Source organism: Dasypus novemcinctus, chromosome 20 (genome assembly GCF_030445035.2).
Source record: "Dasypus novemcinctus isolate mDasNov1 chromosome 20, mDasNov1.1.hap2, whole genome shotgun sequence".
In the NCBI taxonomy this organism is placed as follows: Eukaryota; Metazoa; Chordata; class Mammalia; order Cingulata; family Dasypodidae; genus Dasypus; species Dasypus novemcinctus.
The window spans coordinates 12,284,166-12,348,547 of record NC_080692.1 but is presented as its reverse complement, the minus strand read 5'-3'; the positions used below and the strand labels follow the sequence as shown (position 1 = coordinate 12,348,547).

At 53.3% G+C, this 64,382-nt stretch overlaps 1 protein-coding gene across 5 annotated transcripts; it reads left to right on the top strand.

The window, feature by feature from the left end:
• Positions 1-14,991: 14,991 nt before the first annotated feature.
• GATA3 (GATA binding protein 3) lies at positions 14,992-53,315 on the top strand. 5 transcript variants are annotated; one of them, XM_058282429.2, is made up of 8 exons: positions 14,992-15,076; positions 15,662-15,774; positions 16,005-16,171; positions 16,546-17,187; positions 19,498-20,034; positions 25,214-25,359; positions 29,875-30,000; positions 34,268-35,509. In XM_058282429.2, exons 4-8 carry the CDS (start codon positions 16,947-16,949, stop codon positions 34,550-34,552), a joined length of 1,335 nt encoding a protein of 444 aa, XP_058138412.1. In that variant the 5' UTR covers positions 14,992-15,076; positions 15,662-15,774; positions 16,005-16,171; positions 16,546-16,946; the 3' UTR covers positions 34,553-35,509. The 5 variants fall into 5 exon arrangements, with proteins under 5 accessions (XP_058138412.1, XP_058138411.1, XP_071066176.1 ...); XM_058282428.2 differs by lacking the exon at positions 14,992-15,076 and having other exon boundaries at positions 15,133-15,774; XM_071210075.1 differs by lacking the exons at positions 14,992-15,076; positions 15,662-15,774; positions 34,268-35,509 and adding exons at positions 47,114-47,217; positions 53,139-53,315 and having other exon boundaries at positions 15,812-16,171.
• Positions 53,316-64,382: the final 11,067 nt, after the last annotated feature.

The following is a 64,382-nucleotide window of genomic DNA, read 5'->3' as shown; positions in this document are numbered from 1 at the left end:
GACTCTTCCATTTTGAGAAGTCCTACCTACCTCTCCCCACCGCCTCGCCATAATTCTCCATTTATCTTATTTGTTCTGTCACTACCTGCATATACCTTCCTCCGAGGTAACCTTTTCCAAACTGTGATTAGTGAAGCTTCATTCTTCTCACTCGCTCTCCCCCTCCCCCAACCCTCTCTCTCCATTTCTCCCTCCTTAAAAGATTTTGGCGCCGGGAAGATAAGATATTCAATCCTCTATCGGGAATCCTGTAATATTAAAGATCAAACGAGGCATCAATGGAAGACCAAATACAGGGGGAAACAAAAGGGGGAGGCTGGGAGATGCTCATCAGCTAATTACAGCTGCAAATATTATGCAAATTTATCTTGGCACAGAAATGGAGAAAGCGAGTTTAAGTGCGGAGATAATGCCGGGAAATTGAATGTTCATCTGGGCATGGGAAACGGCCCAGTGGGCGCCACTGGCCTGTTTCATCTAGGGAAGCACCGTTTTCATACTCCTATCAGATCATCTGCACTTCACTGGTTGGGACTGAGAAATTAATATTACTTATAATTGATACTTGAAATTCTTGGAGTGATGTGTCATAAAGAGAGGGGAGCCAGTTTGGCAAAGAAGGAAGAGAGGAAGGGTGGAAAGAGGGAAGAGGGGAGAAGAGGACAGGGGAGGGAGGAGGAGAGGAAGGGAGAGGAAGGGCAGGGCAGCCGTGGAACACTGCATCCCCCATGGAACTGGAAGCCTGAAGGCCGCTGTGCCAAGATGAAAGGGAACTGGAAGAGAAAGGGGAAATAGCCTGGAAAGTCTGGTTCCCCCTTCTATCCACCCAAAACTGAGTTATCTTTATAATCAAGGCTCCAGGCTTTGCTTTCTAATCTGTACTTTCTTGGACTGCCTACTTTACTTGAGAGTGGGGGACAGACCCAGGGATTGAGACTTGAACTTGAGATGAATGGGTACCTGGGATAACCTCAGGAGAGGAAAACTGCATAGCAGAAAGGGGTGGCCACCCCAGGACTCCTAGGGATCAAAGCAGAGGGAGCCAAGTACCATTTGGCTCCACAGAAGCTCACCCTTGCTGCTGCTCCAACCTCCCTTCATTTCCTCCACCCTCACCACCCGCTCCATCTTTACTGGCCCATGGTCAACATTTTTCAACCTACCCAGGAACTGTCACTCAAAGGGAAGGAAACGAAATGCTTGGGAATAAAGTCCATATCCTAACAATTAAGAAATAAATGGTTTTAAGTGTGTGTGTGTGGGGGGATGGGAGAAGGTGGAAAGTGAACAGAAGAGGATTCTTAAACGAGAACTAAGTCCTCTTCCCACCTCCCAGGACACAATCTACCCCAACCTAAGGAAACAGGAGAGTTGCAGATGAACATTATCCGGTGCAAGCCATCCAATTACCAGGAAATTAGGATCTGACGTCAGGGGGAACAATTGGAGAGTGAATATGTATGAATCTCCTCTGACTGGTTTGCATATTTGCCATGATTGTTTCATCCACGCAACCAGAAAGTAATCAACAGGCACAAAAAGCTTAAAGAGCAAATTACCAGTGGCTCCTGCCCCTTCTGCCCCCTGAACATTGTTGTGTTGAGAGGGGACTAAAATCCCCTGGAGTCTAAAATCTACCCAGAAAGGAGCAGGGAGTAAAGCCTGTTGCTTTCCAGTGGCTTTTGTTCCTTTGGCGTTTGGGCAAAAAAACAAAAGAAACAAAAATACCAATTATTGTAACTAACCATTATATGAGATATGTGTCCTCTAACTGTAAAATGGAGGGAAGTTGATGAGGTGGGTGGCGGTGGGGGAGCCGCAGTCTAGGAGGACAGGCGACCCACCCACCCTACGACCCTGCCCTAAGGGATGAAAACCTGGGCATTTGCACATTTTAACAGACAAAGCCAGGAGACCTGGAAAAATATATATATATATATATATTCTTTTAAAAAGAGCAATGAATACCGAGAGGAACCTGGAATTGAGTTTTTTTTCTTGCTTAGTGGGAATGGGCTGGAGTAGGTAGTGGTCAGGGTGAGAGTCAGAGGGGGCTAGAGATGAGGAGAGAGGAAATCTCAGGAAAAATTAACATTATTAGTATCTTTCTATATAAAGATGCAAATGGCATTTTATCTTAACGTGGCTCTGTGCTGTAGTCAGTGTTTATGATTAATTATCTCCTTTTTCATAAAAATAAATCATGTTAAAAATGAGGATCTCCGAGCTCGGGAGAAACTAAGCTCCGGTTTCAGGTCGATCTTGTTAATTTCAGCCTGAAATTGACACACTAATTAAAGAGCAGCGTGGTAAAGCACGAACAGGCAAGATTATACCCATCTTTTTTTTTTTAATCAGATCTACCTTATATTTTCCCAATTAAAAACTGCAAAAAGCAGTTTCATTGCCCCAGGATAAAAAATAAGGGCCCCCTTTTCACAACGTTGGCCATCACTTCCTACCATCAGATTCATTGTGATGTATTAGATGCAATAAATTATCCCATGTAACAAAACATTGGGAGCTGAAAGGCAGATAATCTGGAAAGCAGAGATAAGGATTCATTATTCCAAATCATTATGAATCCAACGTTGCCTCTGACTTCTTTCTTAATCAGCTCCTCTGATCCTGGATATGTGAGCAGCACAGATAAGGAAAGAGTCGTTTATAATTCTCCACCTCGTCTAATATTTTAAAATAAAGTCAGAGGCAAGAAAACGCCATAAAACACTGGTGAGCAGGCAAGCGCCGAATGAAAAATCACTTCCATGTTATTATATCCACAGTAAGATTTAATTAAAATTCTCCACGTCCACGTGCTTTATTTTCAGATAGGATTTTTCCCCCATCACGTAATAATTGATAGGAATTTGCAAACGGGGCTATTTATTTAGGGCGCCTGGGTGGAATAGGTCTTTTTCTTTTTCTTTTTTTTCCCCCAGTGGTTGGTGTTTGAAACTTTCATTTGAGATGTCCGGGGTTCCCCACGGCCCCTTCCCCCCACCGCCACTCTCCCCCCAACCTGGTCGCAATTCTCCATCAGAGACACAGTTAAAGTCACAGATCTGAAAACAGAGTATAATAAAAATGTTTTTTTTTTTAAGCAGAAAGAACTGATTTTCTTCCCTTCACACCCTCTCTACACCCCCCCACATTTAGTATAAAATAAATCTTAACGAATGGGACTGAAAGGTTAGAACTTTTAAACTAAGGCAGTTAGTTACTCAGTGTGTGTGTTTATCTGGCAGGGATTGCATTTGAAGAACCAAACCAATCTGCATGAATAAAGGAAGGTAGAAAAATCGGAAAAGGGGATGATGTTGAAGAAGGATGGGCCCAAAGGAAAAAATATTACCTGTGTTTTAGGGAAAAGAAACAGGGATATTGGGACCTTGGATGAATATATGGTTCCCCCAGCCTTGCAGAGAGCAACTCTAAGTGGCTACACATTCATAGGAAGATTGGAGATTCTGCCAGCGATTATTTCTTCCTACAGGCTCTTCATTTTCTTTATCCAACAGGTGAACTTCCTATCTGCGCGGCCATCGCTGAGACCCCCACGCAGGGTTTCTATTATCTATTAGTAATTTACTGATCCCTCTTCCACCCCCACGCGCCGAGTGGCCTGCCCTTTATATTTAAAATCCAATCAAATGCCTTAGCTGATAGGAACGTGGCTTTGGAAAACTTGCTCAACAGACCACGGGATTTGAAGCAGTCGTGCTGGTGCCCATTAGGGAGACACGTGCGCCTCGAGAAAGCGTCCCAAAGCCAGCTTCTGTCCCCAGGCCCAGAGCCCCAGTGGCTCTCTCTCCGAGTCCGAGGGAGGGTGACTGCCAGCCCCGGGTTAAGGGGTGAAGGGCAGGCGTGGTACGAAGCGCCAGGGAGGCGGAAAGCGCCAGCGCGGCCCGCGGCCGGGCAGGTGGGTGCCGAGTGCCGGAAAGAGGCGCAAGCGGGGCACGTGCGTGTGCGGTCCCGAGCCCGCGCTGGGGTCGGAGCGCCCAAGGCGGCGGCTCCTCACCTGAGCGGGCTCTGAAACCTCGGAGGGGGGAGAAGCCACCCTAGCCCCTCTGACTCCCAAGGACAAGGGCCGGGCCGCCTCTAAACAGCAGGAGCCCCCTTTTCGCTCTTCTCACACGCCCGCGCGGACCAGCGAGCCAGCGTGGTGGCAGTTCAAAATCAGACAGCGACCTGTAGCTTCAGTAAAGCCCCGTCGCTCCGGTTGCGCAGGAGGCAGCGGCCACTAATCACGAATAAATCTTCAGCCCTTCGGCCGAGGAAGTCTACGCGGCCGCAGGTTCCTCTGGCTTTACTTCTCAGACGACGCTCTCTCCCTTCTGCACCCCACTTCCTTCCCCCCATCCAATTCCCGCCCGCTCCCCCGGGGAGAATCTGCGCGGGGACTTCTAATTAGGAGCGCTTGCACCCTTCAATCCATCAGGATGGCCGGCAACGTCGAGCTGGTGGCGACAGCCCCCTCCCGGACACCGAGCCCCGGCCTGACCATTAGCCTCGACACGGCTCTCCGGGGATGCAGTCCCTGGGAATTTATGGATAGATGGAAACAAAAAGCCCGAGTCTCCCTCGTGGCCGAATTCACTCCAGCCAGGGCTACCTTTGCCGAGGGTGGACTCGGGGTGCTGGCGGGGGCTGTGTGTGGGGGGGTGTGGGCCATCAGATTTCTCAGCCCATCCCCTTCCCAGGAGCCGCGTCCAGCGCGGAGACGAGCGAGTCCCCGCGTCAGCAGAAAAGGAAGCGCGAGCAGGCCACCAGGCCTGCCACAGCCGGGCGGGGGTCGCCGGCGCGCGCCGGGGACAGAGTGGCGGGCGGGGGGTGGGTGGTGGGTGGGATGCGTGTGCGAGGGGGTGGCCCAAAGGGAATGGAGGAGCGAGAAGTGACAGCCAGCCCTTGGTCCCAGAGGGTGCAGTGGAGGGATCCGGCTTCCAAGGGCCAGTCCCTGGTGCATCCGTGTTGGGGAGGGGAGGACCGAGAAGGCGGCGGGAGAGGAAACTCACAGGGGAGAAGAAACGGGGGGAGGAGAACCTGGAGGAAGATGCAAAGAGCCTCCCCCACCCCCCCCACCCCCCCCAGCCTGGCAGACCGCGAGCGGAGGTCGAGCTAATTCCCGGGGCCCCGGGGACTACGGTCGCCGCCGGGTTGAGGGCCAAGCGGCCCCCCCCCCCCCCCCCCCCCCCCCCCCGGCCCGGAGTCCTGCGGTCCCACGCCCCGCCAGGCAGGGCGCCAGAGGGAGCGAGGTGGGCTCTGCACCCTGAAGGCTCCGGATCCCGGCCCTTCGCGGCCTTCCTGGCACAGCCCGGGCGGCCCCCGCGGAGCGTGAGGGCAACAGGTTGGGTGACAGCGGTGGAGCGAGTCCTGCAAATGCGCAGCCCTTTCGCCTCCTCTCGCGGGCGCCAGACGACTCGGCTCGGCCGCTGGATGGCGGGAGCGCGGGGGGCAGGGGTGGGGGAGGGGCTGAGTTCCCGGCGAGGGTGACGAGGGCGGCTTCGGGACTCCCCGAGTGGCAGGGAGACCCCCTTCTTCCGTCCGGCCCGCGTGGCAGATGCCCAGCTCCTCCCCGCCCTCACCCCATTCTAGGCTTCCGCTGCGAACCCGCAGGGTGGGGAGCCCGGGGGCCGAGGGCGCGTGGCGAGAGTGAAGCGGGGTGGGGGTGGGGGTGTCGGGGCCCGGAGGCAGGCGGTGGACCCCACCCAGAGGGCAATAAACGGCCAGGGCGGGAGAGGTCAGTCCCTTCCCGGACCCCCGTCCCCCCCGCCGCTGCTGACTTGCTGTGCAGTCGCCAGCGCCCGGGGTCAGCTTTGGGTGCACTCGCCCCCTCCCCGGCGTCCCCTCCAAGTCTCTTGACCTTGCCAACGCACGGCCCTGTCCTCCCCCCACCCAGTGGCCGCCCTTACGACTTGCCCCTTCCAACCCGGCAGCATCTTGGTCACCGAACCTTCAGGAACCCTTGGGAGCACAGAAAGATTCTTGCTTTCCTGGCCCAGCAACCGACAAATGTTTTATTTCTCCCCAGAGACTTGTTTATTTTTAAGTAGCCAGGCTGCATATTCTTAGGGCATAAATACTGCGGAGGGAAAACTGTACCTTTCAAACACAAGAGGACCCTGACCTTTCCACCCCAATGTTGACGGAGTTTCACTTTACCCTTTGCAGAAATGTGCTCGGGACAGGTTCTCTCCGTGGATTATTTCGATCTCCTCAACAGCAGGGGAAGGGATCCCACAGGAAGAGGGGCGGCTTGGGGCGAGAGGGGGGCTGGGATCCTACAGGAAGAGGGGCAGCTTTGAGGGGGAGGGCTGAGTTCGTGGGTCCTGTGGGTGGGTGCAATGGGATCGTTTTCCTTCCAGACATTTTCTCTCCAGGGCCACCTCTGATTCCCGACTCTCCTAGAAGGCGAAGTTTGCTTAGAAGCCTTCGGGAAAAGAGCTGAGACCCCCAAAGAGTCTCGAACCTCGAGTGCGTCCGTCCGTGACAATTGCTACTCCCGAAATAGTTTTCTGCCTGCAGAGAGTCGGGGGGCCGAGCGCCCTAAACCCGCCTTCGAACTTTTCACCCGCCAGCTGCGGCTGGAGAGGGACGGAGGTGAAGTGTGGGCATTTCCGAGGCGTCGGCAGGAGCAGATAGGAGGACCCTCGGCCGGGAGGGGGAACCCCGGGGCGCAGCCCTGCGGGGGGCGGCCACCGGCTGCGCCCACGCGGGCGCCGCTCCTTCCTGAAATGGAGCTGATTGCCTCCCAGGCCGCCCTCTCGGCGGCGGTGCCCCGTCCCCGACGCTGATAACATTTCTAGGGTTCCTTCCAGCCCCGCGGAGATAGCGGGCTCGGTAGGCGCCAGGCTCGGGTCGCATTTCAAGGCGCTCTCGCCCCCAGCCCCCACCACCCCGGCTCCCTCGTTTCACACGCCCCCGATGTGGGGTTTGCAGGCTGGCAAGAGCGGGTGAAATTCATCCTCTGGCTTTTGGCTTCTTCCCTCCCCCACCCAGCCCCCCCTTTACCCCTCACCACCCCAACCCGGAAGAGCTCCGCTCTCTACAGTGAGCAGGAGGAGGAGGGGAGGGGGCGCCCGGGAAGGCTGCGCATCACCCAGCTTTTACTTCTCGCTGGAAGCGCGCGCGGGAGGCCGAACGCAGCTGCAGCGGCAACCACGGCGGCGGCGGCCACCGGGGCGACCTCCGCCGGCCGCTGCTGCCTTCGGCGCTCTGGCGAGCCAGGACAGAATAGAAAACAGCTGGCCAGCGGGAGCGAGCTGCCCAGGTCAGTGGATCTCTTCCCCCCGCTAACGCAGCACTCGCTTCCCCCGATCCACGTGCAGAGAATTAGGAGGTGGTCCCGACTCGGAAGGGACTGCTGGCTCTGGAAGAAAAGTGTACTCGACCCCAGTCCTTACTGTTCTTTCCATTCCCTGGAACGCTTTGGCTTTCTGCAGTGACCTTGGGCGAGCGTGGTGTGTGGTGCGTGTGTCCTTGTTTGGAAGAAAGAGCTGGCAGGACTAGGGCTGCGTGGAAAAGCAAAACAGAAAAGCCCAAGAGGTGGCGGGGTTGCCAGAGAATGGGGGGACGCAGCCTCCTGCCCCGGAGCAGCCGGGCCTTCTCCCGAGGGTGGGCGCCCTCGTTAATTTCGTGTCAATTTCGCCTTGATTTCCCTTTGCTTCCAAGTGTGCGTTTAGGCTCATTGTCTCTGCCTAGAATTACGGACACAGCTGTGCGCTGTGAGATAAAGTTGGAGCCCAGATGTGTTGACATCTGGCATCTGTCACTCTCGAGGGAGCTGGTGGCCGGGAGGCGTCTTCGCCTCTCGCAGCACCCGAAGGCGACGGGAAACGCCGAGCCGCCGAGGAAGTCCCGAGGGTCCTGGGGAAGCGGGAGGGGCCGGGAGGCCTAGAATTCGAGTTTCTCCCGGGACGTGGAACCCACAGACCCGCCAGAAGTCGCTCCATCGGAGCAGTTCCCCAGACAGAATGTCAAAATGTAACGGAAGTCCGGCGAATCAGACACCACGGGGTGTCGGAGGGAACTGACACAGGGGTGATTTGTGTCCAGGGCCGGGGTGGAAGTGAGTCTTACCCGCAGGATTTCCCTTTGGTTTGGTTCCCGTATATTCTCCTCCTTCTCTCCGCCCTCACCCACATTCTCCAGGATGTTGGGTCCTTCATGAGAGATTCAGAACTTTAAGGCACAAATAAAGTAGGATTTCCCGCAGCCCTGTCCTTCTTAAGTTGTCAACGCAGAAAGGGTGGCGGCGGTGGGTGGGCTGTTTGCTCTGTGACAGGCTGGCGCGCAGGGGTCTCCATCAGGCCGGCGGAATTAATCCAGGCTTCTGTCCATGAGATGCCTGGGGGCCCAGACTGGGTGGTGGAGACGGATGAGTATAAAAGGTCTGTGCGAGTCCGAGGAAAACGAGTTGTTTTCTGCGGGTTTGAACCCAGGACCGGGTAGGTTCCTATGTGGTGTCTGGGTCAGATGGAGAGAGTCCCAAGTGGGGGGGGGCGGCGCATTCTCACTGAGCTCCCCTGGCTGACTCCGGTGCCAGGGAGGGCTTGGTGCCGCACCCAGCTGGTGGCCCTGCAAGGTCTACCTGCGGAAGGCCTGAGAAGCCGGTTGGGTTCGGAGGATAGGGGGAGCCCGGGCTGGTTTACAACCCTCGTCGCCCCAGAGCCCCCCTCCATTCCCTTAGGATGTCTCTGCCTGCGCTGGGGAGCTGGGGTTGTGGTTCGTTTGTCCCCACCAAAAGCCAGGAGAGAGGGGAAGCCGAATGTTTTTTCCTTCAATATTTCCGCCAATATATGGGGGGTGGGTCTAAGTAGGGGGTAGAGTGATGGAGTGGAGTGGGTGCTCCTGGACTCTCCTTGGTAGAGTCCCTCTGTTGGGACACTCGGCAGCCTGGGGCCACACAGCCTGAGGAGGGGGGCAGGTATGTAGGAGCCAGGTGACCGTGGTTCCCTCTTCTAGAGGGTGAGGCAATTGGGGCCCCTGAAACTGTGGGTGGTGGCAGGGAATTAGGAATCTTGATAAGGTGCGTGGGCCTGAGGCCGGAAACGAATCATTTCTGCGCGGCACCGAGGTGGTGTCTGACTCGCGCATCCCAGCTAGTTCACCCCTACACAGCGCCTTCCTCCGGGCTTCTGTCTTTGTGCGTGGACCCAATATTTCTGGTCGCCTCTTTCCCTTAGCAAATGGCTGGAGTCAGTTCCCGGAGAGAGGCTTAGCCACTCTGCGGGAGCGAGTCGAGGCAGCCCCGCAGCTGGAGCCCGGACCCCGCTTTGCTTCTGGCAGCTGGACGGACAGGGGACTGGAGGTGGTGGCGGCGGTGGGTGAGGCAGCGAGAAGGGACTGGAAAGAAACCATTTGTCCACGGCGGCTGAGCCGAGGTCTCCCTGGGTGTCCGCTGCTCCCGGGTCTGCAGGCGCCAGTAAATGTTTTATGTAACAAATTGCCTGGGGTCTGCGAGGTGGCGGGAGGTGGGGAGCCGAGCGCCGGCCGGGCCCTCGCGGGGGAGGGAGGGGAAGGCGACAGCGTCCGCGGGCAGGCTTCCTCCTACACCTCCGCTCCAGACGGAGTCACGGCCACTCGTCCACGCAGGCAGACTTGACCGTGGGATCTCCAGTGTCCCAAGGAAGGCACGAGCCAGTCTTGCTTTTAAAAGCCTGCCTCGCACGGCGGCTGGGTCTCCACGAAACTGTCCTCTCCATTTTCCCAGTGTTGAGGGCCCTCCCCCTTCTCTTGACGCCCACTGTCGATTGTCCGGCAGCAGTGCCCCCTCCCCCCTAGTTCGTCGGGCTAATCTAAGGAGTGAAAACACAATAGCCCCCAGATAAGGCCCTCCTCCCCTTCTTCTTCCAGGCTCAACTGAAGCGGCCGGAGGCGCCCGGGCCGAGGCTGGCACTCCCCACGCGGGGCTGAGCCGCCCGGGGGGCCCTGGAGGGCAACGGGGGCGGCGTGGCGGGGGCCCGGGGTCCGCTGGGCCGAGAACCCCGTACCCCGTTCCTTGTCCGAAAAACGCCCGGGCGCCCGGGCCCACGCAGTGCAGACGTGAGCACCCGCGCGCCGCGGGCATGCTTCTTGGCCAAGGGGCCGCTGCCTCCCCCAGGAGTCAGGGAGACTTCAGTGCCGAGGGGCCACGAGGAGGAGAGCCGGGCTCTGGGGGCAGGACCCCCTTCCCTGGGAGGCAGTGCCCCCGCGGGGGCCGGCCCGGCGGCCTTCGGCCCCGGAGGCCGGGTGCGGACCGCCCCAGCGCCTCCGACCCTTCCTCTTCCCTTTGGGCTCCCATCTGTCCTCCTACCCGCCCAGGGCAGGGGGAGGGGGAGCTGGTAGGGGCATCCTTCCTCCGGGGTGACTGGCATGCCTTTCTACTCACCCTCGGGGGAGTTCTTCTCCCCTACCCAGCCCTGGGGCTCCCCCTGTGGCCACCCCCATCGCCTGGGCACGGTTAACCCGAAAGCAGAAATCCCCTGCCTTCCCCCTCCCCCTGTCCGCTACACCTCCACCTACCCTTTTTAAAAAATAATCTTGCTACAACAGGGTGTTCCTCTACTGGGGAGAAGGGGGCGGCGGCAGAGGGAGGGCCGGGATCCCTCGGAGCCAGAGGGCCCGGCCAGGGAGTGGGGGCGGAGAGGGAGGGGGTAATCTCCCAGCGCATCTCTCCTTTCTGTGACTCCACGTCTCCGTCTGGCCCGGGCGGGTTTCCTTCCGAGTTTTTTAAACGGTGATAAATGAATAAGCAAAAAAGAAGGGTAAATAAACGAACCAAGGTACTACCCCAAAGGGATGGCTCGTTTTACCCGGAAGGTAGACCCTCGGCCTGGGGTGGCCGGGCGTGGGGGGGAGGGTGCCTGTGCGCAGCTCCATCCCCCCTCCCCCGAGACCCCCTCCACTCTCCCACCTCCCGCATCTCCCCGCCGCCGGTGCGTTTTGGGACCCGCTTCCCCTGCCTTCCTCGCTGTTCTATTTCGAAAGAACCGAGCCAGCAGCCACCCCTGGTGGCCGCTTTCGTCTCCTTTTGATTTCGCCCTCCCCCCCGCCCCCCGCTCGGCTTTTCCCCTCCCGGGGGCAGAAGAGGGGCCAGGAGGAACCGCAGCGAGGTGCTAAGTGTTCAGCCCGCGCGGCCCCGGCGCGGCGGCGGGGCCTTGGGCCGTGTCCCCGGCGTAACCCTCGCGCCCGGCAGCCGGCGAGCTGTTTATACAGCTTTACCTGTGCTATTCTCGTATTCAGTAAAAACCCTGGCCCCGCCGCGGTAACCTAACCCCGGAGCGGCGACGGCAGCGGAGGGGGTCGGGGGGCCGGCCCCGGCGCACAGGGCGGTGTGGACGCGCCAGGCCCGGGCTTCTCTCCTTTGCCCTCCTCGGCGATGCGGGGTGAAAACCGGACACGGGTGGCCGAGGCCGGTTTCCATCCGGGTGTGCCCGGCTTCTCCCCCCTTACAGGGTCTGGGACCCCCGCGGCGGTCCCAGCGAGATCCGCAGAGCTTGCCTAGGTTGCCCCAGACCCACGCGCAATCGGGCAAGGCCGGGAGCCGGCCACGAAGAGGCCGTGGGCTCCGGGGCCGCCACCCGCCAGCGCGCGGAGTCGCCATAGAAGCCTCTCCGCGGCTATTGTCTCTAGCTAATTGCTTCAACAATGACCACTATTAAAGCGGAGCCACCCAGGAAAGGTCCCCCGGGGCCGCGCTCGGCCCCCGGCGACCACCAGGCCCCGGGGCCGCGGGACGGGCTAGTGCGGGGCGCCGGCCTGCGCGCCTCCGGCCTCGGTTCCTTCCCCAGCCCCGCGGCGGCGGCGGCCAGTTCACCCCACGTTTAAGGACGGAGCGCATCCGGGGCGGATGGATGGGGCTGGGAGGCAGGGGCTGCTCCTTCCCCGGCCTCGAGCGCCGGGGCCGCGGTGCGGGCCTCCAGTTCCTGCCTTGGGTCTCCCCGGCGCCCCCCGCCCCCAGCCCGCAGGTCCCCGGGTGCCCTGCCGCCGCTCTCGGCGCGGCCGGGTTCGCCCAGGCCGGCGCCGGGGCTCCTGGGGGAGGGATGCGGCGGCGCGGCCCGGCCCCGCGGCTTTCTCCACCCGGCACACAGTGGCCGCCGCACTGGAAATGCGACTGTTTCTCACGCGCGCCACTTGCAACGTCCTAAAGTCAACACGCTCAGATGACAGCCCCCGCGGCCCGGGGCGCACTCGCGGCCCCCTTCCCCCACCCCGCTCGCAGGCTGAGGCCCTTTGGGGCTGCGCCCCAGAGGCGCGGCTGGCCTGGAGACCCTCTGCGGTCCCCGCGCGGGGCCCTGGGGCCGCCGCCCGCAGCACCTCGGCCCCGCGGAGCTCGCCTGGACACGCCAGGCTCGGGGGAGGGGGCCTCCGGCCCCGTGGATCTCCGCTCTCCAGGCCCGGCGGCCTCGGGGCAGAGCCGGCGGGGGCCGCTGCTCTCTTGGGAGCCACGGGCTCGGGATCCTAGGTGGGACCCGGCTCCCCGCTTCCACCCGGGCAGGGTCCTGTGTGTCCCCGGGAAGGCGGTGGGAGGCACGTGCACGTGGGTGTGTGTTTGTGGGTGTGGATATGGGTGTGGGGGTCCCCGCTTCCCCCAACCGAGGGAGAGAGAAAGTGAGACTCTAGGCCTGACCCTTGGCCCCGGGAGGGCACAATTGACGCCTGAAGCAGCAGCCTCGAGGCCTGACAGTAGGACAGGCCGGACTGGCTCCCGCCGCCCACGGGCAGCCCCAGGCCCGCCTCCTCCGGAGCAGTAGTTGGCGCCGCGGGCGACTCGGTCCGGGGTGCTCGTCCCCAGGCCCCCGAGCCTTCCGCCAGCCCCTTACCCTGGTGCGCGAGGCCTGGCGCCCTGCAGGAGCCCGCGGGCCTGCAGCGGCGGCGGCGGCGGCTGCAGCGTCCTGGGTCTCCGGGTTTCCTCCACCCGAGCTCGGCCGGCGCCTCCCGGGAGGAGGGAAACTCGCTCGAGCAGGCCGGGGGGGCCGGGGGCGTCAGGGCGGCCGGAGGAGTCCGGGCCCGGCCCCGCGCGGGAGAACCGGGACCCCTGGCCCCCGGCGCCCTCCCCGCCCCCCGCGCGCGCCCGGGGGAGGAGGAAGCCGGGCCTGCTCGGCCGGCGAGGCGGGCCAGGCCGGCGCCGGGCCTGGTGCAGACCCCCGCGGCCCGGCTCCCCGCCTCGGGCCCCGCGCCGCCGCCTCCCGCCGCCTCGCCCCCTTCCCCCCGGCCTTCCCCGTCGGTCCCGGGGCCGACCTCGGCGCGCCCTCCCCGGTAGCCCCCTCCCCTGCCGTCCCTCCCCCTCCGCTCTGTGCTCCTGGCTCTGGGGTTGGGCCCGTGACGTCAAACCCAGTGTGGCGTCGGCGAGACTGGCCGGCGCGGGCCATCAAAAGAGCAACGTCCTCTTTCCCAATTACCCACTGTCAGTCCGGGAACAGGGGCGGACCGGCTGGGAATTAAATGTGAAATACCCCCTACGGGCTGGCTCCATTACCCCGGGCAGCCGTCCCCGGGCCCCCCACCCCTCTCTGCCAGCTCCAAACCACCCAGACCCAGAGCGGCCTTCCTCGGGCGCTTGTGTTTTTCCAAGGGGGGGGGGGGTTGTCCTTCCCACCCCAGGGCGGCCTGCCTCGGTGCTGGCGATGTAATGAAAACGAGCACCCCCCCGCCCCACCGCCCGAGGTCTGCGCGCGGCCAGGCGCCCCGACACCGGAAGGCCCTCCTCGCAAACATTTTCTTTTTGTCTTTTCAAATCGTCCTTAGCCTCATTCCACATTGCCAAGGCCTGGCGTCAGCAGCTTTGCACGCCCGGGGACGGCCCCCGAGTCGCCTTCCTCCGCACGCCAAGCCTCCTGGGGCCCCGGCACCAAAGAGCCCACCCCTGCGTTTCTGCGCGTGGCTGTGGGGATAGGGTCGGGTGCGCGGGTCTGCCCGACGAACGGGCCTAGGACTTTTCATCTTTCTTTCTGCCTTTCATCCTTACTCTTCATCTGGCGGCGCGGAGAAGAAAGCGTGCGCCTTCGTCTCTCCTTGTTTATGGAATGCTTTCCGGTGGAGGTTAGACAGAAACTAAATAATTAAAAGCTTTGGAAAGGGCCGTGAGCGGGAGGAGATGCTGCTGGCAGCTTGGCTGGCCCTAGAGAGAAGGGTGGTCAAAGAGCGCCAGGAAAATCGATGTTTCCTTAACTGGGCCGCCCTCCTAAGCCGGAGGCTCACTGGGCTCCGGAGAAACGGGGCGGGGATGGGGGTGGGGAGATTTTTTTTTTAAACTTAAGAGATTTTTTTCCTTTTCTATATCTAGAAATTTAACCCTGATTTCAAAGAAACATCAGGTTGAGAAACTCCAAATCCAAGATCGGGAGGCAACGCGTGTCCTCTACTTCCAAATATATTTTACTGATCTTTCTAGCAGGCTGGCTTTTTAAAATGAGACATTCCTGGGAACAAGTTGCAGTTGGAATGTTGGTGTTTCTCCTTGACCGCAGAGAAGAAATCGCTCGGCGCTGGCGTGTAGGGGCAGTTCTCTCCTGTTTCGAACTTTTGGTATTTGTAGGGAATTTTATGGGCTGGGATGAAGAGGGAACCCCGACTTCGGTTTGCTCTTTCGGTTTCTAAAAGCACGTACACCCCCCCCCCCCAACCAACCTCTTGGAGCTGGGGGTGGGGATGCCCGCGCGAGGACCCACTCTCCCTCCTCGCCCCCCGTTCCCTGGCGTGAGCAGGTGGGGCGGATTGGAGTCGGCCTTTCCCGCCTGACCCCGGCTGGCCCGCGCCGCCTCGTCGGGCCCGCAGGCTGCAGGAACCTCGGCACCGCTAGGGGATGCAGTGGCTCAAAGGACCGCAGGAGGCCGCGGAGGTTCGAACCCGCGCGGCCGGCCAATCGCAGCCCCGACGCGGCCGCCGGCGGTGATTGGCCCCGGCCCCGGCCCCGCCCCGGCCCGCCCCCCGCCGCGCGGCCCCGCGCCCCGCGCCCGCCCCCTGCGCCGCGGGCTCAACCGGGTCGGCCCCGCGGGCTGCTGAGTAGCGTCCGGGTGGCCGGGGCTGGGCTCCGTGCCGGGGGGTGGGGGGGGGGGCTTGTTTTCTCGGCTGGGGGCGAACCGTCGGGAGCCAAGTAAGTCGGGCTCCGGGCGGGGTGCGGGTGGGATGGCGCAGGGTCCGGAGGCCGCGGGGAAGACTCCAGGGGGTTCTTCCCCTCGCTGCTGACTGCACTTGGGGGAGCTCGTGGGAGTTTCTTTTCCTTTCTTACCTTTTTCATCCATCACTCTTGTCACTCAAGTCAAAAGCAAACACTGATCACAAATATTAGGCCTGGAAAGGACAGCTGCATCCGCTGAACCACCCGTTGGAGAGGTTAACGCAGAGGGTGGGGATCCGGGTGACAACAGCCGCCAATGACACGGACTTGCTGGACACAGGCATATTCCTTTACCTGATGCCTCAGCCTCTTGGGACATTTGGTCGAGAGCAAATCTCAAACTACCTTGACATTAAACTTTTTTTCATCAGTTTGACGTGCACACATCCCCAGATAAACTCTCCCCTTAACCCTGGATTGAATAATAATAAGAACAACATTTTTATCCATTAAAAACTCCTAAGGAAAAAAAAAAAGGCTGCGTGTAGGAATTAACTTTATGAATGGGCAGCCGGCTTTCTCTGGGACGAAATAATCTAACCAGCCGGAATGAATTGGCAGGAGCCGGAGCCACATTTAAAGGGCCAGAGCGCGCGTCCGCCCCTGCCCGTCCCTCGGTCCTCCCCCGGGCGGGCCTCGCCCACCCTCCGCGCTCTCGGCTGCGCCCCTTTCCGGTCAGTGAAGGGCGGGCGCAGGGGGCGGGGGCGCGCGGGGGGAGGGGGGAGCGGCGGAGGCCGGGAGCGGGTTTGGGTTGCAGTTTCCTTGGGCCGGGGCTCCTGTCCCCTCCTTAGCCAGCGCCAGGCTCCTCCCCTCGGCGCGGATGACACTAGAACCTCCTTAAGTTGCGTCGCGCCACAGCTGTCTGCGAACACTGAGCTGCCTGGCGCCGTCTTGATACTTTCAGAAAGAATGCATTCCCTGTAAAAAAAAAAAAAAAAAAAAAAAAAAATCCCGAGTGAGGGAGAGAGGAGAGAGCGAGCAGGAGAGCGAGCGAGCCAGAGCGAGCCACGCCACCCGGCCGAGCAGTCTCAGGTCGGACCCTCCTCCTCTTCTCTGCTCCTCGCCGCACAGGTTGGTACTGGCGACTTTTCTTTTACTTTTAAAGTTTTTTTCCCCCCTCCTCTCCGCTTGGGAGGACTTTAGAAAAATCTTAACGCAAACCCTCCTCTGCTGGCGGCGACTTTTGCAGGCTTGGAAGGTCCCCGGACCGATGCACCCGGTGGCTGGCAGTTGTGCTCCAAGTTGTCACTGCCCAGCCCAGGGCTCCCCGGGAGCCAGTTGCTTGGGGGTGCACCGGGCAGTCGCCAGCTGGGTCGCGATTTGGCAAGCTGCAGGGGGGAGGCGCGCGAGCGCGTGTGCGCGGGAGAGGCGCGGCGGGACCCCTGCAAAAACTCAGGTGCGAAAGTCGGGGCGAGCTCATCCAGGTCCTCCTCTCTCCCCTGCAGGTGACCCGAGGAGCGGCGCCGTGTCGGAGCCCCTGCGGCATCACCGCGCAGAGGCGCTGGGCTTGCGGAACTCCAGCCGCCCTCACCCGCTGCACGACTTGGGCCCCTTTGATCTCGCCGTACCTCTTTTTGGAAATTTATTTTTCTTCCCTTTCTCTTTGTTAAACTACCCCTAAAAGAATTTTTTTTGTGTGTGTGGCCAATCTCATTTCCTCACCTTTCTTTCCCCGCATTTCCCCTTCCCGATCCCCACCCCCCTCCTCGCAAACACTTAAAAGACCCCCCGCCCCCGCCGCGGGCCGCACCTGCACCGCCGCCAGGCACCCACCGCCCCGCCGACCGCCCTCCCTCCGCTCGCGGGCTCGGGACCCGGCGGCCGGGCGCGAGCGCAGGCCGAGGCCATGGAGGTGACGGCGGATCAGCCGCGCTGGGTGAGCCACCACCACCCCGCGGTCCTCAACGGGCAGCACCCGGACACGCACCACCCGGGCCTCGGCCACTCCTACATGGACCCGGCGCAGTACCCTCTGCCCGAGGAGGTGGATGTACTTTTTAACATCGACGGCCAAGGCAACCACGTCCCGTCCTACTACGGCAACTCGGTGCGGGCCACCGTGCAGAGGTACCCGCCGACCCACCACGGTGAGTCCGCGCCAGGCGCGGTGACCCAGGCGGGACGGGGAGGCCGGGAGAGGGGCCCGGCGGCTGAGAGACGAGGCGGGAGCCCCCCGGGGGGCCTGCTTCTGGCTCTTTTTTTTTTTTCCTTTTCTTTTTAATTGGGGCCCGGAAATGGGCGAGGAGGCCGTCTCGACAGTCGTGAGCGAGGACTTGGAGCGAGAGCCTCCGCAGGCGCGGGTCGGCGCCGGGGACGCCCAGCGGCCCGGCCGCGTACCTTGGGCGGGCGCCGAGCCGCAACCCCTTTGCCCCGCGCGGCCGCAGATTCGGGCCCCCCTCCTCCCCCGAGATCCCCGGAGCTGGGAGAGCCAGGCGGGCCGAGCCCAGGCTGCGCCCGCCCCGGCCCCAGCTCCGGCGCCCGCGCCCGCTCGGCCTCGTTGGGACTTGGTGCTTCCAGAGGCCTTCTCTTCGCCGGCCCCGCACGCTGCCTTGCGCGGGGCTTCGGCCGGCACCCCGGGTGGGTTTCCGCCGGCACATTGTCGGAAAGGCCGGAGAGGCGTATTTACCCCTTCTCGCCTTTGACCTTTCCCCAAAGTCTAGGGCGTTCGGTCCCTAGGCAGGTCGCCCACCTCCTGGCCTGCAGGAGTGGGATTCAGGTGCTTGGAAGGGCTTTAGTGGAAGCACCGACTGCCCTAAGTTGGAGAGCTTAGGGGTTGCCTGGATTCCCGGCTGCACAGAATTTTCTAGCGTCTTTGCTCTTAGGTTGTCTCTTTGCAACCATTGCCTCCCTCTCCTCGGCCTACACCAGCCCCATTAGACTCCCACGGAGGTTTTAGGGTCCCTCAGGGCTGCTTTTTCAGGAGGAGTGATTCCCCTTTGCCTTCCCCCCCTCCTGCACCTTGAGAAGTTGAGGAGAGCTCTGAAATGTGAAAAAGAAACCCAGTCCTGTGTACTAAGGGAAACAAACAAAAAAAGCTCTTAAAAAGCTCTTACACTTTCCAGCGACTAAGTTTGTTCGTAAAGAAGAAGTGGGACCCAAATATCAGGCGAAGGAGGGAGCTCTCCGGGCCCCCTACTTAGGAGCCGGCGGCGCCATGATGACAGACCCCCGCCCTGCGGCAGGCGTCCCCCGCCTCGCTGTCACCAGGTTTTAAACAATCGTTTCTGCGGATGGGGCGCTCTTTGCCCTTATTCTGTGCAGATCAGCAGTTAAGTGGAAATGCGGTAGATGCAGACTTAATACTATTTACTATACGACTTCCTGCACAATATGAATCTTGACCCTTCGTCTTCAGAGAGCCCTCCTTCCCTCTGATTTCCCCTCCCCTTCCTCTCTCTTAAGATTTTAGTTTCAGTATTGTTCTTAATGGTAAAATAGAATGTCAAAGGCTGGTGCAGGTACTGGATTAAAAGATCCCGAGGGGTGTGGAGGTGCACTTGCAGTGTAACTTCAGTTCGGATGGACTTTGTATGCTTTCTCTCTTACATTTGTGTATTTGAAGCGACTGCTAAATATGCTCAGTGTTTATGAGTCATCACTGGTTGAAAAGAGACACATAAACTGGAATTTTGGGGCTCAGGGGCTCAGGTGAAAACTCAACAAATTGCACTGCAGGAATCACAGTTTTGAGGGCACAGGAGCTTCTTTCATTTTCTCCTGTAGGATTTGGGAAAGCCTGAAAAACAGACAAAACTGTCAACCCAGGCTCTCTCACCTTGGAAATTTTGTCTGACAGCCCCAGCAATTGAATTTTCCTTGCAAATACCAGTTCAGGCCTTTTGGAAGCAGCCTGGTCGATTATTTCTTGGGAAGTAACCTTAAAATGTTCCCTGTCTTCTCTCCCAGTGTCCCTTCTTTCTTTCCACTGGGAGCCAGGCAGAGCCTCTCTCCTGGGTCCAGACTCTTATCCCGGGGCCCCCTCCTTCTCAGCCTGCCCTCTTATCAGGCCGGCTGGGATTAAGTGTGGGATGGGGACATCTCCCCATTCTGGGCCACTGAAGGGGACCAACAAATCAAGTCAGGTTCTAGTGGGGGGACCTCGGGGCATGCGATTTAGAAAATGTGTCTGGGTAGGCCCTTCTCCACTCCTCTGCAGCACCTCTTGGTGTCAGACAAGGCCCCTAATTCCAGGTATTTGATGGGACACTCGTATGGGAGAAAGGGGTGAGCAGAGTCTCCCTGACACCCCAAGGGACCCCTGGGATCAGAAGCGGGTCTGCCGTGGGGCTTTTCCTCCCCGGGAGGCTGCGGGTGGGAGCCGGGGAGCAGCCCCGGTGTGTCTGAAGAGCGCGCTGACCCCGCCTCTCTCTCCCCTGCCCCGCGCCTCGCCGGCGCAGGGAGCCAGGTGTGCCGCCCGCCGCTGCTGCACGGGTCCCTGCCCTGGCTGGACGGCAGCAAGGCCCTGGGCAGCCACCACAGCGCGTCGCCCTGGAACCTCAGCCCCTTCTCCAAGACGGCCATCCACCACGGCTCCCCGGGGCCGCTCTCCGTCTACCCGCCCGCCTCGTCCTCGTCGCTGTCGGCGGGCCACTCCAGCCCGCACCTCTTCACCTTCCCGCCCACCCCGCCGAAGGACGTCTCGCCGGACCCGTCCCTGCCCACGCCGGGCTCGGCCGGCTCGGCCCGGCAGGACGAGAAGGAGTGCGTCAAGTACCAGGTGCCGCTGCCCGAGAGCATGAAGCTGGAGGCGGCGCACTCCCGCGGCAGCATGACCTCCCTGGGGGGCGCCTCGTCGTCGGCCCACCACCCCATCACCACCTACCCGCCCTACGTGCCCGAGTACAGCTCCGGACTCTTCCCCCCCAGCAGCCTGCTGGGGGGCTCGCCCACCGGCTTCGGATGTAAGTCGAGGCCCAAGGCAAGATCCAGCACAGGTAGGAGCTGCCTCTCCCCTGGGTGGGACCCCGTGGTTTTCCTCTCCCCCATCTCCCTTCTCCCCAGTCCAGGGCGCAGCAAGGTGCACTGGCAAGTGCTGGCCCCTCTGGGGAGCTGGGGGGCGTTCCATACCCTTTGGGGATTTGATTTCTTCCTATTCTTCTGCCCCATCTCATTTCCCAGCTGAGGGGAAATGGGCGCTAATCAACTCCCCCCACGCCCCCTGCCATGACCTGGGAAGGGAAAAGACAAACAAAAACAGAGTCCTGCTCTCTCCTTCATGTCCCACAACTTCTGGATTCTGCCAGTAACCTTTAGTCAGCTGCCAAGACCAAATGGAAGGCCCAGGGAATAAATCTTGGGTGTTTAATGCTAAAACGAAACCTCCTCAAACCTAAACAAACACGGGGCCTTCCTATGACCCGCCCGGCCTGGTGGCAGCCTGACCGTTCCTGTCCGGCTGGCTCAAAGGGAGGTCATGCTCTCAGGAACAGGGGGAGCCCTCCGCGGAGTCACGGACGCATAAAGTGTGTGTTTATCCACGTAGGTTTTGGTGGGGGGGGGGGGGTGGACTGGAATCTGGCACAAGCAGCGCACGAATCCTGTCCACGGAGGCGCTCATCCCCAACTCCTGGGAGAAGGAAATGGGCAATGCCTTGGGGAAAGCGTGGTGGAGTTCAAATCAAAGGCCAGGCAGCCCAGCTCCCCGCGGGCTCTCTTCGCAGCTGGCAGCGCCAGGAAGGCATGTTGGGGACTCATCATCCTCTGTTAGCTGAAGCCAGAGTAGATGGAAAGGGCTGCGGGAAGGGTCTTCAGGTGTGTGCTTCTCTGCCTACCCGCCCGTTTGCTTCAAAAGCGCAAACCCGGTCTGGGAGCCTGCTGCGTTTTAAAAAGTCTGTTGGTGGAGTCAAGCGCCTTAAAATAAAAACACACAAAACAAAACGAGAAACTCACGACCACGCAAAGTACTCATTCAGCGAAGCTAGCTGGGTTTCAAAAGTAATCCATCCCCAGTCTTGTTTTTAACCAAAGCCATCGAAGCAGAGAGTTAGGGCGTCTCTGAGATGAGATGGGACTGCATTTTAAGGCATTATCTGGAGGAGGTTGTGGTGCCCCTTTAGCTCTGTCCCTTCCAGGGCGGGCACCTCTGCTTGGGGCCACCCCACCTGCCTTGCCTCTGTCTCCCCCTCTCTCGATGTTATATTCAAAGACCTAGGGAAAAACCAGTCGTCTGTTTTGGGGTGAGTGGAGCAGTCTTTCACCCGAGCTTCGCAAGGCTCAGGGTTTTGGAACCTTCAGAGGTAAGACGCAGTGACTGTGATGAGATCAGTTTTCAGCGTTTTCTTTTTTTTCTCCAGGGTGACATTTACTCCGACTGCCTGAGCAGGACTGTCTCTATTTAGTTGATATGTTTTAGCTAATCCAATTATTTTCAGACTGCTGCACGCGACAGTTGCATTGTTTATCCCGCGCCAGGCGCTTTAATAGAGTCCGGATGCGGTTAGGCAGACAGAAGAACTCAGACCTGCATGTTCAGTACATGAAAGTAAGGCAGGAGGGAGAGCGAGGGAGGTAGCCGAGCTGGCGGAGTCAAAAAGAAAGCAAGAGGCAGGGAGAGCAGGCGGGCTCCGAGCCGCCGGGGGGCCGCCGAGAAACCCGGGCTAGATCTGGGGGCTCCAGGGCCGGGTGGAGCCAGGGCCCCACCGGGTGTTCTGAGGGAGTCAAGGGATTACAAAGAAGAGTTCTCTCTTCTGGAAGTGCGATAAGGTTGGGGGAAACAGTGTCAGGCCAGCGGGGTGGTTTGTGGGGGGAGGGGAGAGCGAGTTTTCCAAAGGACTCTAGTTTCTGTGCCCTGGTTTCCGTGTTTGCCTTCTCCTCTGCTGCCCTGAGTTAGGTCTTTTCTTCCCTTCCGACTGAACACTGGGGGCGTGGGGGGGGGGGGGGGAAGCCGTGGTGGTTTGCCTAAACCAGAGCCTTTGCACTTATTTTATTTTTTTGGTCAGGGAGGGAGGGGGCCAGTTGAAATTTGGCTTTTTCTTCCCTCTCTCTGATACCCTTTTTCACCGTCACCAAACCAAGAGCAAGCACACCTGGCCGTCGAAGGAGGTGGGGCTTTTGGGTAGGTGGGAGTTTGGAAGGGGAAGTTTCCAGAAACGCTCCGTGTGAAGGGGGTTGGAAGTGTGGTGGGAATTCTCGAGGAGGGGATTCTTTTGGTTTCAGTGGTTGCATTTTTTTTTTTTTTTTTACCTCTTATTTTTTTTGTAAAGCCTGGAGAAGACAAGCCTCTAAGAAGGTTGTAGCGTTCTGGAGAAACGGTTGAAACTGTGGTTAGGGCATCACTGCCTTTCTAACGCCTGGGCTTTCAGGGCTGGGATATGTCTTTGCAAACAAAAGACAAAGCTTTTTTTTTTTGCAAAGGGCCATTTCTCAGCTCCCCCATCTCGTTTTGACTGTGGACATCTTTGTTCTCCCATCCTCTTCAAGATCTCCTGCTTCACCCCCCCCAGTCCCCTTTCGTCCCACCCAGCCACACGGCTTGCCTCTGAGGGCCAAGCTCGGGAGGCTCCAGGGGTGTTTGAAAATGGCAGTTGAACGTCAAGCGGCGTCGCAGCTCTGTGGTTCTTGTCACCTAAGAGAGAGGTGTCTGCCTGAGCAGGCCGCGAGGTGCTGAGGCAGCGAGCAAGGAGAGCGAAAGAAAGCAGGAGAGAGTCAGGGCCTTGGTTAGGAAAATCGGTTGTTTGTTGGTTACAGACTAGAAGGAACACGGGGAGAAAAGCAACAGCAGCCCAGCCTAGCGCAGGGCGAGGGCAAACTTGCTCAGTGAATCAGGACAGAAAACTGCTCCTGTGCAGAGCCCTGCTGAAGAGGTAGCCATACTAGCTTTCAAGGTGCCTCTGAAAAGGAAGCTGCCATCCTCCCCACCACCTGACAAACGAAAGGAAATCAGACTAATCAGACAAACGAAAGGAAATCAGACTAATCACGTCAGGCTGGGAGATCCCCCGGTGCCCTGGGCCTAGGACCGTGGGGCAGCTGGCAGCCCCCTCCCTCCTCACCATACCTGCATGGGAGCCTGAGCTGCTGCCGGGGGAGGTCTGGAACCTTCTGGCCAAGTAGCAGAGGAAGAGCTGGGAGCAGGCTGGGGAGGGGCAGCCGGGCTGGCCAGGCTCTGGTGCTGTCCTCCTCGCCCTCCTTCCTCCAGCTTCCCCCACCTCCAGTCTACTGTGGCCCTCGGTTTCCCACCCCAGATGCAGGGTGTCTGGGTGTCATCCTGTCCAGAGCCCTTTTCGAGAGCCGATAAGACCTAGGAAAGTCCCCCACCCGGCACACAGGCCCATGTCTTTGCACCCCATTGCAGGACACATTGAAGGCACTCTGTGGGCCTCTGGATAAGAACGCTTTTGGGATCTAGGGCAAAAAATAACAAATCCCTTACCTGAAAAAATTTTTTCAAAAAAGCCGAATAGGTCAAATCTTTACCCAGAGCTGTCATTGACTCTAATTGGCAAAAGTCCTTTATTTTCCCCCAGAACGTGTCCCAGGTGGGGAGACTACACACCCTCGCAGTTGTCAGCTCCTGCTTCCTTCATGGGGGGGCTCCCAGGGCCCCCGGGGCAGCCAAGCGGGCCCTTCTTCCTCTTGGGGACTGACATTCCCCAGCCTCTGGGGGTGCTGTGTCTTCCTGGTAGATTGGTGTGAACTGATGAGTCTCTTAAAACTGCCTCTAGGGCTCTCCTTCTCCGCTTCCTGTCCCTCCCTGTATCCTCTAAGAGTGGACTTCTCCTCCTTGCGGACCACCTCGCCTCGAACCAGCTCCTGGGCTGGCAGGAGTGGGGCCGGGCTGGGGACTCCACGGCAGAAGGAGGTGGCTGGGGGTCCCCGCTGGGGCTCAGGCCCCCTGTGCCCGCGGTGGGGAGAGCTGTGCGCCACGGCCGGCACCCCCCCCCCCCCGCCCTCCCCGGCGGGAGAGTCTCCTGAGAGCGTCCTCCTCTGCCTTCGCCCGCAGAAGTGGACCGGCCATCAGGGAGCCAAGGCTCCCCCTTGTCCCGAGATGGTGTTGTAAAGGATTCTCCCAAGAGGCTTTCTGAAGGTGGGCCGGGGTCACTCTCCCACCCCAGGAGTGAACCCTGCTGGAACCCTGCCGGGCCGGTTTTTTGTTTATTTTGTTTGTTTGGTTATTTTTTTTTTTTTTTTGGGTGAAAGAGAAACTGCAGGCAGGCCTGGGTGGATGAGCAGCTCCCCCCACCGCACCCCCGGGTTGACCCACCTCTCTCCCACCTTCAGCTGATCCGGGTGTGCCTTTCCCCCTCTCCTCTTTCCGCCTCCCTCTTCCACGTCCTCTACCTGCATTTTGCCCTGGGTTTTCTCTCCAGCACCGCTGGCCTCTTCAGGCTGGGGTCCCACCTAAACGCTAGTCCCTGCAACAGCAGCTGAAAATCTTTGGAAAACCTTGGCACCTTCCAGAGAGGGGGGAAAAAAAAAAAGATGATGGGGGAAGAGTGCAGCGTGCAGGGTCTTAATCTATTACTTTCCAGGCAGGGACATTTACTGTTCCGTTAGAAGTAAAATCTAAAGGCCAAGCTACTTAAATCAATCAGCCTATTAATCAATCTATTCATCTCTTTTAGTATCTGTTTATCTATCTAGCTGCTGATGAATCTTCCCTTTTTCCCCAGCCTAATCTTCATTATTTAATCAATCTATATAGACAGACCTAGCGATGATAATGGGTCACCTTTGTTTTCCCTTTTTCCCTCTGAGGGAAAATGAATGGAATGTTTTGCTTTTGCCATCGTCCAGAGCTCAGAATTTTCTCAGGGAAATATTTCAAGTTGAAATTTGCCTTCCTCCTTGGCTCTGCTTGATCTTCCCCCATCATGGCCGGCAGGCCAAGAATGGGGCTCTGCTGCTGCGTAGCCATCTGCCACTTGCTTAGACGGGAGCTGTACGCGCAGGGAACGGGTGTGTGCGTGGGACCATATAGGAAGTCTTTTCAACTCTGGAGGGGGTGCCTTAAAAGGAGGTGGTGGCAGAAAAGTTCCCTGAAAGAGGAGGAAGCAAGCAAGCAAGTTCTCAGTTGTACTTTCACCCCCTGCTACCCCCCCCCATTCCAAGCTCTGTCATGCTCTTCTGTGTGTGTTCATTCCAGAAGTGACTTATGTGTGATCTTGTTTCCAGAAGGCAGGGAGTGTGTAAACTGCGGAGCCACTTCCACCCCGCTGTGGCGGAGGGACGGCACCGGGCACTACCTCTGCAACGCCTGCGGCCTGTACCACAAAATGAACGGACAGAACCGGCCTCTCATTAAGCCCAAGCGAAGGCTGGTAAGTTCTCCCTGGGGAGCGTGGACCCGGCACTAACCGTTTTGTGTTTCTAAAGCCCTATTTTCCAGGAAGGAGAGCTTTTTTGCAGGAAACTGGCAGGACTGCTCCAAAGAGTGTCCGCTTGCCTGGGAGAACGTTTGTTTTTTGTTTGTTTGTTTTATAATATTAGACGTACAGAGGCGCTCTCTCCTCTTCGCCGTGTTTCTGAACTCATCGCATTTCAAAACACACTGCCGTCATGGTGATCAGAGCTTCTTTAAATTTATTCCCAAATAGAACAGCCCATCTGACAGGACCGGAACAACAGAGTTAAAATGCACTGGTAATCGCTGTTTCCTAGAGAAATTTAGGAGGGTGGAGGGTGCTTGTACCACCCAGAACATGTTCCTGCCACAGTAGGAGGTGGACTTCTGAAGCTCTGGGGCCGTGGCCGTGGATTTGGTGCCTGGGATGTGTCTCTTGTGCATCTAAGATTGATGGGGCAATTACCTGAATGTCAGACGCAGCCAGTCATTGAGCCTCATGGACGTTATTTTCTTTCTTGGTCTTAGGACTGGAGGCCTTTCCATAGGTAAAAGTGGGAAAAGTTTTGCCATTCCTGCTCTGCCTCTTGGTCTCACCTGGCAGTTGGTCTTATTTTCCTTTTGGATGATTATTGGCAGGATGACCGTTTTTTTGTCTTTTTTTTCCTTTCCTTTCTTAAGCCTCTATGACTTTTTTTTTTTTTTAACTAGAGAAGATATACATTGACAGAACAATTTCTCTCTTGAGCTGCTTGACCATAGGAACACTTGAGAAAACTCGGCCGTGTCCAGTGTTCACATGGAAAACTAGCAGGAAGGGTTCGTTTGTAGACTTGCTGGACCCTTAGGCCAGGTTGGGCAGTACGGGGAGGTAGCAGAGAACAGTAAAAGCAGGCTTGGCAAAATGATAACCGATACAGTCAAGAGATCAAGATGCTTTGCATGGTGAGAGCTTTACCAAGTACACAGGGGAGGAGGGGAATTTCCCGGTGCAGATGAATGGGTGAATTAGCATCCATCAGATTTTAAGGGAAAAACCCAACAACTCTGTATTCTTTTTATAAGAATCATTTGCCCTCCACACCAGATTTTAATGCCACTTAACACCTTTCACATCCTCTTTTAGAAAAAGGAAAAACTTTCTAGGGATGGAGTGCCCACGTGACTTTAATTTTTGGCAGTCGGCGGTCCCTGGGCTTCGTTCTTTCTACTCTTGGTTGTGCACCCCCCTTCTCAGCCTCCCCCCCGCCCCTGCTTCTCCTCATATGGTTAGCTTGTGTTGCTTTTTTTTTTTTTTTTTCCTTTTCTCTAATGTGTAAAGCTAACTTCCTAGGAAAAAGCTGCCGGATATCTGAGCACTGGAGATAAGTCATAAACAACAACTCAGCTTCCCCAACCTAAACATCAAGATGTTTGAATGTATCAGAACAAGAAGTGTTTTTTTAAAAAAATGACTGGAGGTGTTAGCACAGAATGAATATGATCACACCACAAAAGAATGTTCTGAATCACTCAAAACGTGGCCCTAGCGAAAAAAGAAGAAAAAGAAAGAAAAACAAAAACCTTGCCTGTTCATTTGAACAAGTGAGGGCGCTAGTATAGATTTTTTAAAAATTGAGTTTTTATTTTAAGGCAAAAGTAAAGAAGGGAAAAGAAAGGGAGCACCAAAGTCGCCAACTTCAGGCTGATTGCTGGGCCAGAGTGCATTGGACAGTTTCTTGGGTTTTCTTCTGTGCCGTTGCATAGGTCTCTACTTCCATTTTATATATTTTTACCTTCACTCTCCTTTCATCTGAAATCTCTAGAACTCTGAGTAATCCTTGCTTGTCGCTCTAGAGTTCATTTGCTGTCACAGTTTGAGCTTTTGGTTCTTAATCATCTGTTCCCTGGGTGACTTTATATTTGTAGTTCGGTAGAAATCATATACTGCAGAGAGTGGCTCAGCGTATTTGAGATCACCTTTTAGCCCGGAGGTGTCTTGCCTGCTGAACACCTTTCTTGTGAGTCTTTTCCTGTGTTTCCTGTCGCTTCACCCCAGGCCCATCCTTCCAGTTTGCTATTTTTGTTTTGCACTTTTGCAGAGTCACTGCAGACCACCGGCCCTTTAGGCAGCCAGCTGTCCTGTAAGATGCATATCTCCCACTGAATAAACTCATACAGGAAGTTAGAAGAAGTGATGGAAAGATCCATAGGACTTTTTCTCCGTATCACTGGGATTTTCAAATGCCTGACAGTCAGCAAAAAGCCGGGTAGCTTGCTGGTGAATGTACCTTGCCTCTTACTCATGAGCCCAATGGCGTAGCTTTTGTAAGTTAGTACAAAGCGCGGAGGACCCGAGGCTCATTCGGAGCCTGCTTGCATTTATGTTACCATCAGTGCCCTGCAAAGTCCTCCCCAGCCGGCCTCGTCCCTGGGAGCTCTAAGTTGCCAGTTGGCGTGAGGTCCTTCTAGACGTTCAGAAAAGTGCAGCTGGAAATCCAGGCACCTGAGAAGGTATTAAGAGCGTTTCTTTTAAAGGGGGGGGGGAACCTACAGGAAGGTACTAATAACATGATAACATGATTGTCCAATCATTAAGTACTGATTTTATGCAGCACCTTCTTCCCATGAGCACGCAAGTGAAATGATTGACTATTAAGTGATCACATTTCACAGAGCATGTGGGTATAGGAGTGTGTGGTTAGCACCAATATTTTTGGACTGTGGCAGATTATTTTCAAAATGGACAGAGAAAAAAAGGATAGAACTTTCTCAGTGATGATAGATAGGGATTGATTTTTTTTTTGGTACCGGGGCCAAGGATTGAACCCAGGACCTTGTATGTGGGAAGCTGGCACACAGCCACGGAGTCCTGTCAGCTCCCCTGAGTTGTTTTTTTTTTGTTTGTTTGTTTGCTTGTTGTTTGTTTTTGTTTTTAGGAGGCACCAGGAACTGAACCTGGGACCCCATGTGGGAAGCAGGCACTCAACCGCTTGAGCCACATCCGCTTCCCGGGACTGTGTTTTTTTAGTTTTCAGTTCCATAGAGTACAGAGGCTGAAGAATTTAAAAACACAGTCATAGCCCTGCTATTCTGAACCTGTAGGAACGTACCTGAGGAACAACTTTGTGACTCTGAAAGGAAAGGAATCAGTCCAGTTAATGCTAACTTGCTGCTGGGTTTTCTAGATTTGGCAGCTTCAGGTACTTGGTCCAACTTTGCTTGATAAAATATTGCTAGGTAAAAGTGTACCGTTTCCCTTCCACGTTTTCATAACCAGGCCAGAATTTTCTTGATAACAGCTGAATTTTTCCTCTCTCACTTTTTCTTTGATAATATTGTTGGTGGTTTTTTTTTTTAAGGCTAGGAGCAGGAATAATTTTGCATTAAAGGTTTCTTTTTATGGTGGGCGGTGAGGATGGGAGAAGTGTGTGTTAGTGGTGACTCAATTCCCTCTTCTTTCAAAAGTTCTAGACTTCAATTTTTTTTTTAAGTATAGGCATAGAGAGTAGTCACTTCAAAATTTAAAATGCATCAAAAAAGTCAAAGAAAATTCTCCCTTTTGAAAGGAAATGAAAAAGCAGCGACAACCATGGAATTAAAATTCGAGTTGCTGCTGACGCTTGACCTACTACCGTTCTCCTCTGTGGATAGCAAATAGGAAATGCCTAATTTCCAGAAGGTAAAAGGAGATGAGAGCAGGAGGGGGATGCAGTGTTTCTGTTTGAATAGCAAAATTCCTTGTTCCTTTCAATTTCTCTCTTGAACGGAAAGCCACCTAATAAAGAGAGAAAAAGTGGCTGGCACCCATGGGAGTGGCAAGTAATCCAGCTGGAAAGTGTGGGCTGTGGGCATTTAGGGCCCTGCCCGTTGGAGAGGGTCTCGCTGGCTAAGGATGTGCCCTGCCTTGGTGTTTTCGAAGGTACACAGCCCATGAGTATGTACCACACACCCGCCCGATGTCCTAGAGAACTACTATACCCTTCTCGCAGCCCTCTGTACTCTTTCTCATCCTGCGTTTCTAGGAAGTGCCCCTGATGCTTGGTTTGCTTTTAACATGTCCTCACGGCCTATTGCCCTTTTAAGTCTAAAGAGTAGCTCTTGAAAATGACCTCTTGTAGACCAGAGACTGCTAAATAGGGCTATGGAAAGCCTGGTACCCAAACTCCCGCCTGCTTTATTCAGATTTCCGTAAGAAATAAGCCCCGGGTGAGCTTTGTGGGGTGGGGGGTGTCTCCCAGGGGTGGTGCCCGCTTTCCGATTCTCCTACCTTCTCCCCCCGGAGAAGAGCCAGTTACATCCTGGCCGCGGTCCTCCAGACCGATGCACGCTGAAGGGATTGGCTGCATTTTTCTTCTCGAGGCAACTTTTGGGGATCTTCATTACTTTCATGTGGGCCACTTGCTAGTTTTGATTTCAATGATAATTTTTTTTTTAAGCTTTCCTCCGTCGCTATGAAAACACGCTGAACGCTTGTTTTGATTTCGCCCTGCCCTCTCTTCCCCACTCGCAGTCGGCGGCAAGAAGAGCTGGCACGTCCTGTGCCAACTGTCAGACGACCACGACGACCCTCTGGAGGAGGAACGCCAACGGAGACCCTGTCTGCAACGCTTGCGGCCTGTACTACAAGCTGCACAACGTAAGTGGTACTGCAGCCGCCGATGTGGGGGCTCTCGGGGGGTGTCCCTGAAACAGCTCCACCACTGGCCTCTGGTGTGCCCTGCTCGGACGGAGGCGCCCCCCATGATGGATAGTATGCATTAGGGACCGGCTTTAGGGCACCCCCTTGCAAAAATCCCTCATCTTTGTAGAGGGCAGCCTTGCTGAGACGGGAGGGGTTTAAGCAGAGAGCAAGACGACCCACTGAGTGTGTATTAATAGGCACGAAAAGTCCTGCAGCAACCCCATATGCTTGGAGGGTCTGATTGGGGCTTGTAAGAAAAAAAAATGGTCCCCTTTGGAAAACAAAAAAAGTCACCATGTATATACGTATACACACACACACGTTATTTTTATTTTTTGAGGTGCCAGGGCCAGAGATTGAACCCGTGACCTCGTATGTGGGTAGCCAGCGCTCAACCACTGAGCCACATTGGCTTCCCTAAGTTGGTTTTCTCGTTTGTTTTGCTTGTTGTTTTGTTTTTTTCAGGAGGCCACCGGGAACCGAACCCGGGACCTCCCATGTGGGAGGTGGGCGCTCAACTGCTTGAGCCACATCTGCTCCCACCAATTATATTTTGATGTGTCCTTGCGTCTTACCTTTTTTGCTAAAAGAGAGAGTGAGCAAAGAGATTGAAAGAGAAAGGTAAATAGGATTGTCATGCACGGCACACAAATTCCCGGAAACTAAGAGGACCGATTCAGTTACCGAGGGGTAAAAAGTCTTGGCTAAACCTGTGCTGTGAATTTTAAGTACATACTCTGTATAAAAGACATGAAATGAAGTGTCTGAGAGATTTCAGCTGATGTCTTTGTCCCAACCAGCTTATACATGCAAAGAAACCCCGAGGACAGCCGCCCTGTGAGGTTACCTCTGCCAGGGAAAAGAAGCTGTTCTTTTTACCTTCTGTGTCATATTAACAGAAGGATGATTGTCAGGCACCTGGGTTTAGCTGTTTCATTTCCAGTTTTTTAATTTGGGATCTTCTCACTTTGTAATATTTTTACTTAAAAAACAAAACAAAACAACAAATTCACCCAGATTTTCCTTTCCCTTTCCTTTCCCTTTTCTTTCCCTTCCTTTCCTTTCCCTTCCCTTCCCTTCCCTTCCCTTCCCTCTTTCCTTTCCTTTCCCTTCCCTCTTTCCTTTCCTCTTTCCTTCCCTCTTTCCTTTCTTTTCTTTTCCTTTCTTTCCTCTTTCTGTCTTCTTTCTCTTGTTCTCCCTCCCTCCCTTTCTCTCTGTCTCCCTCTCTCTTTCACCCCTTCTTTAGCTATTTCTGCTTTTCCTAACACTTCCTTGCCAATCTATTTTGGCAAAGGCTGGGAGTGAATGGGGAAGAGGCAGAGCTTTTAGCTCAGGGCCATTCTGGCCAGAAACCCATCGTACTCAGGATTACCTGGGGATTGGGGAGGAAGCATGTCTGGTTAGATTTTTTTTGGGCACAGGAGAACTTCTCAGGAGGCCTTAGCACTCTAGTTCTTTCTCACTCTTTGGGAACAAGTTGCTGTGATTCTCAAGGACCTTACAAAACTGCTCTCCCTGGCCTGCGGTGACATCCTTTCTTGACCCATCCCCACACAGAGCTGGCACTTAGGAAAACTAGTCTTCCAATGGACTGTGCTTTATATACATTCTTCAGCAGTTAAACCCACACTCCATTTTCACTTTGGGGGTTCTGCTTGCTCACTGCAGTGGAGGCAAAATGATCTGTCATTGAAATCTGGAAGATTTGGGGCCTTAGATTTTATTAGCTACTCTGTTATTGACACAGCCTATAAAATTATTTTGGTGTTGTAATGTATAGTTTTTAATAGGCCTTCATGTGACTTGGTTACATTTGAGCATCAAAGAGTCCCATGATGTGGGCAGGGCAGAATGGGTTTTTATTTTAGTTTTACTTGTAGAAATGAGGACTCAGAGAAGTAAGAAGTATGTGTAAGATGTTCAGGTGGCTGGTAAAGTAGAGGAGTCAGGACTGAAATAGAAGCCTGCCCTCGAGTCTGTGAGCACATTTTTAATTTCAGAATTGAGAATTCCTGGGCGGTACGTGGGGTCAGGGCTAATAGGACAGGCATTGGAAAATAAACTGCTTTCTTAGCGTAAAGCATAAAATTCTATACATATATGGACTCCTTCCTCTAGCCATAGAAGTATAGGAATTCTGGCAAATTAGCTAGACATTTTTGACTGATGAGATGTGATCTCGATTGTGTCAAGTCTGGGGAAAAAGTCTAAAGGCTCTGCATTTCTCAAATCAAAGGAAAGTCAAGGACCACTCCACGACTCCCTCCCGTCGTAGTCTTAATTAAATCCTGTCTTCTAGTGACTCGGAGAGAAGACTTTACCGTACTTGGTTCATCAGTAAGACTCCTCTGGTTCAGAAAGAATTCACGCAAGGTGATTTGTGTGCCTTTAACCATCGGTGATAATCATCTAGTAGCATTTTCATCCAGTTGGGTTGTGTTCTGCCCACTGAGATAGGTGCTTATGCGTGTAGGCACTGCTTCCTGTCTCGAGGCGTTTCTAGGGCTGCTGGCTCACTGTCGGGGTATCTAGGCAATGCTGTTCTGGTTATCTGGGTTTGGGTGGTATCTGTGTAACTAGATATTATATTTAGATATCTGGCTATGCCTAGTCAGATGTCAGCATAGAGAATGACGTTTCTGGACATTATCTTGGCGAAGGTTTGATGTGATAACCCAGTCCTGTCATTTCTCAAGGCTGCGGCTTTGTCTTGATGATGACTCTGAAGGAGGAACCCGGAGATGTCACTTTGGCAGTGACCTTTTAGCTGTTTTGCGGTCACTCATTTTGCCTCCCCGGCTCTGGGGGAGCAAAGGTTTCACCTCCAGGGTGTGGCTGCGGCCTCCTCCCGCCCTGCGTGTCCCCTCCCAGTGTGTCCCCTCCCAGCGTAGCTCCTGTCCCCTCCCAGCGTAGCTCCGGGAGGCTGTGTGTTTGCCGCTCCCGGATTGGCAGTGGCCGAGCCTGTCCCTTGGCCATTTGGAGTGTCCCTTTCTGAACCGTCCTTTCCTAGCTTTTGGAGCAGACAAGTTGATCCTTCAATGAGGGGGGGTCTCCTCTTTGACTCTTGGGAACCTTGCCGGAAGGGAATGTTCTCCCCTGACTGTTGCCCCTGGGTCTCTGCCACGTGTCCCCGGAAGCACGGCCCGACGGGGAGCTTGCTGTGTGGCGCCCGTGCCTGCTCTCGAGGTTTATGGGATTCTGACTCCATTGCGGGGCAGCCTCTGTTGGCTTTGCAAGATGCCTTCTCTCGGTTCTTGGTCTCCAAAGCAAATGTGTTAAAACAAAACTAAACAAAATCAACCAACACCAAAAACAAAAGTAGTGTGTGGAGTAGAGCGAGATGGCGCGCTGTCTTGGAGACCGACATTCGGTGAACTTTAGAGCGGGGTCTGGCCTCTGTCTATTCTAGCTCACACGAGCCTTTACCTTTTAGGAGGTGTGTGCTTGGATACTAGCACAGCACTTTGCGCCCAATGAATGGTTATTAAATACTTGTTGATGGGCTGTGTACTTGTGTGCTTAGGTAGAAGTGGATAGGAAGAGCAACTTTCAATCACTCCAGTTCTGTTGGAGTGCTGAGGGCCAGGGATTACCTTTTGGGAGAGACATGTTGGATTCCAGCAAGATTTTATGGCGAGAAGCCCCGGTAGAAGAGAGGTGACCAAAAAGTATTTTGAAGAGTCGTATAGTCCCGATTTCTCCAAGGCAGATAGACTTAATTAAACACTTAAGTTTACCTTGGGAGAGCATTGAAAGGCCTAAGACAGAGTTGTCAGGAGAGAGACAGAATGTTTTTTTCCCTCGCAAAGTTTCCTCCTCTCCCTCCGTTCTCATCAAGTAGTCTAAGAGGAAAAAATAAGACATGCCAGTGTACCGCCGTTATCCTTGTGATAACTTCGCGCTCGGTGGGTCTCTAAAACAGCAAGTTCCCCCCGCTGGCAAAATTTCCCCCAAGTTATCCAGATGGATGAGCATAATGAAAAAACCCTGCTGGAAAATCCTCCCTGTGGCCCTGGGTCTCTGGAGCTGCTGTAAGCCCTCGGCGCACCTCATCTGCGGGGTTCCAGTCCCTGGGGAGGAGGCAGGGAGAGGTGGGGGGACGGGGTGCCCTGAAAGCACACCCCGACCTGGGGAGGTCCCAGGACCCCGTGGTGGGGCGCGAGAGCACCGGTGCCACCTCCGAGCAGGCAAACAAGTTTAAAAAAAATTGATCTTTGCTTAGATTAACAGGCCCCTGACCATGAAGAAGGAAGGCATCCAGACCCGAAACCGAAAAATGTCTAGCAAATCCAAAAAATGCAAAAAGGTGCACGACGCGCTGGAGGACTTCCCCAAGAGCAGCTCGTTCAACCCCGCCGCCCTGTCCAGGCACATGTCCTCGCTCAGCCACATCTCCCCCTTCAGCCACTCCAGCCACATGCTGACCACGCCGACCCCGATGCACCCGCCGTCCGGCCTCTCCTTCGGACCTCATCACCCCTCCAGTATGGTCACCGCCATGGGCTGAAGCCCCTGCTCGCTGCTGGGGAGGGGGTCCGGGCCCCTCGAGCCGCCCCCCAGCCCCTCACACTTGCGTTTTTGCAGGAGCAGCATCATGAAGCCGCAAACCGACGCATCTGTGTTTTTGAAGGCGGACGGCAGCGTGAGGTTTGCCACTTGCGACAAGGCGCTTGCTGTGGTGTTTGTGTCCCGACCACTGAATCTGGATCCCATTTGTGAATAAGCCATTCAAGACTCATATTCCCTATTTAACAGGGTCTCTAGTGCTGTGAAAAAAAAAATGCCGAACGTTGCATATAACTTATATCGTAAGAAATAACTGTCCCTGTGAGGAAGACTTTACAGCATCGGGGCTGGAAGGAGGGCGAAGGACGCCAAGACTTTCTAAGGAATATTTTAAGGAATACAGGGAGACGGAAAGTGTGGACCTTCAGAAGACACGAGGTCTCCTGATCCCAGCGAGGTGAACATACCGCCAGTGTTGTTTCCTTTCACTGGCCACAGCTGTTTGATGCATTAAAAGAAAAAAAGAAAGAAAAAAAAAAACCCCATAAGAAAAAGTCATAGGCAAATCATTTGTTCAAAGCTGTGGGCCTCTGCATAGGAAATATCAGCTCTGGGCGAAAATCCACATTTTTTTTGCCCCTGCGGTTTCCGAGAGCCTTCCTCCGGGCCTACAAGCTTTGTGAACAAGTCCCTGTAATTGTTGTTTGTATGTATAATTCAAAGCACCAAAATAAGAAAAGATGTAGATTTATTTCATCCTATTATACAGACTGAATTGTTGTATAAATTTATTTACTGCTAGTGTTAAGAACTGCTTTTTTAAAAAATATTTTCCTTTTCTCTCAATTTTTGGTTGAATAAACTAGATTACATTCAGTTGAACGAGGTGGTTGTGCTCTGGAGGGTTTGTTTTCCATCTTGTTTCTGGATGATATTTATTAAATAGCTTCTAAGGGTACAGCGGCATCTGTCTTTTCACTCACTCCTCCGGTCTGTGCTGTGAGCCATGGGCGCGTCGGCGACAGTGGCCTGGGTGGGCGCCCCGGGTGCAGCCGGCTGCTGTTAGCAGTTTTTGTGTTTCTGTGTTAGTGATTGCTGCCTTAATACAGTCTGTGGGCATTCTCATGGCCCCCGTAATAATCAAGTTACGATATTTTAAAACCACAAAATAACATCATGGCCAAGTGATGGCCAAACTCTTATAGAATGGGGTAGCTCCGGCTAATTTAAGAAAAAGGAGTTTAAAAACAAAAAATGGGGTGCAGTCGTTCACGAGGAGGTAATGTCAACCCCAGGTAGGCACCGTCTCTTCCTTTGGGAAATCTGAGATCTGTCCATGTGGATCCCAGACGGATTTTTCCCCCGGGCTTGGAGTCCCTGCCGGGGTTCCCTGGTGAACCAGCTCTCCTTGCGGACCTTGCGCCGGCCGTCTTCTCGCAGGAAAAAACCGGGGCCGTTTCCTCCTGGCCGAGGTTCACAGGCAGAGACTGGTTCTCTTCAAGATGTAAAGGAGCTGGGCTGGCTCTTGAGATGGTTTCTGTTTTGCTTTTCTGCTGTTGAAGTGAATGACACCGCAGTGAAGGGTTTATGGGAATGTTTGGGAAACCTGAAATAACCATTTTGTAACTTATGCTGTATAGTTTCCTTTCACTCTGTTGACAGAATGTGTAACTGTGGCACACATTTTTAAAGTCTCTGTTAATCGCCTCTCTGCTTTCTTAGCAAATATTTTAAACCTTAAAGCTAAATGTTGAAATAAAGGAGTAGAGCGTTACTGAGATGCAAATGGAGATCTCCCTGGGTGCTAATTCATGATCGATGATTGGATTACTGTTTTCGGTGACTCTTGAAACACCATGATCTACTGCCATGTTAAACTGGGGAGATTTTGTTGTACAGTTCCAGTGCCTCAGGATTCGCCACCTTTTGCTTCATGAACAGATTTAAGTTAATGCCCTTTCACCTTAAGAACAGGGAGTTCAAATTCTTGACATTCTTTGGGGGTGGGTGGGGGGATGGAGGCAAGCACATAGAGAAACCCCAAACTCAGTACTCCAACTACTTTTCCTTTTAGATACTGTAGCCATACTCAAGCCCAACTTTGATTCCATTGCTTCTTCAGAGAAATGTGATTTCAGCATTCTGTACATTGATTTGACATTCTTGGACATTTCTAGAACATGATACAAAAGATTAAAAAAATACATATGATGACAATGATTCAGTTTCTTCTTTAGAATGTTATCAGAAGTTTTCTTGATTTCAATAGTTTCTTCCTTTAAAAAATACAGCACACACTAGGGAGTAATACTTGAGAGCGTTTAAGCGAGAAAAATAAGACCACGACTGAATCTAGACTATTGCTAAGGTATTTTTTAGTTAATTGTACCCCTCATTCATTTTCCATCTCTTTTTCCTCGCTTTTGAAGTAGCTACATTAGCTCTTCCACAGGAGAACACTTGAGAAATGGGAGGACTTGGATTTTTCCTTTAAAACAGTTTATTGTTTTTCTTTTTTTTTTCCTTTAAAACATTTTAAAAGCCAACATATTAGGAAAAATGAACTACATGGTTCTGGGCAGTTTTGCTATTTATGAACCCCCTTGGTTTATTGAACAGATTGAAGCGCTTTGTTTAACAACTGTTGAGTGCCCAGGTTGAAGCCATTTAACCACTCTTTCTTTTTAAAGTGCAGCAGGAAGTAGAGAAACCAAGACTCCGGGGATCTCATTCTTACTTCGTGACATTTAAATTGTTATTCCCCTTCAGAGAAAGGGCGGCAGGAGCTGTGGGTGGTTCCAGCGTGGCTTCTGGGTGAGGCCCGCAGAGGTGTGCTGAGGTGAGCGCGCCCTCCGATCGCCTTCCCAGATGAAGGTCTACTTTTTAAGGATTTTGAAGGATATTTAAAGCTTCCTCCTCACCCTGGGTCGTATTTCCCAAGTTTTAAACTGTGAAGGGAGCACATGCTCTCCAGGAAAGGCCTTCTCCGACAGGCCCGCGTTTGGTAAAACCAGCCATCCGTTTCCCACCTCTGGTGTTTTCCTCACACTGCCGACCTGCTTACATTTTGAAGCTGTGGAAGCACTGTGGCTGCGTGTTCCCCGGTCCCCTGCCCCGTCCCACACCCTCACCCCCAGAGCCACTGGAAATCCCAGACAGGCCGTTGTCGACCCTAAGGCAGATAAACTCCCTTCAACGGCCAAGCTCCGGAGCAAGAACAGGGCAGATTTAAAAGGCCGAGAGAAAACATTCAAAGTAAGGCATCTTACAGTTTTAGGCTCAAAGCATAAAATTTAACATTTTACCAAAATTTAACATTACCAAACAGTACCCGAATAACACTCCCACTGGTAGTTCTGCTCGCCCAAACACAGTGAGCCTGGAAGAACATTTCATTGCTGTTGATGCCATCTTGCTCGAACCGTGTGACTCTGGGCTGGGATTTGACTTAGTTTGCACCCTTTGCAAAAAAAAAAAAAAAGCATAAATAAGGAGAAACCCCAGAATCCAGGGGGCAATCGTTGATCGGGAGCACGTGTTAAAACCACTGTCCCAGGAGTCTGGAAACTTGGGTGTCATGCTGGGCTCTGCCACTGGTTCATGGAGTGATCTGAGGCCATTGTTTGATTTCTCTCGAAATTGCCTCCTTACCTATATAGCTGGATGAGATGATCTCTAAGACCTATTGGAGAGGAAAACTACCATGATTTCACTGTTTGTTTGAAAAGATCCTTTAGCAGGCAAGGCTCACGTGGCCCCGTCCCTGGGAGGGTTTCGTCCAGGGTGTTTTGAAAGCCTGCCGTGATATGAGTTCATAAGATCACAGATGGGACAGGGGTAGCTCCCCTCCCATCTGTTCCAAGGACTACCTTGTGAAACACAAATTAACTTGTATTTCCTGACTGTCAACCTCGAACTGGAGTTGGTGTCTCGGTCTTCAGATTCCCTGCTCTTTCTGAAATGTGTCCAGGCTCCTCTCGAGCTGAATACACAGTACTTGCTTGTCTTGCTGATTTTGGCAGTGTGGTTCGTATTTCACTCATCCATTGTGTAAAGAAATTCTGCCTGAATTGCTTGTAGGCTATTCTAGAGCTATAGCCAGAGTCCAGAACTACCTTTTCTTTTTTTCTCTCTCTCGCTCTTTCTTTCTTTTCGGAGAAGGGGATAAACAGAGGAAGTAGATCGATGTTCTAAGAAAGCTTTTCCTTTTAGGGTGCTCTATTGAGATCCCCATACCTCTAGTCACTTCCTAACTGTCCCTCGAGCTACTCTGTAGGGGATCCTGGGACATGAGCCGCAGCCCCTGTCGTGGCTGTGCAGCTAGGCAGGCTGCACGTTGGAGTGGAGGTTTGGGGAGCGAGCTCACAAATGCATCCCTCCCCGCCTTGCAAAGCATGCCCCTCCCCTTGCACAACTCTCCCCAGGGGGCCTCGAGCTAAACAAAAGCCGTACATTGTAAAATACTTCCCAGGAAGAGGCTGGGGCTCAATCAGCTGGGCTCCTGTCTACCATGTGGGAGGCCCTGGGTTCACGTCCTGGGGCCTCCTCGTGAAGGCAGGCTCGCCTGCACGCCGCGGAGAGCTGCCGGCCCCGCAAGCACGGTGGAGAGCTGACTCAGCAAGGTGACGCAACAAACAGGGAAACAAGTGAAAACACAGAAGAGCGCACAGCGAATGGACACAGAGAGCAGACAACAAGCAAGCTGCAATGGGGTGGGAATAAATAAAAATAAATACAGACACACAGAAGAACTCACAGCAAATGGACACAGCGAGCAGACAGCAAGCAAGCTGCAAGGCAGTGGGGGGGTGATATATAAAAAATAAAAAATGTAATCTGAAAAAAAAATACTTCTCTATACCGCCCTCAGTTGAGGGTGCCTGGTCCAGGCAATGGCTCCCAAAGACCTGCAAGCCCCTGGCAGGAGACTGTGTTTCTAAGGCAGCAGTTCTATGGGCCTAGAACGGTGTCCCTGGGGGGTGCGGTGGTGGAGGAGCAAGGCAATCGGCTCCCGGCACTGGACGCTGAAATCAGGGAATGGGTGTGCAGGAGACGCCACTGCAGAAAGAGTTGGACGCTTTTGGCGCAATGCCTTCACAACCAGGCGGTCTACTAAGAAATTAGCTGAGCTGATTTTTGGCCTGTGGGGCAAAAGAACCTCCCAGAAAATAGAACTTTTCTTTTCTTCTTTCTTTTTTCATAAAATGAATACATATTGAGCAAACTCATAAAGTACCGATTTTTTTTTTTTTTTAAGAAACTGGGCAGCTTCTCTTCGTGGCTCTTGAACCGGCCACGGGTAATCAGGCTTTTGAAGAGTTTCTCTCGAATGCCGGAATGAATCTGGTGGCCCCGGGGGTGGGGAGGTAAGTTGGGTAAAGCCTTTGCTTTCTAGAGGGTCCTTAAGCCTCCATTTCGTGCCCTGGAACAAAAGGCACCCTTCTTAGAGTTGGGGTGTCCCCAGGCCTCATGGTTGGGGGGGCCCCTCGCAGGCCTCCTGAGGACAGACAGCCGGCAGCTCCCATCGCCGTGGACACACGGGCAGCTCGAGCTGAGTCCCTGCGGTGGCCGCCCACGCGGTGCCGGAGCTGCCAGGGTGTCCCACCGATGCCCACCGAGCCAGAAGCTCTGGGGGTCCTTCTCGCCAGGCGGACTGTGCGAGGCCCTTCCGTTGACCTGTCCTCTTCACATCCGGGGCTCGCGTGCCTGAAGCGACCCCGTTCTTCGTTTCGCCAACCCGCAGGGCTCCATGGTTACCGCCGCGTAGACTGAGGCCACGCAAAGCCACCCGGGCCTCCTTCCGAGAATCCTAACTTCCTCAAAGGGCAACCAGGTGGGTTCACCCTTCTAGGACCCAGGACTCCTGACACCTGCCTGGAACCAGGTGAGCTCTGGGGAGGACAGGAGAACTGACCCTTGGTTCAGTCCAGGGGTCAGGGCTCACCTAGACTGGCCAAGGAGAGGGGACGGGCTGAGAGGCTGCCCCTGGGCGGTTCACATGGGCGAATAAGCCAAACCGGTGACACGTCGAGCCCCGGAAAAACCAGAGGCGACTTTTCCATGGAGCATTTCCCGTGTGCCAGGCACAGGACCCAGCCCTGCCGATGGATCTGCTCGTTTGATTCTCAGGAGAGCCCCGTGAGGTTCACAGATTGCGCTCCCCGTGATCCGAGTGAGAGAAGGGTGGTTTGGAGAGGGCAACTAGCCCACAGTCACACGGCTGGTCGGCGGGCAAGCCGAGGCATGGACGGAGGTCCTCCGAGTCCACAGCTTGTCCCTTGGCCCCAGAGTAAGCACCTTGAGGGCAGGGCCCGGGTTCGAGTCACTCACCCCTGCATTCCTTTGAGCAGCCCAGAGCCAGGCACACACGGACACTCAGTGTGTTCCCGTTGAATAAGTGGAGGACGAGGCTGTGCTGCTTTGCACAGGAGTGGGTCCCTTTCTCGGAGGAGAAATTGAAATCACCCAGGCATGGTGGCTTCCATCTGACAATGCCCCGGCAATGTCCTGGGCGGTGGGGTGTATTTGACATTCTTCGGAGGCCGAGTCACAGGCCCGCAGGGATAAAGAAATCTTTTGCTTCCCAGCAAACTCTTCACGTAGGTCCAGTCCCACCCCTCTAGGAAGCCGAAATCTGTATTAGTTTCTAATTGCTGCTGTAACAAATCACCACAAACCTGGTTGCTTAAAACAGCACATATTCTCTTACAGAACCGGAGGCCAGAAGCAGCCACAGTCAGTATTTCTGGGCTATCAAGGTGCCAGCAGGGCTGGTTCCTCCCAGAAGCTCTAGGGGAGAACGCGTTTCTTTGCCTTTTCCAGCTTCTGGGTGCTGCCTGCATTCCTTGGTTCCTTACCCCTTCCTTGCATCACTCCAGCCTCTTGCTTCCGTCATCAATTCTCCTACTCCTTTTTGTTTAAAAAAAAAACAACAAAAAACAGGAGCTGCCCTCCACCCTGGAGAGAGATCTGGCTTAGCGGTGGAGGGAAAGGTACCCCGGTCCTTTTCCACTGGGTTTAGGGGTGCAACACGCAGCTGGGAGTTTTTCTTCTCTGCAAAGTTACCAAGCCCTGGCTGGGGAAGGGCCTGCGATTGATCTTGTCTTTATTTGCATCAAGTATTGATCCACTGAAGTGTTGGTCAAAGAAATAATAAAGGTGCATGAAGAAATGCCTTTACCCAAGCCTGGGGCCATTTACGCCTGACATCTAATCTCACAGGGAAACTCTGATTCCTTGGACCCCAAAGGGAGGTGGGAGTGTGGTGATCCTCATTTTGTGAGAAGCCGGTCGAGACCTGCCGATGAGATGGTTTCCTGCAGGCTCCCTTGGCTGGGCAGGGAGGAAAGCTCTCTTTTTCTATATTTTGTGCCACTTGGGAGCTTTTTTTTTTTTTTTTAAAGATTTTATTTATATTTATTTCTCTCCCCTTTCCCAGCCCCCCCTACCCCAATTGTCTGTTCTCTGTGTCCATTTGCTGCGTGTTCTTTTGTCTGCTTCTGTTGTTGTCAGCAGCACTGGGAATCTGTTTCTTTTTGTTGCATCACCTTATTGTGTCAGCTCTCCGTGTGTGCGGCGCCATTCTTGGGCAGGCTACACTTTCACCCTGGGCGGCTCTCCTTACGGGGCACACTCTGCACATGGGGCTCCCCTACGCGGGGGACACCCCTGCGTGGCAGGGCACTCCTTGCGCACATCAGCACTGCGCATGGGCCAGCTCCACACAGGTCAAGGAGGCCCGGGGTTTGAACTGTGGACCTCCCATGTGGTAGGCGGACGCCCTAACCACTGGGCCAAGTCCGCTTCCCACTTGGGAGCTTTTGGTAATGGTGGAGTGTAGTAAAATGGTAGGGACCTTGTTATCCAGCCCCTCTTGATTGTGGGCTTTTCTGTGAGCACTGAAGTCAAGTGGAAGGTTTTTAGAGGCTCTGCTGGGTGATGAGCAGTAGCTATACCTGGGGAGGAAATAGCCTTCCCTTAGCTCCTGAAAGACTGTATCATGTAGGTGAGCCTCTTGGGAAGCAGATGCGGCTCAAGTGATTGGGCTTCCACCTACCACAAGGGAAGTTGCTGGTTCGGTTCCCAGTGCCTCCTAAAGAAGACAGCAAGCTGGTGCAACGGCCATGAGTGGCATACTGACGCAACAAGATGATGCAAGCTGAGACACAAGAAGAAAAACATAATGAGAGATACAACAAAGCAGGGAATAGAGGTTCCCAGTGCCTCCTAAAGAAGACAAGTAAGACAGTGAGCTGACAGGACAGGCAGGTGCAGCAAGCTGATGCAACAGAATGATGCAAAAAGAGACACAAGAAGAAAAGCATAAGGAGGAACCCAACAAAGTAGGGAACGGAGGTGGCTCAAGCGATTAGGTGCCTCCCTCTTACACTGGACCTCCTGGGTTTGGTTCCTGGTGCCTCCTAAAGAAACAAGGAAGATGAACAGACACCGCAAATGCAAACAATGAGGGGGTGGGGAGAAATAAATAAAATGAATCTTAAGAAAAAAAAGTGAGCATCTAGTTCAACTGTGTGAAGGCCATTTTACCTTTAGAAGTTGACCTGTGCACAATAGAATGGTGAATGTGGATCTGGCTTGCTGGTTAAGCAGGTTCTGATGCTCAAGCCTGCACATGATAGGCAGGCAGGAGGGCCGTGTCTTTTTAGTTGGGCCAGGGGGCCTGGGCTTTCTAAATGTGATCGAAGGGCCGGAGCTTGCAGCTTAATTTACTGCGTTGCTGTTCTTGCTCGGACACCATGGACCTGGCTCCATTAGAGGCTGGCTATCCTGTTTGTGGATTAGCCAGTCCCTTTATTTTATTTTATTCTGGAGGTACCTGAGGCCGGGGATTGATCCCTGGACCTTGTAATGTGTGGATAGCTGGCACTCAATCACTGAGCCACATCCGCTTCCCTGAGGTGGTTTTATCATTTGTTTTGCTTGTTTATTTTTGCTTTTTTTTCAGGAGGCACCAGGAACCGAACCCTGCACCTCCCTGTGGTAGGCGGGGGCTCAACTGCTCGAGCCACATTAGTTCTAGTCCCTTTACTTCTTCCTTGCAGATTCCATGTGTAGCTTCTCGCCGGCTAGCCGGCATGTCCATCCGAAGTGGGAAGCAAAGTTGAGGGCCCCCGTGCCAACCCGTTTTCCTGATCACTAGCAGCCCTGATGCAGGTAGAGGCTTTAAGCTATGGCGGTGTCTAGAATGCGTTTGGGGATTAGGTGTCTCTGCTCTCCATTACCACAGACAGAAGAGCTGGCGGAGTGTCCCTCTGCCCGCCAGCTGGCCGGCCAAAGGTGAAAGGAGAGGAGGAGAGAAAGCGCCGTGTGTCCATCCACTTTTTCCATCAGCGCGGTCCTCTAAGGTAGAATGCTGGCTGGTGTGCGCTCTCGGGTACGGCCTGGGAAACCGAAGCTCTGAGGAGTTACCCAAGGACACAAGATACCTGGCCTCAAAGGCACGTTCTAGACCCTGGGAGCGCCTGTCACCCGTTCTCCGCGTTGGCAACAGAAAACCCAGATGTCCACAGCTTAAGTGTTCGTTGTCACGGAAGTGCTGCTTTGGCTTAGCCTGGCGAGTAAGAGGGCTGGCCTCCAGGGAGAGATATCCCTACTGGAAGAAGTCACCTTGCTTTCACATCTGCAAAAAACAAAACACACCATTTCTGCAGGCAGACGTCCCATTCCACGGGACCGTAGACCTGGGCTTTGTCCCCATCAGCCACTGAACTTAGTGTGACAAGAAAGAGCTCCAGCTTGGTCCTCGGGTCTGAAGAGCGAGCCTGGATTTCCACCACCGCCAGCCAGCCCATAATTTAGCGAGAGAGAGTGCTTGGGTCGGGCTGAAGTTTGCAAATCAATACAGTGTGTTGGCTTGCTCGGAACTTCCCCGTTTTGTTAAGGATTACATTTCTACATGGTTTGTGGACTAGATGTTAATCGGTGGCTCTTGGCCAGAGAGGACAAGCGCTACCAGCAAATAAATGCATTTAAGATGTGCGGGAGTGACCCAAAGAAGTCTACGGATGCCGGGGCCTGAAAAATATGAAACCAGTTAAGAACTCAAAGGTCACTTTGTTCGGGGCAGCAGGCTGGGGCAGGGTGCTGACAGTTCACCCTCTGGGTGTTTTCAGAGCTTAAAGGATCAAACTCGTCCACAAGAAATATGGGATGCCCGAGTCGGAGGCCTGTGCAGCCCTTGGGCCCCACCTTTTTGCCCTGTAATTACCGTGGCTCCAGCTCCGCGCTGCAGCTCCCCGCCTCGGCCGGGCCTTGTGGAAATTATGGGCTGACACATCGAAAGGGTGCTTTACAGCAGTCTTGGGTGCTGAAACAAAGCAGAGTATGTCACCGGTTCGTTCAGGTTCTGCGGAATGGGGGGAGGGCCCTCCTTCTCCAGACCTGAGCTCAGCGCCCCCGGGCCGCAGGGCGTCTCTGCCCTGTGCCGGCTTCCCACCAGGACTGTCGCTCCCACGTCACTGTCCACGTGGGACGGCCACGCTAAGACAGCGATCGACCAGGACCTTCCCCTTTAAAAAATCTTTGAAATTAATTTTCCCGGAGGTCGACAGGAGAGAGTGGGTTGTTTCTCTCGTGCAACGGCGACTTTGAGAACCACAAAGGGAAACCGAGGTGGCTCACGCGATTGGGCTCCCGTCTGCCACATGGGAGGTCCTGGGTTTGAGTCCCGGGGCCGCCTGGTGAAGGCGAGCTGGCCCCCGTGCAGCGAGCTGGCCTGAGCCAAGAGCTGGTGTGGCAAGATGATGCAACAGAAAGAGACACAGAGGAGAGACGGTAAGAGACGCAGCAGACCAGGGAGCTGAGGTGGCGCAAGAGATTGAGCGCCTCTTTCCCATGGAAGGTCCCAGGATTGGTTCCTGGTGCCGCCTAAAGAGAAGACGAGCAGACACAAATGGACACAGAGAGCAGACTGCGGGTGCAAAACACGGCGGGGAGGGTGCGAGGATAAATAAATCTTTAAAAAATAGAACCACAAAGGTGGATCTCGAAGAGGTGACTTGCTCAAGGAGGCGACGCCTGCTTTGGACCTGCTTCTGCCTCTGCTTTCTGGCCCCCACCTTCTCCTCGGGATGATGCCACGCCCTGGGCCCTGCCCCTCTTCCTGCGGCAGTCCTGATCCCACGGCACCCTTTCCTTGCGCCCTCACTGAACAGACCTGAGCCGGCGGAGTCGCCGCTCGAATCCTGAGCTCACTCAGGGCTAAGGGTTCATGGCTCTGAAAGGCTTAATGCTCCCCTTCCCGGCTGAGCTTTGCATGTCAAAGAAGCTTCTAAGGCCTTAAAGCTTAAACCCAGCGAGCGAGTGCCACCGGAATGGACGGTACCAGGGCAGACACAGTTACCCTTGGGCCAAGGGGCAGCCCGAGCTCCACGCCTCGCCCGGTGCTACTGGGTGAATGGTGTGAGCTGGTGCACAGGGTGGCCGCCTGCTCTGGAGACACAGCCGTTACTTTATCCTGCAACGGAAGTCGTAACGACAAACCATTCACGGCGTCCCCGACGTTTCTAGGCTCCCGCGCCATCCTGAATAATGAGCACTTGCTCTGTGCTTTACATAAGTTATCTCATCTAATCCTCCCAACAAACCCTGCGATGGAGGTATCATTATTTATCATCCCTGATTTACATAGGAGGACAAAGAGGCTTAGAGCGGCTAACTTGTGTAATCAGCTCACGGCTTGTCAGGCACTCAGAGCCGGGCTGCTGGGCTCTCCACTCCAACGGCCCTCCTTCCTCCACCAAGAAGCGGAGCCTGGAGAGGACCCTGTGCTCCCGTGTGCTCGGGCGTTTGCAGTTTTTCTTTTTCTAGGAGCATTTTCCAGTGGTTCTTTGCGTGGAGCGATTGTCTTGCAGTTTCTCCCTTGTAAGCAGACCGGCCGTGGAGCCCTCCTTCCCCGGGCCTTAACTTCCTGGCCCAACCTCTCATGCCAGGCAAAGGTCAACACTGGGGTGCAAACTCCCGGCCACAAGGCTGGGGTCCTGGGCCGAGGCGGGCTGCGTTTATGTTTGATGGCTTGGTGGCCATCAGCAGCTTCAGGAACCCAGCGAAATCTGTCCCCTGAACGCTCTGGGGTTGGAAGTCCCCTGCCAAGACGGGGGGAGGCTCTGGTTTCCTACCGGAAGACGGGCGGGGTGGTCATTTTCTCAGGTCGCCTGCCTGCCCCCCCGTGTGGGTCCGGAACGTGTTCTCAGGGTGACTTGGAGAGTTGCCTCCCTAGTTATGTCTAGGCTGGTACGTCTCAATCAAACGCATCCCAAAACAGTCAAATAAAAGCGCCCTCTTTTTATGATGGTGAAATTAAGCAGTACTGAGGAGTAGAGGTTGGGGAAACTGCTATAAAATATAATAATAATAATAATAGTATTAATAGTGGTCCATTGTATCTGGCTCCTGCCTTTCATCCCACATCTGAGCGTGATGACTAGCTTGTGCTGATGAGTATGACTCTTGCCCTGTCGGGGCTATAAATGGGTCTAGAAAAGAAAGCAGAGACTTTTTTGTTTTTTCATTTCTTTCTGCTTTGTCTTTGTTTTTATAAAAGGTGCCTGTTGGGCTTCTTGAAAATGAAGATAGACATGCAATGCCAGGAGCCTTCTGTCTACGGACCAGGAGGGCATCCCAACGCCCAGGTGTTGAAGGAAACAGGTAAGCGTCCAGGAAGGGAATTCTGGATTCCCAGAAGTTGTCAGGTGTCCTGGCCGCTGACTTCCGTGAGCCTCAGGTCCGGGCTGCTTCCTCTGCCTGGGGGTGGGGTGGGGGTGGAGGTGGTGGGCTCAGCGGGTTGCCTGCTCTTTTCGGGGCAGAGGTTTAGAAGCCCCTTTTCCACTTCTGGTGCTGTCCACGGCACCTCCGGTGGGTTTTGGTCTCCGAGGCTTGCTGGGCCTGCCCCAGAAGGGGGTGTGGTTACTGGCGGCGCATGGCTCCTGGGGACCCAGGTCACGGAGGCTGTAGCCTTGGAAGGAGGACCCAGTAGTTGTGGCACTCTTACCTAAAGTGGTGTGTTAGGTGTGCGTTTCTCTAATACCCTGTGAGTTGGGGGTGGAAGGGTGATGGCCGGGGAACAGGCTCTCCGGAGCCACTGGGCAGATGGAAGACGTGGGAAGGATTAAGGGTATGATGTCCAGTGGGACCCCTGTGCTCTGCCACCTGGGCTGCCAAGGCCAGCGTCAGCTCGTAACAGGTAGCCCCCTGTCCCTTCTCCTTTCTAGCCGTAGCATGGTGGAAAAGCATCCAGATCCTATAGCCAGGTGGCCTGGGTGCAAAGTCAGACTCCATCACTTAACTGCAACGTATTTAACCCCTCTAGACTTCAGTTGCTTTGTCTTTTTTTTTTTTAAGCCGTCAAAAAACACATATTTAGAATTAGCCAGCTGAACTCTGTTTAGACGATCCCAATGTTGGCAGCATCCAAAGTGCTTTGTCTTTGGGGACTAGTCTGTGCATTCAGTCCTTGCAGGAGTTAAGCGAGATACTGTAGGTGATGCTTCTAGAACCATGTTGGGCACCTAGTGAGCCTTCGGTGGTGCAGCGTTATTATGATTGCTCTAACTGCTGGAGTCGTCCCAGGATTTCCAGTCTTTAGTCTCCAATGGATTACTTAATAAGGATTAGTTAACAGTGGGGTCATAAGAGAGGTAGCCCAGGGGATCAGGGATCATCTTTGTTAGGGAAATCAGGAGGACTCCGAATTGCTGGGCGTCAAGGGGGCTCTGGTTTCAGGAATAATGCACCAGAGCTAGTCAAAATACCCAGCCTTATCGTGGATATCACGGATGGTAACTTATTAGTCTCCTTCGCAGCCCCTGAAAAATGTACTTGCTGGCACCCCTGCTGCAAGGCTGGTCTCGAGTTAGGCTTCCTGAATAACTCATGGGATCTTAAAGATCCTTAGAAGCAGAAATAGACTAACTTAGTCTTCTACGGTAGCTTCCTTTCAGTTCTTCTGCCTCAAGTTTTCCTTGAGGAAATTGTCCTTGCTCCAGCTCTTGCCATCTACAATCCTCCATTGGCCCTTGGGCAGGAGACATGAAACCTCTGCCCTAGCACATTTGTGGGGAAAGGTGGGGTGCGAGGCTGAGACCCAAAATTCAGTGCTTTGGAAAATGATTCTCAATAATTTGTTCTGTATAAACATCCCAGGTCGGGAGTCTCTTCCTTATTATGATGGCATAGGAGATGGACTCATGGAGGATGATTCCAGAAGGAAAACTGGAGGAGGCAGCCTTAACTGAAGACTGGTCTGGCAGGTTGGGGAGAGGGGCGACCACTGCACCTTTCAGGGATGGTGAAGGAGACTAGTAAGTCACTATACGATAAGGCTCAGTATTAGGATTTACCCTTGTGCATTGATCTTGAAACTAGAAGATCCTCTGACACCGAACAATTCCAAACTGTGTTGAATAGGTGGCTTCCCATCGGCATACTCCCATTGATGACCATCAAGGGAAACTGGAGCAAACGGAAGGGCTTGTAACAAATCAAAACTAAATGAAAATCGAAATAAATTACCTTCTGAGAGGTGTCCGCTGGCCTTTAAAAAGTCAGGTATTGAGCATTGAAAGGATCAGCACTACCAAGGCAATGAGGAGGAATATGGAGACAGCTGCCTACCAGGAGCTGGCCAACAAAGTCGGCTTTTTTAATGTCTGATACGTAAAATTCCTTTTTAAAAATAAATGCCTAGAGATCTAAGGATTGAAACAGCCATGGTAAGTACAACTCAGGTTTTCGTGAAAAGGCAGGAGCTAAAATCATCAGTGTGAAGAGAAATGGATATCTACCAATGGTGGTTGGATTTGAACCATCAACTTCTCTTTTCTTCTCTTTGGAACCATGAAGCATATGAAAGAAAGCAATGAAAAATATCCAGAATGTCAGGGGTTCTCAGTCTTTGTCCTAACATTCACGTGTTATGTGATATCAGACAAGGGACCCTGCTTTCCTTATGCTGCAGTTTGCTTATTTCAAGACCATGCAACATCTTGGTAATTAAAGCTTATGGGCCCTTTGGTGAAGAATATATCAGTAAGAAAGTGTTGTTAGCTCCATCGTGGCCTATTTTGTTACCCCCAAGGGTTGTTGATCCAGCCAAGGATGAGGTCAAGTAGTGGGAAAATACTGAAAAATGTTACAATGCAACTTGCTATTTGACCTGATGTATGCATGTACTCTCGACATCCAGAGTAGACTATTGGCAGTGAGGATGGATAAAAGCTCAAACACAAGCCCTACGTGAATTGGGGGATCCTCAGAAAAAGGAAAAGTTAATAAAGCTGAACACTAGCTGCTGACCTCCCCTAGTAGGGTGAAATTAAAGTCAAGCTGAGGGTGGTGACAAAAGCGGGTCTTTATTTATGTCTGAGAGTATGGGTGTCTGCCTGTTTCTCAAGGGATGTGCAAGCATTTACATGCCTGGGTGTTCATTGTGACATTCCAAGTCCAAATATAAGTTAGTTGAGGTTTCTCAGGATTTTGAAATGCCTGTAATTTTTTTTTCCCCCTTGTGACAGAGCTCAGTATTTGGGAAGGCAAGAAACTATTTTTCCAGGGTTGCCTTCTCTTTAGGGAGGGTTCAGTTCGAGGGCGGCAAAGATCGGTGAGACGGGCCCTGATTCTCTCAAGTCTGGGTTGGCGACCTCACTTGGAACAGGACTTAGGGCCCTGTTCTCCCTCAGTGAGGCAAGCGCTGGAGAGGGTGCTGTCCTCCCTGTAGAAAGGTTTCTGCTCTGTTAGTAGTTGCCAACCTCTTGCTTCCCTTGGAGCAGAGAGCGGCTGGAAAGAGTCCTTGGGAATTTGTGTAAGGGCTAATCAATGACCTGAACTCTTACCTAAACACATTTCCTAAAACATTCAGGAAGGGCATACTCAGTCACCCAATCTCTGACTTTCCTGAGTATGAGCGTCTTAGAATCCTAGAGAGACAGAAGGAGCAAACTCTTTCCTTTCTGCGCTTTTGGAGAAGGTGTTCCCATGTGGGTAAGGCAAAATGGTCTGGTTGTGTGTTACAGTTGTATGCAAGTACAATCGTTCAATTACCTCCTGAAGAGGAAAAAAAAAATTCAGTAAATGTATTAAATGCCCACCATATTCCAGAAATTGAGCTTTGCCCGCAGTGGAGATCCAATGGTATGAAAGATGCATAAAACAACGTCAAGACTGAAAAAGAAATGATTCAGACACATTAAGACAAACAGGTTTGACCGCTTCTCCTGCCTCTGGTATCGGATTGACTCGAGGCTAGAGCTGATTAATAGCAGTGGCAAATTCCATGCGAGTGGCTCTTCATAGAGAGAATTAGTGGCTGTGTAAACTCAGGTCTTAAAATTAGGCACCAAGGCCAATTCCTGGATAATGCCCCAAAATTCCATAGATTAAGTTTAGCTGGGGTGGGGGAAGAGAAGCACCGAGTGCTACCTTTTTTGCTTAGAGAAAATATATTTTCTCGCCTGTAAAACAGGAGTCTCTACAAAGATGAATGAGATAACACATGCAGAATGTTTAGCCTAGTGCATGGCACAGAGTCGATGATGATGATGATGATTAGAAGGGCTCAACCATCAATATGTTTAATGCTTTTGAAAATGACACGGCTATGCAGATGTCTTTCAACACAAAGATGACAGTCACCAAGACGTTCAAGTCAAGGACTCGAGGTTTAGTTCATGATCAAAACCCTTCCCAGCTGTAGAAATGACAAGTGCACTGAGAGCAAGGATAGAACCAGGCAGGATAGAGCAAGCCTGACCCAGTGGTCAGGCTCTAGGTGGGATGTCAAGAAGTACAGGGCCTGCCCCCGACTCCTGAGGAGCTCAGAGTCTACGAGAGAAGGCGAATCACATGATAAATCACAACACTGGCAAGTATGATAAGAGAAGTGCAAACTAAATGCTAGGTTCCAGGGCTGAGACCAAGGAAGATTTTGGAGAGGGGGTGCCACATAAAGTGAAGGATGAGAGGGATTTTTATCAGGCATGGTGGTGGGAGGGAAAGCATAAGGGAAACATGGAGGTAGGAACAGGTGAGACCCTCACCAGGAGTTGCCCAGTTGTGTTTTTTCTTCTTTTTTTAACTTTTAAAATTTTAAAACAATTTCAAACTTACAGAATAGTGGCAAAAAGAATACAAAACCCATACAGAGAGGAGTGGATGGAGCTCAGTGGTTGAGCTCCTGCTTCCCATGTATGAGGCCTGGGGTTCAATTCCCAGTACTTCCTAAAAACAAAACAAAACAAACAAACAAACAAACAAAAACTGATATACCCCACCCCAGATACCCAGATCAGCTAATTTTAACATTTTGTCCCATTTACGGTATCATTCTATCCATCCATCTCATCCATCTACCTATCTTTCTAACTATCTGCCCATCGATTCATCTGTCATCTATCTATTATCTATTTGACTATTTATCTATTTTCTGACCATTTGAGAGTAAGTTGTGTACATTATGCTCCATAATATTGCCGTGCACATTTCTTATGAACAAGGATATTCAGTTATGGAACTACCTTAATTATAGTTACCAAGCTCAAGAAATTTAACATTGATACAAAGCCTACAGTCTATATTCTAAGTTGTCCTTGTGTCCCAATAATATCCTTTTGAGTTGTTTCTCCTCCATTATTAGATCCCATCGCGGATCATTTATTTAATTGCCATTATCTCTTTAGTTACTCATTCTTTCTTTCTTTTTCAATTGTGGAAACATATATTCAACATAAACTTCACCATCTCAACCACTCCCAAGAACACCATTCAGTGGGAGGAATCTCATTCACAATGTTGCGCTACCCTCACCACCATCCATTACCATCCATTTCTTATCACCCCAAACAGAAACCCTACACCCATTACTCGTTAACTCCCCATCCTGCTGATCCCCATCCCTGGCAGACTGTCCTCTATTTTCTGTTTCTATGAGCTTGCATTTTGTCTAGTTTTTCAAGAGTACAGAGTACTTCTAAAAGCTGGAAATAGGAGCTGGCACTGGATTATGGGGGCTCTGAGTGGCAGGTCGAAGAGTTGAGATTTTATTCAGTACTCAACATGGAGGCATTAAAAGTATTTTGGCAGCAGAGTAATTCAACCATAGTCAAGCATTTAGCAAGGAGGATAGGATGGGTTAGAGCACAGAGACGAGGGAAAATGAGACCCAGCCAGGGCCATGGCAGGAGCCAGTGTAGACAGCATCTAATCAAAGGTAACAACTTGGAAAGGTGGGGATGGATGGAGAGAGATTTTGTGGAAAAGTTAGCAAAACTGATCGGATGGGGGAGTTGAGGTAGACTGAAAGAGTGTGGATGATAGGAATTGGCCATACCATTCTCACCTGCTCGGCTTTCCCAGATACCCTGGCATCTCTTAGACATGCATGTCTGTAGGGTGGCACCGTGTGGGAGCGCGGCGACAGCAAGGGTCGGCTCGTCTCCAGGCGCCGGTGCGAGTCGGACCCGGGTGGCGGGAACGGGCGTTAAGACCCTCCGCTTGAGGTTCGGGCGTACTGCCCGCCCCTCTGCCCAGCTGCACCCGCTTCCCCCTCGGTGGCCTAACCCCGCCTCTCCCCCGAGGGCCACCGCCGCGCCATGACAGCCCCGCCTCGCTGCCGCCGAGAACCCTGGATACCCCGTCTTCTGCCCGCAACCAGTGATGCACCCCTGCACGAACCTATCAGCCGTCTGCCGCCCCGGCCCCGCCCCCTGCCCCGCCCCCGTCTTCGCCCTATATTAACCGCTGTACTTCCTGAATAAATCAGACTTGCGCAGAGATCCTGGTCTCCTCGGTAGCCTTCTTCCTACCGCGCGTCCTCCGCACCTTGCCGGCCCCGGAGCGCCTTCTCGGAAGGCCCCTCCATGTGTTGCAGCCTTCCACCCGAGCCCACACCGCCCCTGCAGCGGCCCTCCGGGCGAGCCCACACTGCGACACATGTCAAATCCCAAGGGAATGGCACTTTGTGAGAGAGAGAGAGAAAAAAGATGGTAGACTTGAAACATATTGAGCTTAAGGACTTGGCTGTGTATTTTGATCAATTTGTCCAGCAGGCCGTTGGAGTTTGGAAGAGATAACTATTTGGAGGGTGATCTATGTGAGATCATCCTTGCCATCATGTAAAGCTATGAGATCATAGAGAAGGAGCTGGAGGATGGAGGGTCTTGATTAATAAATGGGGGCAAGACTTCGAATACCATTCTCATGTAAAAGGTGAAAGAAAGAACAGCAGCTGGCTAGCAGATCTAGAATGTCCTCTGAGAGGTGACGGCAGAGTCAGGGAAGAGCCCTCTGGAAGCTGAGGGAGGAGAAAGTTTCGTGAAGGGAAGTCAAACGTGGAAATCACAGACTAAGAAAAGACCAGCAGCTTTCGAGTTCGGCCGCCGTATTGATGGCCTGGGAGAGGCGATATGGTTAGCTGGTTGTGGGAGCTGCAGGCTTGTTAGGGGCAGAGGCCTGTGATGGAGGCGAGGAAGAAGAGGGCCTAAACCTGCAGACGGACCCCTGGAGATCTCTGTCAGGGAACGGACTGTGTTGTTAAATTGACGGGGCCAGAGGGTCACAATCAAATCTTTCATGCTAGGAGAGACTCGACAAGGTTTGGAAGGAGGAAAGGAGAGAAGACAAGGCTGAAGATGCTAGCCAGATGAGGCCGAAAGGGAAGACATCCTGCAGGAGGTGGTGGAGAAGGGGTCAGGCACAGAGGCCTTGGCCGAAGGAGGGAGAATTCCAGCCTTCTCTTGGGAAAGGGAAAAAAAGGGAGAAGGAAGAAGGTTAGCAATTGGGGGTGGGGGAGGGGAGGTAGAGAAGAGGGTGCCCCCCTCCACAGATGCCACACTGCCGGGTGTTTGAGGTGGCTGGGATGGAAGGGATCCACATTCCCAGGAAGTTTCCACCGGGAGGACAGAGGGCCCAGGCGCACCACGGATTTCAAGGAGGGCCCGGCTCTGGGTGGCGCCCCGCGGGGAATGCTGTGGGGTTGCTTCAGGAGGTGACTGCAGGGTCGCTGGGCAGTAGGCAGGCCCCGGTGAACTTAGGGGCTTTCTCCAGCAATGCCCAGACGCCTTGAGGGGAGCGGGGAGAGGTGAGGTGGAGAGCGGGGATTGGCCTGGTGAGTTGGCCGGCTGCCTGGGCGGAGGGACTCTGACGACCCAGGGCAGTAAACACGGCTGCTGCACGAGTAGTCGGGGACTTGAGAAGAAATAAACTTGCTTTCCATTTCCTCTTGGCTGGAGGTGGGGATGAGGGCAGCTGAAGTCCGGGGCGGGCGTCTGTCCGGCTCCCTTCCCGACCTCTTGCCTCCCCCAGGCCTCCTGTAGGCCCCTCTGCCAGATTATCATCCCAGGATCCTTTTTTTTTTTCCTCTGAAAGATGAGAGAGTGACTCCCCTGAGAGGCAGGAAAATCTGGCTCATTGTTTGTGCTCCAGCCTATTCATCCGTGCAGGATGTCTGGCTCTTTATGGCTACGTTAATAGGCAATGTTTAATCATCACTGTCAAAAGCAGAGAAGGGCAGCCTTCTCCAGCAATGGTCTGGTGGCCGTTTAGAGTCCCGGGGCCAAATGTCCCAGAGTGACATTCCGAGTGGCAATTCTGTAAATGACAAAGAGCAGCAGCCTCAGGGAGACCGTGGACCACAACGGATGTCAATCTGCGGATTATTTTGCGTCGGCCTGGGGAGGTTGATTGTGGAACGGGTGAATGCGTGCATCTCGGGGTTTCGAGCTGGGTTCAGCATCAGGTGGTCTTGGGGGCTACCCTCGCAAAGCCCACCAGAAGCTTTGGTGCATCCCAGGAGAGGAAAAGCAGTGGACTGCTGAGCGTGGCCCTCCAGATGTGGCCCACCATAGTTGGACTCTGCAGACCTAGTTCAAGTCCACCATTGTCCATTTCCTAACCAGGTGACTTCCGGACCTCAGCATCCTTGGGAAAATAAAGGTTACAAGCTGCAAAAGGGTGATTATCATCCATACCTCAAGGGACTGGGGGTGGAATCTGTGTTTCTTTTTGTTGCGTCATCTTGTTGTGTCAGCTCTCCCTGTGTGCAGTGCCATTCCTGGGCAGGCTGCACTTTCTTTTGCACTGGGCGGCTCTCCTTATGGGGCGCACTCCTTGCGCGTGGGGCTCCCCTACGCGGGGGACACCCCTGTGTGGCAGGGCACTCCTTACGCACATCAGCACTGCTCATGGGCCAGCTCCACACGGGTCAAGGAGGCCTGGGGTTTGAACTGCGGACCTCCCATGTGAGAGATGGACGCCCTAACCACTGGGCCAAGTCCGCTTCCCTGTTAACCTGTCTTCTGAATTCCCTCCTGGGAGCTGATCTCAGGGGTCCTTTAGCCGTTGTGAACCTTAGAAGGAGAGAGAGGGAAGCGGATTTAGCTCAATAGATAGAGCGTCCGCCTACCATACGGGAGGTCCAGGATTCAAACTCAGGGCCTCCTGACCCGTGTAGAGCTGGCCCATGTGCAGTGCTGATGTGTGCAAGGAGTGCTTTGCCACACAGGGGCGTTCCCTGTGCAGGGGAGCCCCACGCACAAGGAGTGCGCCTCGTAAGGAGAGCCGCCCAGTGTGAAAAAAACGCAGCCTGCCCAGGAGTGGCGTCGCACACATGGAGAGCTGACACAACAAGGTGACACAACAATAAGAAACATAGATTTCCGGTGCTGCTGATAAGGATAGAAGCGGTCACAGAAGAACACACAATGCACGCAACGAATGGACACAGAGAGCAGACAACTGGGGCGGGGGAGGGGGGCAGAAGGGGAGGGAAATGAAAAATAAATCTTTAAAGAAAAAAAGGAGAGAGATTTGGTGAGGAGCTGTTTCTTGTAATATTCTTCAAGTTTTACCTCCTACTGGAACTATGGACGAGATAAGGCCACCCTGCCTGCCAGGCCTAGGTATTAGGTAAGAAAAGAAAGAACGAAAAACCACGAAAACAAAGCAAAACAAAAACCCCTCATATGTGTGGCCATGCCTTGGGGTCCAGCAGCTAACCCGCTGGGACGTGGGAAGTGGCGGTGGCCGGTCGGTCTTCAGTGGCCGGTCGGTCCTAAGGCCTGCACGCTAGGGCTGGGTGCTGAGTGGTTCCTGCTCCAAGGCGCCTGCTCTCGTGATTAATGGGGCGGTGGAAAATTCCTGTCTTGGTTTACTTTTTTTTTTTCCCCTGACCTGAGAACTCGATTTAGGCACAGTCAGTGCCCCAGGGTGATGCTTTCCCATTTGTCAGTACTTGGAGCGCTCCACCCACACCTGGACTGAGGGCTTAGGCTGCAGAAGGCAAGGTGGAGGCCCCTGTGCTTCGGTGGGGGAGGGGAAGGAGCCCTGGGCATGTGGGGTTGTGATTTTCCAGGGCCTTCGGTGTTAGTCATCCTGCGGCGCGGAATGCAGTCTTTGATGGCAGGAACCAGAGTTTAGCACCCTGGATTCCTTGATGGGAAGTAAATCACCCCGCCTTTGAATGGGCCAGTATTTACTCCATTTCAGAGAGCAGAGAAGATCTTCTGTCTGTATAGAGCTCTGGAAATAGACCAGAAACTTAACAGTGGTTACCTGAGAGGTGTGTTGTAGGGACTCTACTTGCCAGATTTTCTGCAGTGAACATGCATGGCTTTAATAATCAGAGAACTTTGACATAATGTAGCCTTGTTGAGTTCACCCTGATTCCTCACTGCAGCCCTTTGGAGGAAATGGAGAAATTGACCATCACTGTCCCCTGTCTGCCCTCATCTTGTTTTACCCTTGAAACAATTCTTGTTCCTTTACTATTTCTTGATAGTTGCCATTTTCCCCTAATAAGCAGTAATCAACTAAAACATATTTATTGGACTTATCTGATGGGTTTAATCTCTGAATCAATTTCTGACTTTCTTTTCATGTTTTCTACATCTAGCCAGGGCCCTCCCTTGGGAATAAGGCTGTGGAGAATTAGTGAATATTTACCTTTGGGATACCATTTATTCTTCAGTATAAGGGAGGCTTTCCTTCCATAAAATTCCTCCAAAATCTTTATTTGGGGCGTAGGGTTGAGGCGTTGCTGTGGCTGAAAGGTACCTAGAAAAAGATGGCAGGAAATAGAAAAGAAGTGGCTCCCACTGATTTCTCTGCTAGGTCGACTCCTGCTCCAGTGCTTTCTTCTCAAACTGCTCCCCAAGTCGTGCCCTTTATGGAATCTGAGCTGTGCTTAGAGTCATATGAGGAGTAACTTCCAGGACAGATATCCTCTCCAGTTTAAGTAAAACTGATTTATGAATATCAGGAGGAATTATTTGCTGTGCAAAAAGATGCTTTGCTAATCAGAGATTCACCACAGGATGACTTTAAAGAGACAACTCCCCAGTGATTCAAAATATTAGCAAAGCAAAAATTCAGTATGAATACACTAGCATAGTAGTTGGAGGACGTATGCTGTCCCTGCACTTATCTTTCTATTGTGGCTCTCATTGTCATGTTTTCCTTTGGGACTTGGGGACCGCTGTCTTTTTCACCCCAAAGGTGATGCTGCTGACAGTATTATATAAATCAAATTACATGGTTATGAGTGAGGTTAGACTAAGCAGCTCTGTGCTCACAGCAGGAGTCTGCACATTGGCTAGTACAGAGGTGCTACCTAATGAGGGTAATGATTTCTTCTTCTTCCTAGGTCAGTTCCCAGTGTGCCCTCGGGCGTGACGCATAGCCCTTTGGGACCCCATTCCAGGTTCTGCCCGGAAAGTCTCTGAAGGCCCTTCTGGGTCTAACACGTTCTTACCCTTTGATCAATTCAGCTGTGTGGATGGGAGGCCAGGGGCACTTGGGAGTTACACACGAGATTTTGGAATTTTATTTGATCCAATGATAGTTCTCTTACTTTTAAGGATTTCATGGGAAGTGTAGAAGAGAGTGGTGTTTGTTACATATTTTCAGTAAGGATATTAAAAACTTCAGCCTGGAATGATGCACCACGAGGGAATGAAAATGGCCAACATTCATGTTTTTCCTGGAGGAGCTACAAGGAGGTTGAAGTTATTGTCCCTTGAGGCCCCCAAGGCTGCAGGTCAGGGCAGGCTGCTGGGGCTGTCACGTTAGCCCTCAGGTGCAAGGCTTCCCTCTTTTGCGACCTCCGTCTCCCCATCTGTGAAACGGTGCCCTTGACAGTTGCCAACTTGACTCATGGAACACGGTTGAGAGGTAAAAGCTTGGTTGATCAGGCACTAGGCACAGAAAGACACGAGATGAAACACCAAGGAGATGCAACTTTCTTAGTGTAGCCATTCTCACCGGCATGTCTCTGATGAAGGGATGAGGTGGGACTTAATGATGAGTGATTGTCTTCTGGAGGAATCTCTAAATCCCAGGTCTACTGTTTCTGGGGAAATGTCGCCTTTACCCAAGGATCTAGTGAATGGATTTTGAACAGAAAGGAGCTGGGGGCTTCCTGGAACGTTGGCTCAACTTCAGCCTGGCTCAGTAGGGGTTGAGCTCTCCTGTCTCTAGAAGGGAATAGACAGAGGGCACTGTGGTTTGGGTACTCATGACGGACTGAGGGGCAGTGGACATCATTTTTGCCGTGTCTTACCTCATACTATATGTCTCTAACACACTGTCGACTTTTCCATTTTTCTTCTCTATCAGACCTTCTGCTTGGACCTAATCCTGTCCCGACCTCTTCTTTCATCTTCTCCTTCTCCCCACTGAACTCCAGGATGAGGATACAGCCCTGGCTTAGTTTTGTGTGCCGCTTTTAGGATGAAAATAAGTCACTGATCCCTGGAGAACAATGCACTCTTTTGGTCTTGCCAAACTTCCATTAGTTTTAAACCTCAAGACCTTCTGGGTGGATTTTCTAGGCTGGCTCACATCAGTCTTCACCGCTGAATACTTCTCACCTTCCTGCTCCGCCCCCCTCTTTTTTTTTTCTTAAGGTTTATTTTTTATTTATTTCTCCCCCCACCCTGGTTCCTGCATTCCCCCCCTTGTCTGCTCTCTGTGCCCATTTGCTGTGTGGTCTTCTGTGTCTGCTTGTTTTCTCATTAGGCGGCTCTGGGGACCGATCCTGGGACCTTCTGGAGTGGGAGAGAGGTGATTACTCTCTTGTGCCACCTCAACTCCCCGGTACTGCTACGTCTTCTTATTTTCTCTCCTCTGTGTCTCTTGTTGCATCACTTGCTGTGCCAGCTCTCCGTGTGGGCTGGCACTCCACATGGCTGGCTCACCGCATGGGCCAGCTTGCCCTCACCAGGACGCCCTGGGCATCGAACCCCTGGACTACCTATATGGTAGACGGGAGCCCAGTTGGTTCAGCTGCATCTGTTTCCCTCCTTTCTCTTTTAACAGCCTGTCTTGCCAGCCCCTCCACTGGCCTTCCTTCAAACATTTTCTCCCTCCTCTCTGTCTTTTCCTCTCTTGGATTCCCTCTGGAAGGCAATTGTGCAAGGTTTGGCTCTTTGGGGTTCTGGTGGTTTCCTTAGAATTCCACTGTCCTGAGTAGCTCCTTGGTCAGGGAACTCATGTATCATGCAACAGTGACCCTTCTCAGGAGGGCCCAGGTTGGGAGGGATTGGCAGACTGTCTTGGGGTGGGTTGACCTCAATCTGTCTGGGATCCCTCTAGGTGGCCCTGAATATCCCAGAGACAGGGCAGGGTCCATGTTTCATTTATTCGGGTGGGTTGTGAATCAAACTAAGCAAACTGTGTGCTCCAGGGACAGACCATCAACTTCTTAAGGTGAGGGCTGCCTCCTGCAGTTTGGGTGGTCCTGGCCCAGGGGTGGGCTCAGGGCTTGGTCCCATCTGTCCTCCAGAAATGGACAAAGCAGGTAGGAAGGAGAAGCTGGGTGAGGCTGCTGTGGCATTGACAGCAGAATTCCCAACGTGTCCATAAGGGCTATGGAGGATTTCTATTTCTTGAGAAGAATTAACGAAGGCTACTTGGAGATGATAAGGATGACCCTTCTCCACAGGAGGGGGTGGTGGGAAAGGAATGAGGGAGGGTGCGGCTTGGATGCGGCCCCACTCTCAAGCTCTGAGAAAGAAGCTGGTAGCAGAGGTCCCTCCCTAAGTCACCAGCCCTGGAGGGAGGGCTCAGGGAGTGGCGGAGACACCTCCCTCCCCACCCACACCCACTCCGAGGAAAGAGGGAGTGGCAAAGGCACCTGCATCTGCTTCTTGCCCCAGGAGCAAAGGCGGGGCAGACACCTGCCGGGGCTACCTCTTTCCCCCCTCCCTGTTCTTCTTCCCCAGGAAGAGGGAGGGGCGCTGTTATCTGGAGCTGCTGCGCGCCTGATCTGGGGGTTGGGGGGCTGGCCAGGGCAGCTGGGAGCTGAGAGATGTTAGGGTCGGCTTAAAGAATGAGGGAGCAGATCTGGTGGTTGGCAGGCAGGGAGTGCTGCTTCCTTGGAGAAACTTGTCCAGCATCTTTTAGGCCAGTGGGGATGCCCCTAATTTAGAAGGTTCTGGAAAGAGAAACTAGGAGCAGGAGAATGCTGTCCTTCTCGGTGTTGCCTTAGTGCTTGTTCTTTCTCCCCACCTCCACCGTCACTCTGAGTGGAAGGGGGAGCAGCGGAAGTGGGCGGATTTGCCCATCTAAGCTTTCTGACCTCCCCAAAGGCAGGGGCTCGCCTATTCTGGGCAAAACCAGGCTGCTAGATTGACGAGAGCCCCTGCTAGGCTGTGGTGGGATGGTGTGGCCGCGTCCTTGTGCCCTGTGAGCTGATCGTGTTCGTAGCGGTTTTGGTGAATTTGACTAATCTGGGAATTTTTTTCCTGGACAGGGGCAGGTGGACCCAGAAGTTGAGAACTTGCAATTAATTCCTTTCTGCCAATCGTGCAGCTGCTCCATCTCAGGAAGCGGGACAGGGTTAGCCTCCTCAGGTCTCTTTTCTTCTTATAGTTCTTGAGTCACTCTGAGAGTTTGGGGATTTTCAGTGACTCAACAAACAAGGTAATGGGGGAGGTAAATGAGAAACCAGAGGGCCTTAGTTGGAATCTGAGCAGTATTTCACCTGTGGCTCCTTAAAAAATTGAACTCCCCTTTGGTGGGTAAAGATACCTGTCTCAGCATAGAAATAGGGCAGGACTTTTCCTGATTTTTTTTTAAGATTTAATTAATTAATTAATGAATTTCTTGCCACCCTCTCATTGTTTGAACTTGCCATGTGCTGTGTCTTTAGGAGGCACTGGGAACCGAACCCAGGACCTCCGATATGAGAGGGAGGCGCCTCATCGCTTGAGCCACCTCCATGCCCTGCTGTGTTGTGTCTCTCATTGTGTTTCTTCTTGTGCCTCTTGTCGCACCATCTTGTTGTGTCAGCCGTCACACCAGCTCCCTGTCTCCTCTGGGAGGCCCCGGGAAGTGAACCACGGATCTCCCATGTGGAAGGCGGGAGCTCAGTTGCCTGAGCCACATCTGCTTCCCCTAATGTTTGTTTTTAAAAATGGTATTAATTTTTTCCCCCCATGTCTCAACAGTTTCATTTTCCAGGAGGTCCTGGAGATTGAACCCAGGAACTTGTACATGAAAAGCAGGTGCTCAACTGCTTGAGCTACATCCACTCCCCTCAATCATTCTTTTTTTAAAATGTAATTTTTATTTATTTTTAGAAAGATACATAGGTCACACAAAATGGGACATTAAAAAATAAGAGAGGTTCCCATATACTCCACCCCTCCCACATCAACCTCTTCCCTTAGTGAGGTATAAAAATGGTGTTATTGATTCCAAGCAGACCCTGGCAGATGGCTGGGGCCACGAGGAGGCCTCGAGGGCAGCCTGAGTCCTGAAGGCTGCAGAAGAGTCCAGCGGAGGCTGGCCTGGGAGCCGCGGCGGCAGGCGGTCACCTCGGGAGACCCTGTCCCCGTCTCCTCCAGGGGATCTCAGGCACCGAAGAGACCTCCCCTTAGGAGGGACCCTGATCCCTAAGTGGGACCCAGCCGTGGCAGAGGCCCCAGCCCCGAGAGCCGAAACCTATCATCTCAGCCGTTACCTGTGCTGGCCCAGGGGAGCCCACGCTGACTCCGCTGAGCACACCCCGGGGGGACCCCTGGCTGAACGTGCAACTGGGTCTCCTGCAAATAATCGGGCTCTTGTCTTCCCCCCTCCGGGGCTGCGCCCACCTAGAGGGAGGACGCGGGGCTTTGACAACCGCCCCCAAGCTCAGATCCGCGGAGACGACCTCATAGGTTCACCGTGCCCAGGTGCCGCTGGAAGGGAATCAAAGCGGAGACGGAAGGTGTAAATTTGAGTGGCAGCTTTTAGATGTTGGCGGCGGCTCTGCAGCTTTGCCTGCCCTAGGCTTGTTTTCCCTAGCTGCAGAGGCTTGAAACTACCCAGGCCCGGCCCCAGCGCCAGCTTCACCTGGCCCTGAGCTGTCACCTGGGCTCCAAGGCGGTGGAGTGGTTTGGGAAAGGCGAGCCCGGTGTGATGGGCACGGCTTCTCTCCCAGCCCTCTCCACCCTGGGGTGGGAACTGGAGGGAAGCAAACAGGTCCCTGCTTGGGGGTGGTGGACATTCTTGGGGAGTTTTTTCCCCCAAATCCTAGGCCTTGGTGAGGCCTGTGTGTGGTAAGGCATCTGGGGGGGGGGGGCGGGGGGGGTGTTCCCGATTCTTTTTTTCCATTGCAGGAGGCATTTGGGGGGAGAAGCCCAGCCTGGGGAGAGAACCTTCTGGAAAGGTCATGGGCTGGGTGCACTCTTCCTGGGCGGCCTCCATGGACTATTTGGACAGTGTATGCTAAAAATTTATTCATTATCTGAAATTCATGTTGAACTGGGCATCCTGTAATTTATCTGGCAACTCTAGGGAGGATGCATAAAAAATTTAACTTTCCCAGAGCCAACCGACCTCTCCTGCTATCCCCATGGCCCTCTCTGTAGGGGTGAATCACGGGAAGAGTGCTTCTTGTATCTCTTCTATCACCTCCTCTTAGACCTGCCAGTCTCATGTCCTTTCTTTTATTTTTAAGGAGGTGCCGGAGACAGGACCCGGAACCTTGTACGTGGGAAGCAGGTGCTCAACCACTTGAGCTCCATTCGCCCCCCTCTCCTGCCCTTTTCTGTCTACTCTGTGGCCTTGGGATGAGAAAGGCTAAGGACAGGTGCTGTAAGCATATCATTGTGTCAGATCCTTTTGTAGCTAGTAAAGGGGTCAGTCTTTTGCTTTTCTCATGCCAGTTAATATTTATTTCCTAGCTCCTCTCATCCTCTCTAAGAAATGAAGCAGAGTTCAGGGGTCAAATATATGTGGGGTTTGAAATCCACCTTGATTCTCCCTGGTTCAAGCCAGGATTATTATAATAATCAAGAACTGTTAGGCTAAAAGCATTTAATTACTTTAATTCTAATAGTTAATTCCATTAAAAAAACCTACAACAAATCAAAAAACACACTTCTAAATTCACCTCCTTATTCTGCAAGGATACCTCTCATTTTTTGCCTAAGGAGGGAATTTGTGACTTGAATATTTATGATTTTATTTTCTCCTGGCATTTGCTTCCGGAACAAAGTCAAACTGTCCCCTAATAGGAAGATCTTCATTTTGTCCTAATTAATTCTCTTCTCTGATGAGTTTTCGGCCCTGTTGCTAATTAGCATGGGATAAATTTGACTTAACATCTCGGAGTTAAAAACAGAAGTATTTATAAGCTGTAAATATCATGTTACGCACCCAGCTTTCACTTTTAAGATTTTCTTGCTGCATGAAATGTGTTTTCTCTCCTTTTAAAGCACAAGAAATGCGCACTTTGTGGGGTTTAGGTTGGGGTTGCCCGATCTTATCTTTGATACCTTCTCCCGCCAAGAGAACTTGTTGAAGGTTGCCGGGATTCACAACAACAGAAAAAGGTCTTA

What these genes read in the sequence shown, in the direction of transcription:
- GATA3 (XM_058282429.2), top strand. Translation starts at nt 16,947, where the DNA reads ATGGAGGTGACGGCGGATCAGCCGCGCTGGGTGAGCCACCACCACCCC. An exon ending in CAAGGCAAGATCCAGCACAG is followed by an intron (nt 20,035 to 25,213) that starts GTAGGAGCTGCC and finishes TCTTGTTTCCAG; the next exon opens with AAGGCAGGGAGTGTGTAAAC. An exon ending in TTAAGCCCAAGCGAAGGCTG is followed by an intron (nt 25,360 to 29,874) that starts GTAAGTTCTCCC and finishes CCCCACTCGCAG; the next exon opens with TCGGCGGCAAGAAGAGCTGG.